Genomic DNA, 72,089 nt, shown 5'->3' on the forward strand with positions numbered 1-72,089 from the left:
AATTATTGCTTTTAAAATTATTGAGTTTCTTCACAATACTAATAATATATATAATGTTTTTATTAGTATTGTTAGAGAATTTAATTGCGAGACTAAAATTCGGTCATTTACTTTCGATAATATTAGTGTTAATAAGGTAATTGTCGATAAATTGTGTAGGGTACTGCAACTTGATTTCGATGAGTATTTGTTTTATATTCGTTGTGTGCGTTATATTTTGAATTTAATTATGCAAGGTGACTTAAAACATAAAAATAATGAGCTTCAAAAGATTTGGAATGCACTAGTATAAATTACGATCTCCCCTAGTATAAAACAAGCATTTGAAGATTATTGTGCCGAAATAGGGGTGACGATTGCTAAAATATTTGTTAACGACGTAGGCCATAGATGGAATTCTACTTACTTGCTATTAAAGTCATATGAAGATTTCGAACATTTAATAACTGATTTTTATAACAATAGACACGTTAGAAGCGATGAGGAAGCTATGTTGAATGAATCCGTTTGGCGTTTAACTTTGAAAATTAAAAGATTTTTGACATCCTTTTATGAGACCAGAAAGATTTTATCGGGCGTTTATTATTTCATAAGTTGTATGGTGCTTGAAAGCCTTGATATAATTGTAAGAACATTCCATAAATATAAAAATAATCTTGATTTTTGTGAAATTATAATTGTTATGGAATTAAAGTTTGAAAAATATTGGGAAGACTTGCCCATGTTATTTCCTTTAACATGCTAATGGATCCCTGATATAATTTATCAAATCAACAAAGCCTTAACGTTTAATACGCATATCACATATAGGAATTTAGAGCAAATATTATGTGAAATGTATGAATTATATGCGGACCGAATGTGTGTAAATGTTAGTCGGGTACACTCTACACCTACTCCTTCTACTGAAATTGAAGAAAATGACGCTGAAATAATGAATTTATTTCAAAGCATTAATACATATAGATATGATGCAACTACAATGTGTTATGCTAATTCCATCCAAAGTTGATCAAGTCTTTCAAAACTCTAAGACTACCATTCTGATTAATGAGTCCATCTGGTGACAACATGCTCAATTGTTTGCGAAACAAACACCTTCACAGGTCCTTCTATAAATAGGAAGGGTAATCTGACTATTCAAATGGAGAAAACTGATTATTAAGTCTACAAAGCTTCCTCAATATTCATCCAATTAAGACATTCTATCGCCATTAGTATCACTTTCATCTTTCACCATTCACAATCATCGTCCAACTATTTCATCATTTCAATAACAAAAATCATCAATGCCAGCCTTTTGAATCAATTGTAGATTTGAACATCTAAAGAACAAGTCAACATATAAATGTAGTACAAAATAGAAGCTCAATCCTTCTCCGATTATGCGTAGAGGGATCTTTGAAGAATTTGCCTCGATCATTTACCTCAAAAATGACGATAAGTTTGGTAAGATCATTTGTTGGACTGTTTGCCCTCAATAATATAATTTATGTCAAGTTAACATGTCTCGAAATTTTTCAGTATCTTTTCCAATACACCATAACAAATTTAGATGCTGCTTTTTCTCATAAATGCTGCCTGCGTACTTGTGGCAGGTTAGTAAGTATTTGATTTGGAATGGATAGAGCTGATAATTGATATATTATGTTTGCACTTGTATCTTAAGTTTTATAGTTCTATCTAAGAATCATGACTAAGAAGAAACTATATTTTTTTCCTTATCAATTTGTTTGATTTGGAAGTTTGATTGTGCCACTAACTAAAAAATGTCTACATCATCACTGTATGTCAGAATCATTTATCAGCTTAAGAGATTGAACTTCAAATAAAACTATACAAAGTCAAGCTACACATGAAAATTTTGAAAAACTTTTGGAATTACGTAGTTATGAATTTTGATTTCAGTTATTTACTTAACATTCATCTAATCCAATATTAATCAGTTACTTTTTCATATGTGTTAACTATCAAATTAACCAATGATAGTTAGTGATCTCTCTCATTTAAAAATAACATTATTCACATATTCAGACTCAGTGTATTTCTACATAAAGTTATACATATGTAAATACATTAAATCGACATCAATCTCAATAAAGAATGTCAAACTAGGATTAGTTCTGTCCATATTATGGTAATACAAGGCTAGTTTAGTATGATTCTTCTCAAGTGAACCCACTAAATTCTTCGAGATATATTCTTTAACCTTTCAAGCCTTTTGATGAGTGACCTTTTGATAACTTGACCTCCAAACTCTCAACGACGTCGTGAATGATATCTGCATGTCTATAAATTATCCTAGATTTTGAAAATTGTTCATTTTATGTCTTCCAATGACTCATAATCTTGCTTGTTTATGATCATTGTGACCAATACCCACAGAGCAACTATGTTTTTGTGATGCCACATTACCTAATGTTTCATACAAAGGATACCCCTTCTTTAATAATTCTGCATGTTTATTCATATTAAAATTCATTTATTAACTATGAAGTTTATTATAAGTTAATGATTATGCCAGTGAATGGTCCAAAGATACTGAGATGACTTCAAATGCCTAATTGATGAATGCTTGCCACATTTTAATTGTAATGCACACATGCCATGTTTTCAATTCAAAATATATATTGTTATTACTAGTTGCTACTTAAATTGAGAGATGGCAATAAATTGACTTTGTGCTCATATTATTACGCTCCATGACTAAATAAATACTAATAATAAAAGATAAGAAGTTCGTAAAATTTTAAGAATTATCTTTTGTAATATTTTTATCAGAAATGATTTTCATACTTACATATATTTAATAAAGGTTGAATCGTGAATGTCTGTTACTTGGAAATGCTTAATTACAAGATTTAATTATTTAATTATTTGATTTATTAATAATTTCATTTTGAAGGAGAAAAAATTACTTAAAGATATGAAAATATTTTAATTCCATTCTATGATAATATTAATAGATTTAGTTGTTTTAATTAATTTTGGAAACACTTATACCTTCTTTTCTTAGATTGTGATTTCTTTGACCTCAAAATTCATCACACATTTTCTTAGTAAGTTTGGAAAATTTGTGGAACAATAGCATATGTTAGTGCTTTGACATCATAATAAATTCTTTACTATCATATAAGCTCACATAGTTTTATTATCCTTATAAAAAATCCTAATATCTCCAAATATAGTTCTATAATTCTTCTTCCTTTCATTCTTTATACCCTCTTACACACACACACACACACATATATATACATATTCAACATTGAGTTGTTGAAAAAATAAAAACGAAAAAGAAAGAGAGCCATTTTCAAGTTATTTTTGATTTAGTGGTCGAAAGCAATATTCTAAAAAGAGAAAAACGTGGTTAGGTGTGGAGGCAAAACGTCATGCTTTATGAGCTTTAAGCTAGTCTAAATGAGGTCTAGGCATAAAAAAGTACTTTCTTATTTTTAGTACTGTTATAATTTTTTAATAATTTTAAAAATCGTTTAATAATTAAAACAATACATATCAAACATCTAAAATTATAAAATACCATATTTACTTAATAATTCATATAATTAGTCAATTATACAATTATCAAGTTTTCGAAATACAAAAACTATATTATTTTTTATAGATTCAATTTTCAACTAAACAAGTTATACTTAATAGATTTATTAGGAACTTTATACAAGCTTTTGAAGTTTTCAACAAAATAATGAGTCTCAACATAATAATTACATAGTGGAGATAGCAACGTAGCTTCAATCTTATTTAACTCTTTATTAGATAAATTCATTTTTAATTTTTGTACAGATAAAATCTTTTAAAAACTTGAAATTAAATTCAAATGAAAAGTCTTTTAAAAAATAAAAAAAAAATAATAAACTAAAGTCAAATAAAAAAACTTTAAAAAAAGGAAAAATTTGAAAAATAAGAAGAAAGAGAGGAAGAAAAAAATTCAGCCGTTGAGGAATTTAAAAAAAAAAAAAAAAAAAAAAAAAAAAATTTAAAAAAAGAAAAAATTTTAAAAAAAAAAAAAAAAAGAGGAAAAAAAAAATTCAGCCGTTGAGGAATTTAAAAAAAAAAAAAAAAAAAAAAAAAAATTTAAAAAAAGAAAAAATTTTAAAAAAAAAAAAAAAAAGAGGAAAAAAAAAATTCAGCCGTTGAGGAATTTAAAAAAAAAAAAAAAAAAAAAAAAAAATTTAAAAAAAGAAAAAATTTTAAAAAAAAAAAAAAAAAGAGGAAAAAAAAAATTCAGCCGTTGAGGAATTTAAAAAAAAAAAAAAAAAAAAAAAAAGCTAGGCACGAAGTGGGGCATTATGCTTGAGTTTCGAGCTTAAATGAGTTTTTTAGAACATTGGTTTAAAAGTTCAAAAATGCCTTTACAATTTAAAGGTATGATTTTAACTTATGTATATTGCATTGTTTAAAAGGTTTTTTTTTTTTTTTTTTTGCTAATAAATATAATATCTTATACCTAGAATAGGATTTTCTGTCAAATTGATTTAGAGATAACTAAAGAAACTGATTTTGTGTTCTTATTTGTCGGAATTAGGTTTTATGTCTTACAAGCATACTTTAAATTTTTAGATCTTACCGTGTGTTATACACTCATTTGGATAGTTAAACAAGATCAACTAATATTAACTTGGATGAATTGAAGCATAATTTTATATAAATTTTGTTTGTTAGGTAAAAACTCGAGGTAAATAGGGTGAACTAGAAGAAATAAGCGAAAAGGGCAAAAAGAAGAAAATTCAAAGTTCAAGGACCAAAGTTCAAATATTCAAATCATAAAGGTATCATTAAATATCACATGCAATCAAATGGATGCAATTGGAAGTCAAATAAATGAAATATAGTCAAAGTACTTTTTCACAAATCAATTTTCAGTCGAAAAAGTTATGTTCCAAATTTTCAACCTTTTATTAAGACCTATTTTTGCATAGAAAATGTTTGAATTAGAAAATTGATATTTTAGAGGAATTGTAACCCTTTTAATTAGCTTTCCACAACACTTTAAATCCCCTCAATCGAACATTAAGTGAAAAAGTTATGACAAGCATACTAACGGCCACTCAGTCATTCAAATGCAAGCCTAAACGAGCAAACAAGGAAGCGCTGGCTCGTCCAATGTTCAACAAAGAGCAAACCAAGATAATTGCACAGGTTGCACCAAGATGTCGACGTGCCCACACAGCTGATTTCGACTTGAACATTTTTTATTCTTGTTTTGATCAAATTCGTTTCTAATTGAGACTCCAAACTTTATTTAAACAACTGAGACCGTGTGTCATATATACCAAAATTTACCATAAAAACACCATTAAGAAGAGGACTAGCATAGAATCAAGGGCAATTAACATAAGAAGTTGAAGATTCAATTCTCAGTTTGAAGATTTAAGAAGAAGAAATCACTTTCTTTCATTGGGATTTTTTTTTTCAATTACTGGTGATTTTTTCCAATACTTTTTTGCGTGATAATATAATATATGCTAGGCTAATACCTTTCATGTATTGGACGAAGATGAATCATATTATTTATTTATTTTAATTCAAGACTATTAGTTTAATTAAATTTTTATTTCTCTTGATTAATCTCACACGCTTTGTTGCATTATTCAATTGCCCGATCACCAAAGTAAAGAATTAGTTGCTTGTCGTAATGTTGTGAGATTCACAGTACGTTTAGAACTCTACATGATTAACATATGTGCAATGAAATTAGAAATAACATTTATCACGTGTGTAATCATATAAATAATTTAAAAGTTAAAGCATTTTAATCATTTGAATTCGGATTAGGAATATGACCGGATTGTATAATAGAATTAATTTAACTTGGAAAAGAAAGTTAAGTAGCTTATCTTTGTCAATTATAAAAAAATGTATGAATTGAGCAAAATTACATAATTGAGAATTGAAATAGATAACAATGGATAAATTCGAAATCCAATATCATTATTCATAATTTGATATGAACGTAGTTTTTACAAACTTCTTGGCATAATTTAGAATAATCACAAGTTAAATCTCTTTTATGTCACATATAATTTGAATTCAATGCAAGATTAGTAAATTTGAATGGAAATTTATTCTTTGTTCATGGTACTCTAAACTTATCAAATCTATTAATTGTCAATTGTAAAGCCCCAAAATCTATTTCATTTTTTTATATATAAATAAAATAGACTTGAAGTGCTATTACCAAAAATCCTCTTTTCCTAATTTAAACAAAATCTACTTTTATTCAAAATTTGAAATTTGTTCACTAAGCCAATAATTATAAACCAACAATTTAAGTGAAAAGTTTTCACATCAAATAAAGTGTTAAAATACTATGATTTCAAACCATCAATTTGAATTTAACATAAAAACCTTAATGTTCGAAAACAAGAAAAACTATTAAATACTGTGCACAAAATTTAACTTAAAGATATTCTTCAACAAGATAAAGGAAATTTGCAAATTTTCTTCTTTAGAAATTTTACTTGACGACTCCATAAACATCACTCAATCAATTTGCTACATGTCCACATGACCCGTTCTAATCTGAAAAGTTATTGTAAAAGTGAGTATTTTAAAAAAATACTCAGTAGAAAATACGTGTATATTCTTATTAACATGATATAAATATAAAATGAGATGACAAACCTACATTTTTTTTAGATTTAGAGCAAACTGTACACGACATCCAATAACTTAAGAAATTTTCATAAGAATTCCTATATCCTATAGGATTTACATATTTTACCAAATGGTCCATCCCATAGAATTTAACATATTCGACTTAACGGTCCATTTCGAAGAATTTAACATAGAAGACGACCCGAAAGTCCTTATAGTATTTCATGCCAAAATTTATATAAACATAAAGAAATAAAAATTTACCACTTTTGCACTATGTTTTCTTAACTCGATTGACATGAAAAATTATTAAAATATAAGCTGAAATTGATAGATAAAAATGAACTGTGTATAAGTATGAAAATGGAAAAATGACGTTAACACAAATCCTACTCATATAAAGTTCTCACGATAACTTAATCAAACATTTCATATTAAATTCTTGGACTCAAATGCATGTCACATTTCGTAAGAATTATAAAGTTAATTAATTTAGTTATTATTAAAATTAATGGGATAATTATGTTTTATTAATTATAATATATTACAGCTTTACAATTTTCTCAAAACCAACGTATTTGCCATTTCTTATATTTCATTATTTTATTATTATTATTTACCTTTTGTTTTATTAATAAAGTATAAAATTTAGAATACTTCCATTTTATCAAAATAACTTGGATATGACTAGTCCAAATTATTTCCTCTTGAGCCAATCTATGCAATTTAACACAAGCTACAAAATGAGTATAATATCAATGTATTTTTATTAACTTTTAAAATACTTAAATATTCGAGTCAAATAACTTACGGTAGATTTTTAAAAGTATACGTAAGCGAATAAATCATTTATGCAAATAAGTGAGTTGAGTAAATCGCATTAACCTTTGAATTTTAGTGTGACGACAAGACTAAACATGGACTATTTCATTTGCTAGATGATCATTATTAATTTAACTCATATGAAAATATAATTAAAATTCGGAGTGTTACATCAACGATCCCATACGCTTGTAAGATTTTGACAAACAAGTTTTTGACATCGTTACCAGGGAATAAATTATTTTGTTTGAGTTTATTAGTTTATATAAGATTCGAACTATTTATTTTTTATTTGTTTTAGACTATTAATCACATACCTGGCCTCTCTTTTAATTGATTTTGTTTTTTTGGTGTTGTTTAGCAGATTATGTAAGATTCTAAAAAAATCAACTTCTACTATTGAATCCTAAAATTGAAAGAATCTTCAGACGACGAAGAAGATAATAGAGAGAAGCAAGAAAATGGCCAAAAATTAGAATCAAATTCAGTTACCATCCTCCAAAACCAATTACCAATAATGGCAAAATATTAGTACGGGATTATGTAATTCCCGCTTTAGCTGCTGTGCAACTGACTATTATTTATCCACCTTTTGGGCATGACAATTTTCACATACGAGAATATATTATCAACTTGTTTTACATACACGCCTTCTTAATGCTTTACAAAATAACCAGTCACAATGGTATGTTAACAAACATCTTTCGAATATGCTTATTCCCTCATACTTTAGAGGAATGTGCACAAGAATGGCTACACTCATTACGTCCTGAGCGTTTTGTGGAATGACATGGTACAAAGATTTACCTTGAAATTCTTCCTGCCTTCTCGAGTCCATCAAATTAGAAATGAATTTCATAATTTCAAGTAGAAGGACCTCAAGAGCTATCTAGAAACATGTAACGGGTTTAAGGATTACTTCAGAAAGTGTACAAATCGGACATTCTTAAAAGAACCCAGGTCTACATATTCTATTCAGACCTGCATCCTATATACCATAATATAATCGACGTTTCAGCAGGAGGATCAATAATGACTAAGCCTATAGACAACATCTTAGGTCTTTTTTAAAAAATTGCAGAAAATAAGTCTATGTGGTCAATTGAAAGGAAACTCTGCAAAAAAAAAAAAAAAAAAATACAAAGATTTTGCAAAAAAAAAAAATGAAGGGTAGCTACAACATAGATGTAATTACATCATTGGCAACCCAGCTGGAAGTACTAAGAAAAAAGTTGGACAAACTAACTTAGAATGTGAATATGGTGCACCAACCAGCAACAATCTATGGGGCAGATCATACAACTGCAAGCTATCCTTTAGCTTTCATGCATGTTTATTAGTTCGAGGTGGTCAGTTATACACAGAATTTTCAAAGACAATATAACAACTCTTACTCCAACACTTATAATTTAGGTTGGAGGAATCATTCAAATTTCTCATGGACTAACAAATAGAGTTAAGAATATTAGATTCAGGATAGTCCACTAGAATTTCGTCGAAAACAAGAGAAGAAACCATCGTTGGAAGAATTAATGGCTCAATACAATGGAAAGACTAGATTAATTTTCGAAACTTACACATTGTAATAAAAAATTTGAAAACTCAGATAGGGCAAATAGCAGTGCATTGTTCAACAGAACATATGATACCTTACCAAGTAACACAGAAACGAACCCACGAGAATATGTATTAGCAGTTGATGCTAAGAATTATGTAGTTATTGAAACATCATCAATTAAGTCTTCAGCCTTGTTTTCGAGCATATGTGCTGCCTATTCCATTCCATCAAAGACTTTGAAAGCAGCCAAAATAGGAACATGTTCAGGCCATCACAATAAGAAGTGGAGTTCACACGTCGAAAATAACTACAAAGAAGAAAGGGACCAACAAGAACCAGGTACCTACCATGAATGATGAACAAGTTATTCAATAAACATATGTATTCAATCTCATTCCCTCAAAGGTTGCAGAATAATAAGTTGGAAAAACAATTAAAAAAATTATTGGATGCCTATAGACAACTTCATATCAACATTCTTTTATTGACGTCATTCTACGAATTCTAATTATGCTAAGTTTTTTAAAAAGATGTTGACCAAGAAGAGAAAACTGTCAATCGATAAACTAGTGACATTAACTGAAGATTGCTATGAAATTCTATAGCACAAGCTCCCTCCTAAATTAAAAGGTCCTGGGAATTTCTTTTTACCTTGCTCAATAGGGATTTCATGTAGTATAATTGTTTTAATTGATTCTAGTACAAGTATTTATTTGATATCATTGTCTATTTACTGGAAATTTGGATTGGGGATCCAAAAGCAACTTCAATTTTTCTATAGCTGGCTGATAGATTTCTCAAGCACCCTTATAGAGTGATTGAGGATATCCTAATCAAAACTAGAGATCTCATTTTTTCAGTTGATTTCATTATCCTAGATATAGAAGATCAACACATGCTAGTAATTTTTGGAAGATCATTCTTAACAACTGGATAAGCATTAATGGATTTTGAAAAATGTAAGATAATCTTTAGGGTGGAAGAAAAGCAACAAAGACTCCCTATGTATTATCTTGAGAATTATAACAATTGTTCTTGTTGCACATTTTATAATAATTTAAATTATAAATAGATAAATTTGAATGTTGGATAAATGTGTAATACTTATGAATTTCTCGAAGTGTATTATATAAAATGATATAACTATTGTTTATAACATGAAGTTGGTCGTTATGCATGTTTCAAGAATATTTTTAGAGTAAAAAAATGAATTTTACTCTTGACTTTTTAACTTTGTAAATATTATCAAGTTTTTATTTTTTTTTATATTATATCATTCTTATTCTAGAATTTGTTTGAGTCACATTATTCTAAAAAAAAATATTTTTTAACAGTGATTTGACATCATTTCTACCACATATTCTTCAATAAAATAATATTACATGCAAATTTAAAATTTTTTCTTATTTTTTAACCACACATTTTCTATTGATTTGACATGAATAATACCTTATTTTCCTAAAATGTGGCTCAAAAATGGGCCTAGTCTTGTATTAGATTCTTTTTATTTCTTTTTGCAAAGATTTTCTTGTCAATTTACTCAAAGTGATTATAATTTCTAATTACAATTTTCCTTTTGCACTAATTATCATTTTTTACGATAAAATGGACATATTTATCAGAATGTCTTAGGTGGTTATATTTACACAACATTTTTTTCTTTATAAATACTCCATATTTTTATTACATTAAATGTCATTGACCTTTATTTATTATCACAATTATGCCCTTAACTTTTTTCTTTATCATATAATTATTATTATTTTTTTACATTTTATTGGTCATAAAATTTTGTCCTTAATTATGATTTTCTTCCAAAATTATTGTTAATGTGCTTTAAAATGAGGGTCAAATATTTAATCACATTTTGAGTTCTTATTTGTTTTGCTTATTAAAAAAATGCAATGAACAAATGAATCTTTTTACTCTATATCTCCAAAATCAGAAATATTTTATGTTAATTTGAAAATAAGAATGAGATGAAAAAAGTTTGAGACATAAATGTGATAATGTATAAAGATTATGAACATTTTAAGCAATCAAAATATAATCTAATTATTAAAAATTGTAGTTGAATATATTTAGCCAACTGTCTTGCAATCTGGTAAAAAAATAATAAACTATTTCCCTTAATTTTTCTTTTTGTTGATTGAGAGTATCATACTATTCACAATTACGTTGTACTCTTCCGCTGTATTGGTGGTACCGTGTTTATAACATTGGTTACAAGAAACCTGATTCGTCCGATTTTATCTATGGTGACGATGATCATCTCTCAATCTGTGGTCTACTTCTTACTTGTATTGTTGTGTTGTGCTGCGTGCCTTGACGTCTCCATTCCAATCTCTCTCTACCTCATAGCCACTCGAGACTTCCTGTTTTCGCGAACCAGGTATTCTCTTTGTTTGGTTCCCACCCTGTTTCTGTTTTATAGGGCTTTTATTTTTCCCCAATATGCTATCTCTTTTCTTTATTCATCAATTTTCTTTTTCCCATTTTAATCTGGGATAATTGCTTTACTTTACATCTTTATAGGCGTTTTATTGAAATTGCTGGTTCTGTTAATTTGGGCAATACGTTCAGTGTTGTTTTACTTGGAATTTTTACACTATTCGTTTCCCCCATTTTCTTGTAATGCTTGTTATTATTGTTTTCGCTTCCCCCCCTTATCTTTCTTTTTAATTGTTTCTTGTTTCTTTAACTCTATAGTTTAGTAACGTCTCACCCTTCAGTCCCCATGTATTCCCCCCAAAATGAGTCTGAACGGTGTTGCTGTGGAATCCTCAAACACACTCTTATTTTCTCTCTTTTTCTTTCAATTCATATTGAATCCGTGCACGGTATTTATTCATCTGATTTGAATTTATTAATTGGAGAGTCCATTGTAAAGACGAATATGCTATCTGTATAGTTCACTATTTATATATATATTTTTTTACTTTTTAAATTTACCTACCGATCATACCTTATGGAATCTCAAATATAAGTATATACCAGTAATTTGACTACATTCTTTCAAACAGAATATCTAAATTTAGCCCTTGTTTGATTTTGGATTTTTCAAAATCACTTTTCCTCAAAACTCATTCTCAACCACATGTTCTCCCAATAAAATAATTTTGCACATGGATCCATAATTTTCCCTATTTTTAAACTCTACATTCTCCATGAAGAATTAGTTCTGAAAAAATAAAAATCAAACTAGGGCTTAGTTTTATTTTGTGAAACTGGTTTTGACTTTTTTTGGTGTCGTTGTCTATGCCATGGATTGGTATTATTGCATGAAACTAATTCATGGAGCTCACTTGAGATTGATACTCTTCTGAGATTGGAAGTTCTATGTAAGAATGAACATATGGCTGCATCTATTATCTGATAAACAGACTCGAGTGAAGAAGAATATTATGATACATTATCATCCATTAAGTATCCCACTTTCATTCTGCGAGATGATGTTTTTATAGTGTCTTCCATATTTATTTGACCACTTTTATTTGACCACTTCAAAGTTGGGGTATTTATTACTACTGCAAGCAAAAAACAAAAAGTTAAGCAATAACTTAGAAGTAGGGACATACAGCATGACCTCCAGCCAACGGAAAATCAAAGTAGTCAAAATAACCTCTCTAACAGACAGGAATCTGAAGAGAAAAACTTTTTCATTTATTTATTTAGCTTCTTAGGAACTAGGATTTTAATCTCAGTACATTTGAGCATTTGTTATATTTTTGTAGATTTTGCAACTTGGTTTTCTGCTTTGGAGTGTTTACATCTTCTTACAGGAATTAAATTGATTGCTTCTAGATGTACTAGATCGAACATGGGCAGTCTTAAGTAGATTGTATATTTTGCTATTGACAGATCTCTACGCTTGAAGTTTCAGTTTTCTCAGCAAAGGAAGAGGCCTCTTGATTCAGATCAAGTTAGAAAATGTTATATTGAGACTTCTTGTTAAATAGTTATTTTAGTTAACATGGCAGCCGATCAGCATAAAAAGCGGATAAATGCTACCAGCTTCGTTGGATATACTTCTCGCCAACTACACCGGGTAAAAAGGAAGAAGATGGGATCAAAACAGTATGATCTGAACATGAGAGCTAACATCTTTCTTGAGTGGGATAACAAGAAAAAGAGTGTTGTTTCCAAGAGGGAACAGATTGGCATTGCTCAAAGACACTTAATTCCGTTTATGGAGGCAGGTGCTCGTGGCCATATCTTTTTGGCTGATGTAATTTCTGTTCCTCAGGAGATATTTGAGTTGGAAAGTCTATCGGAGGTGTTCTCATATGAGGTAACTGTCGCTTTTCATGCTTGTTTGTCAAGAAGTTATTGTTCTTAACCTATCTGTTCATATGGAACCTGTTATAGGTCTGGCAGAACCTTTTATCTGAAGATGAACGAAGTCTTCTATCGCAATTTCTACCTAAAGGTGCTGAGTCAGATAATATTGTTCAAGACTTGCTTGCTGGGATTAATTTCCACTTTGGAAATCCTTTCAAGAAATGGCAAGTTTTACTGTGCTTTTGGGCTGTAGACAACTGATTTTAAAAGCTGCTGTTGTCAATAAATCATAATATATATTGACTATGAGCTGGACTATTTTGTTTCTTGCACATAATAGTTTCATTTACTATAATTCTGAATATCTTGAACAATTTTGGCTTGCATGCATGTGTTTTCGGATTGTGCAACTTGTTTTGTCTTCTCTTCGGGTCTGTTTGATTGCAAAGATGAAATTGAATTAAATTGAAAAAGAATTTCAGGGAATTGAATTGCCTAGAAATTGTTTTCCTGAGAATTGTAAATTATTGTATTTGATTGGTATAATTTTTCACGTGGAAAATGATGAAATAAAAGTGTCTTTTGGAGTTCCTTTGGCTTTGTTTTACATGAAAATTGTCAATTAAAGGGATATATTTCATTGGTATTGGGAATAAAATTTGTTTCCATTGCAAAAAAAAAAAAAATAAAAAATAAAAAATATCCATCTTTTGGTGTTCGTTTGACTTTGTTTTACATGGAAATTGCTAATTAAAGAAATGGAATTTATTATAATAATTCTTAAAATTTGTTTCAATTGCAAGATAAAAAATAAAAAAAATACGTCAAAAGGTTGAATTTCAATTCCCACCATTTCGGTGAGAATTGAAATTCCACCATTTGGTGAAATTTGCTTATGTGGCAATAAAAGATGGAAAAGGAATTCCATGCTAAATTTGTGCCATCAAACACCCATTTTCCATGGAAAATATAAGCCTATCAAACATGGCCTTCATGTTATTTATTTATTGTTGTACGTCACACAATTGTATTCTAATAAACAATTCTTCATCTTGGATGGGATGTCATCAGTCTTGTTCTTCCCATTACAGACTTTCATTCTAAAATTTGGTACGATGGTATGGCCATGGCTAAGCTAAGTTGCTTACTGGTAGAATTATGTTTTTCAGGGGCTCATCTCTTTGTTTTGGGAAACTTCATCCTGATAACATTATTCATGAGGAACAGTCTCGCAAGACCAGTAAGAAGGCATACTATTCAGACTTGCAGAAGTATCATGATAAGTATGTAGTTTTCATTTCGTTTCTGAGTTGTCCTATTGCTTTAATTTTTTCTGTTCAAGAGCTTATGTTCCTTGTCTCAGCATGATTGGGAATTTGCGGACGTGGAAGGAAATTTTGGCCACCTGCAAGGATCCTGAGGACGTTGTGCAGAGAATTTGGAGGTTATTCTCTTCGCACCTGTGTTTTTGTTGTATGAAATTTGTTAATAGTCTCCTACATGCTCTTTGGGAACCCCATTATCACATTAATGCATTCAGTGTGTCTTCTTGAGAAAATTTCACCCCAGGGCCCCCTTCTTTCGTTATCTGTTGAATTTGGAAGGTTAAATTGTTCAGTTAATTATGGAATGAAAAATCTTGGAAATGGAACTTATATCCACAATAGTTGTTTAACCAATAACTGATGATATTTTGTAAATAATACTTGATGATCAAATACTCTTGCAGTGTTACTCATATTGGATACCCATGGCAATCCTAATTACATGCTTTTGACTGTGCCTTTTTTTTTTTTTTGGCATTTATCTGTTTCTGTCTTACGTTTCCTTTATATATGTTTTGGAGATGGATAAACAATAGCGTTCTATTTCAAAATTGACTTGCATGCAATTAGTCATGTAGAATACTGTATAGGAATTTTCTCTGAGTCATTTTTCAGCAGCCTGTCATCGATGTTTCCACAACTAACATGAAAATCAAAGTTCTTGGTGCCTTGCTGAATAAGCTTGAAATTGTCACGAAATGGCCTTTATTAATGTATCCCTTGAGGTTCTGTTTCTTGTTCTAGTTTCAAAGCATTACAAGATTTTACAATTTCTGTATATATATCTATCGAACCATCTTGGTTTAAGAATTGAATTTTATAAGCAGGGAAAGGAAGCATGCTGACGAAGGCATGCCAACGTCTGAGACTGGATTCTATGACACTGAAGAACACCTTGATGCAACACCTGACTCATGTTCTTGGGCTACTTCTGATAAAGCATACAGCAGTGACAATCAGAACTTGGTGGTGATGCTTGAAAAATCTAAAAAGAGGTAGTTTAGTCTCTCTCTCTCTCTCTCATCCGACCAAAAAAAGAAGAACTCACGAGGTCTCATTATCTGCATTTGATGATCATTTTGAGTGTGTAATAAATGCAAGTCTATAGAGCTAAAGTCATCTTGATAACTCCAGCTGGTTGTTCTGTGTTCGAATATGCAGACAAGGCTTCTTGGACAAAAATCATGATTCTTCCAATGGCTTAAAGGCTGTTGAACGGCCCAAAAAGGGAGAAAAGCTCCAAAACCGCAATATACAGCATGGTGATGGTGCCAAATATATGTCTTACATCAAGGTTTTTTGGTGCAGCAGAAATTGTTATTTACTTTGACATTACACTATTCATAACTATTACCTTTTTTACATGAATTAAATTTGGACACCTAGTTTTCTAATATTTTGGGTTTTCATTTATGTTATTTCTTTTAGGAATGTGTGAGTGATTGTCATATTTTTAAGCTGAGGCTTGTGTTATGTGGTTCTTCAGGTCAGCAAAGAACAGCATCAGCGGGTCAAGAGTAGTATGAAGCATTCTAGTAATAGCATTAAGCCTATGTCTCTGAATAACGTTTTAGGTAGCATTGACGTACTCCGTGTACAACCGTTCGAGGTATTTGAGGAGGAAGAAAGAAAGAAGCTGCATTATTATTGGTTGGTTTTTCCTCCTCCTTTTTTATTTTTTTAACCGTCTTAAAAATGTCGACAAAATAAAATTTTAAACTCTTTCAATTCATGCTCATGAATGCTAATGTTGATCTTACAGGTTGGAATTGGCAAATAAAAATGTCCCCGAAGGTTTCGGTATCTGGAGGAAGAGACAATTACTGAGACAACAGTTAGCACAGTCCTTGGGTCAAGAAATGAGACAAAAATTAAAATTTCAAGAGGTTTGTTGCATTTATTCTTTTATCCTTAGTTATGTAAATTCATTGAAATTTAATTTTAAATCTCTTTCAAATTTTTAGTTGCTGCAGTTTTTTAATTTGTTCGTTTCTAATAGTCTACTCTGGATACTCTGGATGAAGAGAAAGATGATTCTCATGAGAAGCAACATGAGCCAGCAGATGATAGCGAAGAAGAAATTATACCTGCAATGACAGTTGAGGTTTATCAGCTGAACTCTTTTTCTTGTATATCTGATTGAATTTAGAGATTTAGGAACAACAAATTATCACTTTGTTTGGTAAAACTTTGCTAAAGTTTCATCAACTTTTCAACCGGTCAAACTTCAATTTTTGACCATACATTTTCATCAACTTTTCAATCTCACATTTCATCAACTTTTATCTAAATCTCCTAAAACTTTTCGACCACACATTGAAAAGCTGATGTTGTTGATACAGTAGTCTACTTTAAGCGTGTGATATTAACCTGTCAGTTCCATTTGGTGGGTGTTCAGGATGAGGAGAAAGAGGGCTGCTTACTTCAGGGGCCAATAGATAATGGAGAAGCAAACTGCGATATGGCTGTGACTGCCGAGGTTGATTTTACTGTCTATTTTTTGTTTATGATTGGGGTAGTTGAGTATATGGAATCAGCCTTGTCAATCACTAGAGAAAAAAAATTGTTAATTTGTGTTTTCTGTGCGACAAAGATTAGGTGGATGTACTAACTTCTTCCCCGTTGTCATATGATTGTCAGGTTGACGAGGAAAAGACTGATTATGTATTTGATGATCAAACACCTAAAGATACAGAACTTTCTGAAGATGATAAAGATGACTCCAGCCATGTTTTTATTCAGGATCAGCATCAACAGCAGCAGTTGGATTCGCCTAATGATGGTAGCTTCCAGTTCAACTCAATAGAGATGGAATCCTTTGGAAATGATGTAATTGCGAAGACAGATGAAGTTCCTTCAATAATGTCAGAGTACCCTGGAAATCGGAACCATGTGGATGTTCCTGTCAGCCAGCAGGATCCTCACCCAACTACGAGGAATGTTTGGACAGCAGGTAACATGCACGGCTCTTATTATTGTTCCACTTCTGCAAGTGATGAATATGCCTCTGCTGGTGAGTTGTCACTTGGCCATCCGCAGTTTGTAGAGGAGCAACCAGTACAAATGATAGATTTGGAAGCAATGAGGAGGAATCAGGATGTAGGGAAGAATTCATTGCACAGACAACCTGATGATGTGTCATTTTTTACTTCTTACCCAAACAAAGCTCGAAATGAACTACTTCAGTCTTTCTTCAAGAATCAGGGCAGTTTACCGAGCCATCAAGAGCAAAAACAGCTGGGGTTAGATTTTAGGCCAGCGCCCAATCTAATGATGGAGGGTGGTCAATCTTCTGGGCATTTCAGGGAACAGGTTTATCCGTCACTTACCTTGGACCCCAGGCAGAAGAGACTGAATGATCTTTACTTGCCTCAGAACATTCAGGAGAGTGTGTATTGTGATGGAGGTCGATATTCTATGCCGAAGCAAGAGCACTTGACAGTCAATATTCATGATTGGGCTCCTCTATCTCATATGAATGGAGACCTTAGTCAAAATTGGTTTCAAAGTGAGCATGGCTGGTCGATGGGGGCTGGTGGTGGGACCCATGGCATAGGCAGTGGAAGTAACTCGGATCAGACCTTATACTGTGTCGTATCAGAATGTAATGAACTGCGTCCTAGTGCCACTTATGATCCAGTGGGGTCCGCAGAACGATTCATTGTGCCTGGAAATGGTAGTGGAATTCCATCAAGCAGCAATGTGTTGCAACAATCTGCTAATTCACTCAACTACTTGAGCAGCCATGACACTGTCACTGGCATCAAAACCAACAATACTGGATGGATGGGAATGACACATCAGAATTCTGGAGTTCAAGAGTCTATGGGGAAACCGTTCTCAAGATCGTGGAATCAATAATGATTCTCATTTGTGGTAATTTAGATGTGTTTCCCCTTTTTTCCTGCTGAATATGGGTGGTCAAAGTATGAACGATGTCTCTTTGTACAATACACACGTATATAAGTAGACTTTTATACTACGAAAGATATGTTTGCATATTCGGTAAAAAAAAAAAAAAAAAAAAAAAAAAAAAAAAAAAAAAAAAAAAAAAAAAAAAAAAGGAAAAATAGAAAAAGAAAATTCAAAATCAAAATCGAGGTCCCAGGATGGTATGTTGAGTGATAGGGGACTGCAAAGCTTGGCTCGAAGGCTCGAGTTTCATTTCTGCCTTTCTATTAACTTGTTAATTTTCATGTTGCAAATCTTAAAAGCATGTTGGAAGTGTTTATGAATAATTTTAATAACTAATAATGAGTGGTAGATAAATTAATTGAACTTGTTAAAATGTGGCTTTATGTGTTTATATAAATAATTTATAAACGTTAGTCAAGTATAGGCTATTTTCCAAAAATTATAAATTTTTCTATGAACTGTCAAAATTTATTTTTAATTAGATCTATTAGTAGATTTACAAATATTATTTAATTTTTTTTTATTTATCATTATGAATTAAATCATTTACAAAATTTTCGAAGTGGGGGCTAATTAATTATTAATCTATTGATGCTATACAAGGGCAGTTTCTATGTGAGCGCTAAACATTGTAAAAATTCAGACTAGAAAGGTAGCAGACAAGAAGACAATTTGTATTGCATCCGATCTTGCAGCGTGCAATGTTTGTCTGAATTAGGGGGTGTTTGGGAGTGATTTTTCACTTCAAAAAATTGATTTTTTGATCATTATTTCACTATTTCAGTCGTAAAGTTTTACTCCTTCTCTCACAGGTGGTCCCACATTTCTCCTAACCGTCACAAAATCAATTCTCAAAATCACTCCCAAACGGGGCCTTAAACTATGTTATAAGAATTATGTTAGTGGTGCATGTTTGGATGATATCATGTGATATGTGAATAAAGCTGGCAATTTTGCGTCCGGGGCACCTATAAGCATTTTCAGTCGAAGGGAAACATGAAGGTATGGACGAGGGAGGTTTGGAGATCTTTTATTACTCCAAAATATGCTTTTATCTTATGGTAGGGTGCCTAATCAAAGTTACTCACTAAGGATCGATTGTCGAATCTCGACATTCATAAGAATTGTGTTTTTTTGTGAGATGCGCTTGGAAATGGGACATGTAATTTTCCAATGCTCTTTCATCTCTATCATATGGATGAAGGTCAAAGCTTGGTTAGGGATTAGAAGATCTATGACTACTATTCCGAGTGCTTTGAAGTGGATTAAGAAAGATGCCCGAGGGACATCTTGACAAAGTATATCCAAAAGAATTGCGCTTGTGAGCACCGCTTACCATATTTGGATGGCACGAAATATGAAGATTTTTGAGGAACTAAATCTTCATGTGAATAACATTGTTAGACGAATTAAAACACATGTGTACAAGGTTATGTTTGCTTTGTACTCGCATGTTTTGATTCATTTTGAGTCTTTAGCTTGGAGACCTTAGTGCCTATCGTTTGTACATTGTTTTCCTTTTTGTTTGCCCGAAGTAGTTGTACTTCACTCGATTTTATATTGTCTGGGTATACCCATTATACTTGTATTTGTATTTGATATTTGATTGTCCGAGTATGCTCGATGTACTTGTAAATGAGTTTTGATTTATGAAATTTTACATTTAACGATAAAAAAAAGTTAACGTACTTGTAACAAAACTGATGTTATAAAGTAATATTCTAAAAATCGCACTTAAGCGCTACTTCTTGGTAGTAAATGCGAAATTAAGCAATCAAGTTGACCACTTAATGTGCAATTGGCGTGCTTAGACATTAATTACAATTTTTCCTTTTTTTTTAAAAGCCTTTTGACCAATGAATAATTACTTGAATATCTTTTGCTCATTAAGCCCTGTTTGTTTCCCATTTTTAAGTAAGAACGCATTTTGAAATAGTTAATTCGTGAAGAACATGTGGTTATAAATTAAGAAAATGTTTTAGTTTTGCGTGTAATATTATTTTATTGAAGAATTTGTAGTTGAGAAGAAGAGAGAAAAAAATATATTTTGAGAAAAATGAGTATCAAACAAGGGCTAAATGTATCTTTCTTTTTCTTTTTTATAGGTACACACCAAGAAAAGAAATACACTACACTACAAGGATGAACAATCTTATTTATGCCTAAATTAATACAAAGTTGATGAGCAAGAAGAGGAAGGACAAAATAGAGACTTTAGCAGGTGATGTTATTAATGCACAATTTTGGATTGTAGAGAATTGTGATGACCGGGAAGAGAATGATGAGATGGCGAATGATATCTAATAATCTAAATATAGTTTAGCTTTTGCAGATTTGAAAACCTGAAAATTGTATAATTGACTAATTATAGAAATTATTAAGCATAATATTTTTATAATACACATACACACACACACACCCCTAGACTTGTAAAGTTTGAATCTTCGCTTTCACACATAATCACGCTTTTTACTTTTTAGAATGTTGTTATAAAGTGATAAATTAAACTCTGGAAGTAGGAATTAAATATTATCATTTTAGTCTCATTTACTTTCTTAGATATTATTTTCTTATTTCAAAATAGATTTGATTTAAAAATAGAAAAAAATAAAATAAAATGAATATTCGAGATTGGAACTATCTCCCATGAAGTGATTGGTAAATTATGAAACTAAGTTGAAATTCATTTACATTAGAGTCAAAGATGTAGTGTTGTCAAGCTTTTGTGCCATATGTAGGCGAAATGTGATGGAATGGTAGATTTTAAATTTAATTGAAGTTCATGGACCCAAACGAGATGAGCTAAAAATTAATGGCTAGATTGAGATTTTGCTGAAACTTTAGTGACCATGGATGAAATACACCTAAAAAATCATAGTTTGATGGTTGGTCAAGATAAATTGAATGGAGTGACGGTTAAGTTATCATTAAGATGAAATGGAAAAAGGCGAAAGGACAAAGGTGAGAATCCGATGATTTATTGTCTATGAATATTAATCTGCCTTAAACTCGAAGTAAATACTTACAGTAAAAACCACCCACCTTGTATTCAAATTCAAGATATCAAAATCCTCATTTCCCAAAATTATCCATTTTCACTTTGTGGATGCATTCAGGTAAATAAATCGACAGAGAAGGGAAAAAATGGAGACAAGAAAGAATAATAATAAAAAAGAGGTGATACGATTGGAGCGAGAATCGGTCATTCCAATCCTCAAGCCTAAGCTCACCGTGCACCTGGCCAACCTCCTTGGTAATGTATTTTCTTTTACATTCTACGTGAATTTTTCGAATTTGAATATGTAGGTTCCCCGCTACGCCATTTGCTTCCCATTTCTAATGTTTATGTTTTCTTATTTATAGGGGGGACTTTTTTAAATCCACCTTCTTTTATTTGATAATCTTGCTTAATACTAATTACTCACGATTCAGGAAAAATGAAAATAGGATGCGATGGCAGTGAAATGATGCTTTTCCTTTTCCAAATAACAAAATAGAATAGAAGTCTATTAAACAACAAAGAGATAACTGTTAGAATTTTTTGCCTTTATTTAAGTATTATGTTTTTGCTTTCTGCAGAGCAAACTTCTGATCGCGCTGAATTTCTGAAACTCTGTAAGAGAGTTGAGTACACAATTCGAGCTTGGTATCTTCTACAATTTGAGGATCTCATGGTAAAGCTTCCCAGTTTATTGGATGGAAATCTAAATAAGTAGACGTTTTCATTTCTTTTGTAATTATGTCTATGTGCATGCAGCAATTGTACTCCCTCTTTGATCCTGTGCATGGGGCTCAGAAGTTGGAGCAGCAGAACTTATCTCCAGACAAAGTTGACATTCTCGAACAGAATTTTTTGACGTACTTATTTCAGGTTGAATGCAATACAGCAAAACGGAAGAGACTCCTAACCTGACAGATACACGTTGCAGTTTTGCTTATTTTTGTGTGATGCCCTATTTGCGGAAACTTAGCTCCTGTTTGGTAGAGATTATTTAAAACTTATTTTTCTCTAAACTCATTTTCGACTACACATTCTGTATGTGGACTCATAACTTTCACTTTTCAAAACATTTATTCTCAAAAAAATCTAGTCTCTTATTAACTTAGTGTTTCCAAAAATGTTTGTGCTCGATACACATTACATACATGGTTATTATTAGTTTGGTGTTTTTGTAATGTTTATGATTACTTTTATGCTTGCTATCCCTGAACACGTCGTCTATCAAGTTGGCAACCTGCTGCCCATTGTCTTGGGTCGAAGGCGAAGGGGAAAATGAGTGCATGTTATTGCACATCAGATCTTCCTTATTTATTAAATATATTTCTTTTGTATTCACTTTTATCTTATTTTGCAGGTGATGGAAAAGAGCAATTTTAAGATAGCATCTGATGAAGAGATTGAAATTGCACAGTCAGGGCAATATCTTCTCAATCTTCCCATCACAGTTGATGAATCTAAGGTATGCCGATATACATATATGATTGATTCGGAGGTTATAGTTGATGATTGACAGAAATATTTCCATTTGGCATAATTAGGATCTTATCTCTGTGCATGATATAGCATCTCCATGCTGTTCACATGTCTACTTCTTCTCAATGTAGCTTGATAAGAAGCTTCTGAAGAGATATTTTGAGGAGCATCCTCGTGAAAACCTTCCAGACTTTTCTGATAAGGTATTGCTCTTTATTGCTCTCTCTCCTTCACTATTTCTGAACTGGATCAACCATGGGAAATTATATCCACTGCATAAATGTTTTGATCTCTTTTCAACACAAATAGTTCCTATAACTTTCATTACCATTCCAAATTCTCCTCCTACATCAACGCGTGTCAATAGAGTGACAAATCCTCATTTCATAAAGAATCCATCCTATTTTATCTCTCCATGACAATTCTGGTTTTCAGCTTCTGCTTTGCCTTGGTAATAAAGAAGAGTTTGCTTTTGAGAAACCTTGTGTCTGGAAAAAGGAACTAAAAATGACATATAACAACAATATAAGTGCTTAGCTGTCAGATTATGGCACAACCTTTTGCCAGCAATCACTATGACAGTCAGCTCAGCTGAAATTCACATGCTTACACAATTTAGTTGTTAACATCAGAGAACAGTATACTCCGAATGGACCATGCAACTGGCTTTTTCTTATTTCCTACTTCAAAATTAGCTCTCAGTTCCTATGTGCACTAAATTTTGAGAGACACCACATGTACAGAAAATGATTTGTCAGAAACCTTACTGACTACTCACAACTCCAAGGGTGGGTGGTTTAATTTTTTGAATATAAAATGCACATGGCCCCACCTCATGCGAGATTTCTGGTTTTGTTTTGTATGAAAAAATTCTGTACATGCAGAATTTTTCCTAAATTTTTTCTTCCTTTTTTGGTGTAAAGATAGAATTGGTTTTTTTTACTTCTCTTTCTTCCTTAAATAGTTTTGAAACCCATTTTGTCACCTTTAGTGTCAAGTCTCTGATGCTTACATTCTTCGCTTTATTCCTTATCCTTTTGGTAAGAAATGTAATTTGAGTCTCCATTTACTATTCAAAGCATGTTTGGTAAAGCTTTTTCTAGTTTATAAGCTGATTAAACATCAATTTTATCTCATTATCCATAGGACTCAAAACTCATAATCTACAAAAACTTCACCAAACCTACACTCAGTTTTGTGCAATTCTCTTGAAAGCAATTTTTTAGTAATTGTTTGTAAACCTTGGCGGTTAGATATCTTAAGACAAATCCTCACCTGCAACTATATTTTTTCTTAAGATTACCTTTTCTTTCCCAACAAGAACATTTTATAGCGCTTCTTTAACCAAAAAAAAAAATTTAATCTTACCGCTTAAGGAGGAACTTTATCTAGTCAGCCGGTTTCATTCCCGTTAATGTTTGTAAACTAAGGCCATGTTTCTCCATGGCTTTTGTGAAAGAGAAATATCTCTTTTACTTGAGCTAGCAAATGTTGAAAGACGTTTCTGGTCTAACACATGATCACTAGATCAATATATCACTCTGGAGATGTGAAAACAAACTAGCATGAGAATGCTCTTGAAATTTTGACAATATTTTTTAAGGTTATATCTCGCTGTAGACGAATGCCTTTATCAAATTTTACTCAATTTTGCAATGACACAGCTTATATGTCCAAACTGTTATATCATACATACTGTTCGTTTTGGGTGGACATCTACCCATTTATCCCCTCACGACTTTTTATCGCGTCTCTCAAGATTCGAACCCAAGATCTCTACTTAATGAGAGACTTAAGTTGAATTTTAGTACCAACTGAACAACATTTTTGAGAAAAAATGGGTGATTTGTGTGTAAATAAATTAACAATTAATATTTTGAACATAAACATAAGTAATCTAATTCAACAATAATATAAACATAAGAATAGAACTAGGAATGCAAGTTTTGGAGAGTTACGTCGAGGACGCTGTCCTAAAGTCATATTGCTTCTCCTTCGTGTGGGTACTTTCAACACTACATGGCTACGAGACAAAACCTATATGGATCATAGTTGATTCTATTTCTATGGGCACAATCATAGAGTTGCCAAAATAGTATGAATATAGTATAAAATTGTAGAGAGGATAATACTTTAAGTTATTGTATCAAAATTATAAAATTGACTCATTTTATAGGGACAAATATAACCGCCACATTCATGTAAAATGAAGCCATTTAATTAATGTTTTAAATTTGTATTAACCTGTTATGCTAAATTGGTATTAGGATTCAATTTAAATCTCTCATTAGGCAAAGGTCCTCGAATCCTAGAGACGTGATAGAAAGTCACGAGTGAGTAAGTGGATAGATGTCTACCCAAACCAGAAAGCACGTATGATATAACGTTTTGGGCATAGAGGCCGGGTCGTTACAAAAAAGTGCATTTTCTGTAATGATCCAAGTTTCGTCCTCGATCGTTCTCTTACGTACGGTCCACTTCGAAAGAGCCTAAACTCATCTCACCTTTCAAGGCTTTTCATCGCGTCCCCCAAGATTCGAATTCAAGACCTGAAATTGGTACCAAAATTTAACTTAGGTCTCTCATTATGCAGAGGCCTTAGGTTTGAATCTTAGGGGACGCGATGGAAAATCGCTAGAAGGTAAGTAGACAGATGCCCACCCAAAGTCGACAATACGTATGATATAACGGCTTGGGTATAGAGGTCAGATCGTTACAACTTAATGGCATGATGAGCCACTAAAATTCAAAAATCTACTGTTAATGTAAGATTTTGAATACGAGACGTTTAAACTTAATAAATACAAGAAGGAATTGCAAGAATTAATTTGGAAAGAACTTAAACTTTGTCTTCACTCTCTCTTTCTGTTTGTAGAATGAACATGCATGCTAAATATATGTAGATGGGAGAAAGAATCAAAATCTGACCACTTCAAAATAGAAAAAAAATTATCTATTATATACAGCTATATACAACCCTTGAATTCCTAGCCTAATAATAAACATCTCAACCAATAGAATATTCCTTCTTCCTTTCTAGATCTTTCTTAACTTGCTGATTTGTTGTGAGCTGCTTTTCAAACTGTTGCCGACATCTATTCTTTTGCAATTCAGCTTCTTTTCCATTGATCTCAGGTTCTCCTTCAATCTTTAACAGCTCCCCGCAAGATGGAGAGTATATATTTAGTACTCCCATCTTGAGCATGCATGAATAAAAACTTTGAGAACCTAAGCTCTTGGTAAGGAAGTCTGCAACTTGTGACTTATTAACCACATGTTTCGTTGAGATGAAAGCTTCTTAGATCTTATCTCGAATTAGATGGCAATCAATCTCTATATGTTTTGTTCTCTTGTGGAGTACATGATGCATGGCAATATGCAGTATCGACTTATTATCATAATCAAGAAGTGCAGCTTGTGGATGTGAAAGCTACAAGTCTTCAAACAAATATCAGAGCTAAGTTAGCTTACAAAAAACATTAGCCATGTCCTTATATTCTGTCTTTGCAGAAGATCTAGAGACTATACTTTGCTCCTTTGAATTTCAAGATACCAATAAAGGAACTTCCTACAAACACACAATAACCTGGCACCGATCTCCTTGTATCAGGACACATCCCCCAATCTGAGTCACATAGCCTTTGAGCTGAATTACTACTAGATAGAGCAATCCTTGTCCTAAAGCCTCTTTAATTTACCTTAGGACTTTATGTGCTGCATGTAAGCGTGGCAGTCGAGGATTGTCCATATATTGACTTAACATTTTAACCGAATATGTCAAGTTAGGTTTCGTTATAGTAAGATATAGCAACCTAAACCCTAAACCCTAAATGCTAAATCAATCAACCTCCTGTAAAGAGCAGGTTTAACAAGAAGTTCTTCCTCTTCTCTAGATAATCTTGGATTCTGACCTAAGGGAATTTTGGCTGAATTTGAACCATTAGTTTCAGAATCTATTAGAATATCCATGAAAAAGGGTTAACGGAGAAAATATAATTTTCTTGTTATATCCATAAAAAAGAAACGATACATATATATACACTGTTAAAGATATGTATTAGGAAAATATACAAATTAAGAATCTCTATTAATCCCTATAATTGGGCCCGTAACACTCTTCCTCAAGTTGGAGCATAGATATTAATCATGGCCAACTTCTTATAGATATAACCAACTCGAACCCGTTAGAGCCTTTGTGAAAATATCTCATAGTTGTTCTCCAGTCTTCACATATACTGTAGAGATTAAATTTTACTGTATATTCTCACGAATGAAATGACAGTCAATCTCAATATGCTTAGTTCACTCATGGAACACAGAATTAGAAGCAATATGAAGAGCAACTTGATTGTCACGCTACAATTTTGCTGGTATTGAAGCCTTAAGACCAACTTTAATTGAGACATGATATATCCACATTATCTTACATAGGGACTGTGCCATAACTCCATATTTTGATTTTGCATTGGATTGCAACAAAACATGTTGCTTTTTTACTTTTCCCTGAGACCAGATTTCATCCAAAAAAAACACACTAGCCAATAGTGGATCTTCGGTCAATTTTGGAACTTTCCTAATCTGTATTTGAAAAGTATTTGATGTGAATATGTTCATGATTTCTGTATAGGATTCCATGTCTAGGAGCTATTTTCAAATAATACAGGATCTGTTCTAAAGTTGCCCAATGGTGAACCGTTGGGAAATACATGAATTGACTTACAACATTGACAGGATACGCAATATCAGGATGTGTTACTGTACGGTAGTTCAATTTTCCAACCACTCTTCTATACATTTTAAGATCTTTAAATAGGTTACCATCTTTGGTAAGTTGTAAGTTAGAAAGCATTGGAGCACTACTTAGCTTAGCTCCCAACTTTCTCGTCTCAATTAACAAGTCAAGCACATATTTTTCTGAGATAAGAAGACACATTTCTTGCTTCTTATCACCTCAAATCTTATGGGATTCTGGAAGGGAAATTTAAACAATGCTAGGGAATAACACTGATTGACAAAAGGAAATTTATTAAATGAACTGAACAATTTGATTACAGGAATGGAAATGACAATAGTAGCATAAAATAAACCACACGGTCTTCTTCACTAGAAGAACATTTTTTTTAATTTTTTTTTTAGAGTCTTGGTCCCAATTCAATACTAAACAAGTTCTAGAATAGATTTGTGCAATTAGGCGCCTGTCATTACCCCCGGCCTCCACAGACACCTTGTCCCTAAGGTGGAAGTAAGGAAAATGATGGTTGATGGATGCTACAGATTCCCATGAGCCCCTAGATTTCGGTAGACCTTTCCATCGGATCAGCACCTCCCGTTCTGACGAGTGTACCCTAAGAACATGCTCTGGTTAGACCATCTATTCTAAGGTGGCAGTTAAATGTGGAGGTAGATATTGACATAATTCCAGTGGACCTAGTGCCATCTTTAGCTGAGAGACATGGAACACCGAATAAATGGGTCCTGTGGGAGGTAACTCCAGCTGGGACGCTACCATGCGTCCATGCCAATGCGCTTAATAATTCTGAAAGGGCCAAAATACCGTGGACCTAGTTTCTCATTCGGTTTCTTAGCCAAAGAATGATGGCGATACGATCAGAGCTTGACATAAACCAAGTCATTCACATCGTACTGGACATCATGTCAGTGTTTATCTGTCGCTGCTTTCATGGTTGACTGGGCCTTCAAAAGGCGTGCTTTAAGTTCTTCTAGGATGGAATCTCGGTTGACTAGTTGCTGCTCAAATGTCGACACATTGTTGCTTGAGACCCGTAGCGGAGCAAGGGTGGTGGATCTCTTCCATAGATTACCCCGAAAGGGAGTGGTATTAATTAAGGCATGGTACGTAGTATTGTACCAATATTCTGCCCAAGATAGCCAAGCGCTCCAACTTTTTAGTTTGTCATATGCAAAGCACCTTAAGTACGTCTTAACACAACGGTTCACGATCTTAGTTTGCCCATTAGTCTGTGGATGGTATGCTGTGCTTCATCGGAGATAAGTTCCTTGTAGCCGGAAGAGCTCCGTCCCAAATTGACTGAGAAAATTTTTGTCGCAATAAGATACGTGGAGCGAGGAATCCCATGAATTTTGACTACTTCCTTGACAAAAGTAGCCGCAACTCTTGCAGTAGCGAAGGGATGTTTCATTGCTAAAAAGTGGCCATATTTACTCAAGCGATCGACAACCAACAAGATCGAATTATACCCCCCAACTTTGGCAACGCTTCAATGAAGTCCATCGAAATATCTTCCCAAATCAAGTGTAGAATAGATAGGGGCTGTAGAAGGCTAGCAGGAAAAAGTGCAAGGCTTTTGTTTTTGTTTTTTTTTTGGCATATTGGGCATTCCTCCACAAATTGTTTGATGTCTTTCTTCATCCCTACCCAATTTAGATTATTGGCCAAACACTTCTAGGTTCATAGAAAGCCAGAATGGCCTCGACGGTGCCACTATGAAATTCGTGAAATACTGTTGGAACTAGAGGAGAATGGAAGTCTGGGTCAGTCTACAATTCTGCCTTGATCTTAGAGAGTTGGAGGTCAGAATCCACTTGGGGACAACATTGATTGTACATCCAAAATTGCTAGGAAAGTGATGGCAGACAGTTCTACCGGTGGTGAGAATTGCGATAATGCATTCACAACCTTATTTTCAATCCCTGGCCTATACTGAATTTCAAAATCATACCCCATTAGTTTGGTGACCCAACGCTGAAATTATCCTTGAATGACTCGTTCAAGAATTTATTTCAAACTTCGTTTGTCAGTTCGGACGATGAAGTGATGCCCCAGAACATAATGCCTCTATTTTTGTAGGGCTAGTATAATGGCCATTATTTCTTTCTTGTGTACTAACTTGAGGCGAGACGTAGTTGAAAGCACTTGGCTGTAGTATGCAATAAGCCTCTGTTTTGCATAAGGATTGCCCCAATACCGTACCCTGAAGCATCTACCTCAATGATAAATGGCTAGGAAAAGTCTAGCAGTGCCAGAATTGGCACAGAAGTCATTGCCTATTTCAATTGTTGGAAGGCTTTCCCGTCTCCGGGGTCCACCCAAAAGCATCATTTTTAAGTTTCTATGTAAGAGGCCATGAAATCTCCCAGTACCCGACTACAAACTTTTGGTAGTACCCTGTGAGCCCTAAGAAATCGTGAAGTTCCATCAAGTTTTGAGGGATAGGCCATTGTTCCATGGCTGCAATCTTGTTTGGATCTGCAGCCACCCCTTTTTCCAACACAAGTGATCCAAATACTCAATTTGAGATTGCGCGAACATGCACTTCTTAGCATTGGCACTAAGTTGGTGTGATGCTAACACATTGAACACTGTTTCTACATGTCATTCGTGTGCTGTTGGGTCTTTGCTATAGATCAAGATATCGTCAAAAAATACCAGTACAAACTTCTGTAGTTACTGCCTGAACACTTTGTTCATCAATGATTGAAATGTGGCTGGGGCATTCGTGAGATCGGATGGCATTACCAGGAACTCATAGTGGCCCTCATGTGTTCGGAAAGCAGTTTTGTGCACATCTTCTTTACCGACCCTGATCTGGTGATAACCTGACTTTAGGTCCAATTTAGAAAATATAGTTGCCCCGTGAAGTTCATCTAGAAGCTCATCAATAATTGGTATTGGGAACTTGTCTGGCACAGTAACTCGGTTCAAAACTCGGTAATCAACATAAAAGCGCAAGCTGCCATCCTTCTTTTTGACCAACAAAATTGGGCTAGAAAATGGGCTTGTGAATGGCTGTATAATTTCAGCAGTCAACATTTCCTTCACCAAATGTTCGATTTCATTTTTCTGGAAGTGAGGGTACTGATAAAGTCGTACACTGACGAGTTCGACTCCTTCTATAGCTGGATTACATGATCTATATCTCGACTAGGCGACAATGTACTCGATGGTTCACAGACCTGCTAATGGTGTTGTAGGACTCGACGCACACTCGCAGGTAAATTGCCATCATCCCACCATTCATGAGTGGCAGCGGAGATGCTACCCAGCTTTACCTATACTCCATGTCCTTCATGTTGCAAGGTTTTTACCATCGTTTTGAGTGGTATGCCTGCCTTGCTGAGCCCGAAATCTCCCTTCAGCACTCTCAAGGTCTCACCCATTCGGAACTTCATGGTCAGCAATTTCCAACTAATTTTCATGTTTCCTAAGGTGCCCAGCCACTGCATCCCAAGTATTACATTAGTACTCCTCAACTCAAGAGGTAAATATTTCTCTACAATACAACCCCTTTGCAAATCCCATTTCCCTGAACTGCCACTCCAATACCAATGACCACCCCATAGTTTAAAGTTGCTGTAGTTGGGATCTCTAGTTGTCGGATTAATTTCAAGGACAAGAAATTGTGGGTAGCTCCACAGTCAGTACCACCACTTCCTTCGAACCCAGTGTTCCTTGCAGCTTCATCGTACTTGGAGTTGTCGACCACAGAATTGAGCGATAGCTCTACTGAGTCAGCCATTTCCCACGGCGAGCCTTCAGCTGCTGTCTCACCTTCCACTTTCCCGTTTCCCTCATCTTTCTGTACTAATAAGATCTTTAACTTTCTATTCTTGCATTGATGGCTCGATGTATATTTTTCATCGCATTGGAAGCAAAGCCCTTTCTCACGCTGCCCTTGCCATTTGCCGTCAGTCATTCTCCTTGCAGGAAACTCTTTTGCTTGGACTTGAAGACTTATCCCCCAACCATTATGGACCGAGTGGGGAAGTTATCTTTGGATGCCCATCGACTTGGAGGAGTTATGGGCTTATTGTATTTGAGCCCATTGGACTCCTAGGCTGCCTTCATAGCCAGGTTTTTGTCTTCCACCCTTGGGCCACCTCCATTAATAGGCCAAGTCCTCTCAGTTGGAAGAGCCGGATTTTAACTCTTATATGGGCCTTGAGTCTATTTACAAAAGTGCTCTCCATCACTTCCCTGGAATTCCCAACAACGGTGCAGCTAGGAGTTCAAAAGTGCTTCTAAATTCGGCTACTGTACCTTCCTGTCGGATCGCCATAAATTTTTCACAGAAGCTCCCTTCTTGTGTGGATCAGAAACTTAGCAGAAGCTAGCTCTGAAATTGTTCCCAGCTCTGGAACGAATTTCTAGCCTCTGCCTATTACAACCATGAAAGAGCTTCACCGCCCAAGCTTGCTTCAACTGCCCTTAGCTTCTCCCTTTCTATTAGGTCATTAATCTCGAAATACCGTTCTGCACGGTATAGCCATCCGTCCAGGTTCTCTCCACTGAACACGGGCATTTCTAATTTTCGAACACTCGGCCAGTCACTTACTTCCTTAATTTGTCCGGTGTTAGCTACTTCACTGCCATAGCTTCCTTCGCTTGAGACTCCGACCCTTTGCCTCTATTCAATACTTGCCTTCCACTCATGGATTCCTTGATGCCATGGGAATGTCCCTCCATAATGCTTCCGAATCCTTCGTTTGTCAAGTTTTTTTTATACCACCTTGGGAAAGGATAGAGCTACCACTATTTTCTGGGTGGCCTCCACCATTTGCATCATACTGACCATGTTTTGTATTAATTGCTCCATAGATTGTTCGAGCCCAAGTAAGCATTGGTTCAACTACTCCATCTCCTTTTCTACCACCTCTACTATGCTATCGATCTTCTTTTAGATCATCAGGATCTTCTTGCTTTGATACAACTTTGATGGGATTTTGGAAGGGAAACTCAAACAGTGCTAGGGAATAACACTAATTGATAAAAGGAATTTTATTGAATGAATTGAACAATTTGATTGCAGGAATGGAAATGACAATAGTAGCGTAAAATAAACCACTCTAGACTTCTTCCTCTCCTTCTAGAATAGATTTGTATAATTGGGGGCCTATCAAATTCCCAAGAAATACTTCAACACTCCTAAATCTTTCATGTGAAATTGGAAGTGAAGAAAGGATTTTAGAGATGAAATTCCCATATTGTCACTATCAATAATAACAATATCATCAATATGCACAATAAGGAGAATAATGCTAGATTTGGACTGTTTGTAGAAGACTGAGTGGTTAGACTTACTTTTTTGCATTCCAAACTTTTCCACTACTTGACTAAATTTTTCAAAACAAGCATGTGGACTCTGTTTCAAACCATATAAGGATTTACGAAGATAACACACTTTCCATACTCCCCCTGAGCAACAAACCCAAGTGGTTGCTCCATATAAACTTTCTCGTGGAGATCACCATGTAAGAAAGCATTTTTAATATCTAATTGATGTAAAGGCCAATTATAAGTAGTTTCCATAGAAATGAATAAGCGAATAGACGTTAATTTAGCTACAAGAGAAAAAGTGTCAGAATAATCCATACCATAAGTCTGAGCATAACCTTTTGCTACAAGACGAGCTTTAGGCCTAGCCAATGATCCATCAGGATTGAATTTGATGGCAAACACCCACTTACATACAATAGCCTTTTTTTTTCTATAGGTAAATTTACTAAATCCAAAGTACCGTTAGCATCTAAAGCGTTAATCTCCTCTATCATATCATCACGTCAACTAGTATGGGATAATGCTTCATAAACATTTTTGGAAGAGTCACAGAGTCTATGGAGGCAACAAAAGAACAAGAAGAAGAGGACAAGTAATTATAAGAAATTAATGATGAAATGCACTATTGTTTACCTTTGTGAAGAGCGATATGTAGATCAAGATCACTGGACACTGGATCCGATGAAGAAGAGTCAAGTGCTGAACATGCATCAGGAGGGTTTTGTCGTCTGGAATACACTTGGTGAATAACTCTGGATTCGATGCAGAAAAAGTGTTAGATGCCGAATATGCATCAGGAGGGTTTCGTCATCTGGAACACACCTGGTGAATAGGTGGTGGTGGTGTCGGATCAACAGGTGTAGAAGCAATATTATTTGACTAGTAAGTGACATGATAAATCAGCAAATCATCATCCTCCCCCTTATTGGAAGAAGTGAGAAAAAAGGAATATATTCCAAAAAAGGCAACATCAGCTGACACAAGATATTGTTAAGACTTGGACAGTAACAATGGTACTCTTTTTGTAAATGAGAGTAACCTAGAAAAACATATTTTAAGGATTTAGAATATAATTTAGTGACATGGGGACGAACGTAACGAGTGCTACCAAATATTCTAGGTTCAATTCAAAATAAAGGTTTAGTAGGGAAAATGACACTATAAGGAGTCTCACCATGAAGAAAAGATGAAGGCATTCGATTAATCAAGTACATAGGCTGTGGAGACTGCATCAGCCTAAAATAGTTTAGGAACAGGAGGAGTGCACTGGCTATCTTAAGAAGATGTCTATTTTTTCTTTCAGCCACACCATCCTGGGAGGGTGTGTCAACACATGAGGATTGATGAAGAATACCATTCTGAAGCATGTAAGTTTGGAAAGAATTGGAAAAATTTTCTTTGGCATTATCACTTCTCAATGTATGTATTGAAATATTAAACTATGTTTTAATCTTAGCACAAAAGGCACTAAAATGAGAAAATAATTTAGACTGATTTTTCTCTAAATAAAGCCAAGTCATATGAGAAAATCATCAACAAAGGTAACAAAATACCGAAATCTAGTTTTGGACACAACATGACAAGAACCCCAAGCATTTAAATGTACTCAAAAGAAAAACTAGCTCTTTTATTGACTCGAGAAAGTGAGGACAGACGTTGATGTTTCGCAAACTAACATGACTCACAATCTAAAGAAGATACATTCTGAAACTAAGGACATAATTGCTTCAACAAAGATAAAGATGGATGTCCCAAGCGACAATGTACTTCAAAAGGAGTTTAGACGCTGAACATGCAATGGACTTGAGCACCTGGGTATCCAGAATATAGAGACATCCTGATTCATGTCCTTTACCAATAATTTTTTTCGTTATAAGATCCTGAAAATGATAGTAATCAGGAGAAACAACAGTTTAAGGTTCGAGTAAGTTTGCTCACGGACATTAAATTAAAAGAAAATTGTAGTGGTCTTTAAGACAGAGGATAAGGAAATTAATGAAGTTGGATTAATAGTGTCAGAACCGAGAACAAAAGTAGAACTATCAGCTAAAGTAATAATGGAAGGAGATGTATGCGACTGAAATGTGGAGAAGAGACTAGGATTACTTGTTATATGATCTGTGGCAATGGAATCAACGACCCATTTTGAGGAAAAGGAGAGAAGACATGTATTAGGTTTACCTCTTTCAGCAATGGCAGAGATAGGGTGAGATAAATTCTTTAATGCTTCTTGATACCGAGTGAATTTGGCAAATTCATCTGCAAAAACAGTAATGGTCTGTTTAGAAGATGAGATGGGTGTAGCAGTAATAGTTGCGATATGAGCTGAGTGAGACTTCTACGATTTATTGTGCAATTTTCAACACGAGTATTTGGTATAACCCGACTCATGACAATAGTAGCATACAACTACTAAGAGCACTAGAAGGTTGAACTAATGAAACAACAGAAACACTAGTATCTGTGTATAATACTCTAGTAAAGGTTTCTTGCAATGATGAAATCTCAGCACTGGAGAGAATTTGGGGTTTAACGTTTCAAACTGAGAAGACTAGCTAGAAAACTTATCATAGTCATTTGCTCTCGTTGAGCTTGTTGAACTTTCACATTTGAACTAAAAGGTAACAAGACATTTAGTTCTTCGTATGTCTTTTTGAAATTCATAAAATAAGCTTGAAGAGATTGATCTTGTTGTTCAGCATGGCAAAAATCCTTACAGACTTCAGAAATACATGCATATTCCCTTTTCCAAAGTACATAAATTCTAAATATTCCATCAATTCCTTAACATACTCACAATGATTAATGAGACTAACTATCTTAGTGTCAATGGAGTTATGGATTTGTAAGAATAATCGGGCATCATCTCTTAGCCATGTCTGGCTATCATTATCCTTTGGTAGATCTTCAGTAAGATGATTGTCCATAGAAATACTCCACGGATAAATTCCAACTGTCTTGCACCAATCTAAATAATTTGGACCAACCAACTCATGCTCCGTGATTTTGGATATCATTGGAATGACGTCGGCCACAGCTAAATTCTTTGCTCTGCCATAGGAATAAAACACAATAACAAATTAAAATTCAACAAATAACAACACAAATCAATAAGCCCAAAACCAAACACGATCCAATCAAATAACGGTAATCTTATATTATATTAAAGCCCAAATGAAATGAAAAAAATCAATAAATCAGCCCAAGCCCAATAATCAACTCATCAAGCCAATTGAGATGAAAACCAATAGCCCAACTGCAATGAAAACACACGAAGCTTGAAACTATGAACGCTACAAATCGCGAAGGCGCTAGATTTGACTCAAACATCTTCGAAACTCTGCATCCCACAAAAAATCGTAACTAAACAAAAGGGAAAGGAAGGGCACCGAATGATAGTAAAAGAAAAGGTGACTGGACAAAGAGGAAAGGAGCAGCGCCGACAGAAAGACATAGGTTCAACCATGATGACCTCAACTGCAACTTTGAGGAACAGAAGGCCAACTACTAGGAACTGGTCACCAAGCACACACACAACAATGGCCGACTATGAGGAACCTACCACTAATTGCGCTAGACACACACAAAACAAGCACAAGTTCGAAATTATTTTATGGCTCTAATACCATGAAAAAGGTTTAAGAAAATATAATTTCTTGTTATATTCATAGAAACGAAACGATACGTATATATACACTGTTAGAGATAATCTATATTAGGAAAATATACAAATGAGGAATCTCTATAATTACCCTCTAATTAGGCCCGTAACATCCAAAGCATACTTTTGTTGGTATGTATAAATACCTTATGCTAATTTAGTCACTTCAATTCCAAGAAAATACTTTAACTTGCCAAGGTCTTTAATTTTGAATTTGTTATCAAGTAAACACTTGAATTGATTGATTGTCTAAATACAATTTCCAGCAACTATTAATGAGCTATACCTGTGAAAACACAGTGGTTCCAAAATCTCAATGAAATACCACTTTGAATTTCAATGCTCTTGAAATGTTTAAAATATGTTGATGGTTTCTTTTAGTGGTGGCATTTTGTTAAACACATGTTCTTTGATGTATTATGTCATTTCTAGGTAAAACTCTTTCATATCAAACTATTCCTCATTGTCACTTCAAATAGTTTTTACTTTTGTTCCAAATTGATGTTCTACCATAATACATAAATTTTGCAAATTAGTGCTTGCTTTTGATTTTAGTTTCAACATGTAAGCCCGAGTACTCCTTCTAAAATCATGAACAATAGTCAAGAAACATTTAGAACCATCATGACTGATTTCATTGCAAGGGCCCAAATATCACAATGTATCAATTCGAAACATTTTTCAATTTTGTGTTGGTTTATAGGAAATGGTAATCTGTGTAACCTAGCTAAGGGACAAATGAGGCAAGACTTATCTCTAGATGATCTGGGTACATTGACATTTTTGTCTAAATTGAATTCAGAATAAGAGGAATGACCTAATTTATAATGCCAAAGGTCGAAGGTGTTTGTATTGTTGACAACAGATGTAGAAATGTTGGTTTTTAAGTTGAATTTAGGCAAGGCTTTTGATTAGGCCAAAGGGAAGACCCCCTTTTGTAACAATAGTACAATGTTTGCTTCACTTCACCCATTCTAGACATTTTCCAAGTCAAAAGGTCTTGAATATAACAATAATCAAAGAAAAAACAAGGCAGCAATTTAGTTCTTGAGACATTTTCTTCGCTAAAATCAAATTGAAAGAGAAATTAGGGACACGGTGACAAGAATAACATGAAGTGTAATAGATAGGGTGAGAACAACCCTCTCACCCTATCTCCTTCTTCTCCAATGCCATCAACCTAAATCCAAAACCACACACCCAATTACCGATAGCCACTTCCATCGTTGGCATTACCACCTCAACGTCGTTGGCATCCCTAATCCAAAAGAAAAAGAAGATCCTTATTCTTCTCCACCCCTTCCCCACCTATCTTCACCTACCCAAAACCAAGTCCAAATCCAGATAGTCACCGCCATCACCATCTTCCTACTCTTCCATTTGCCAAAATTTGCACACTCATCTCTTCTCTCTATAAAGCTTGCTCATTTCAATTTTAATGTCATCCTCTTAATGTTTATACAAGATCTTCGCTTTAACTTCATTCAGTTTTTGTTTTGATGAGAGATCACATCAAGGCCAAATTGGATATTTCATTCACCAGATTTTGTGCACACTTGTGCATATTTGTTGTTTTTAATAATTGTTATGTTGTGTATTGCTATTGAATAAGTGAAATTTTATATTATATATAGGGTTGATTTTAGTATAGGATTTGTGCAAATTTGTGCCTATTTGCTTGCACAAATAAGTTTCCAACTTGAGTTGTGGTAGCTGTAGCTGTTGTCGACGACAAAGGCAGAAACAATTGCTGGTTGTAGCTACAAACTTTACACCTGAAAATGGGGTTTTCATGAGTGAAAATAGTCAGATTTGAACAATCAAATTCCTTTTACTTTTCACAAGAAATGATTTCTTTATGATGTAGCCTTAAGGAGAGGAATATTTGGCTTGGCAAGCTCCTTTAATGTTGTAGTAGCTAAAGGTCGATGGTGTTGATAATGAGTGGTGTGGCGATGGTCGCTGACTTTCAGGGTGGGGGTGGGAAAGGGGCTGGTTTTGTAGGGAGACAACCTTTTATTTTACTTTTCCTTTCTTCCTTTTTATTTACTATTTTAATTATTTAAGTGGAAAATTGTAAAGTTACAATTTTACCCTTTGTAGATTTGGTCAAAATTATTTTATGGAGTCAACTAACTGTCAATGGATGGTTTTCATCATTTCGACTCTAGGTGCGAATTTTTTAAAGGTTTGGTATCTCTGGTAACACAAATGAAAGGTTTGAATCAAGTCTACTAATAAACGAAAGGTTTGGTACCGTGGTTGCAATTTTTTCTTAAAATTATAATTCATATTTCTCTTCCTTTTATCAACTACACATTCTCCAATAAAATAATTACACATAAAAAAAAAATTTATTCTTTTTTCACCACATATTCTCAAAAAAATTACTATTTCAAAATATATTTTTCCCAAATTCTCAATATAACGAGGTCTAAACAAGGGCTAAATTTGCCTCTGCTCAATAGTGTCATAGAATTTTACTTAAGCTATCACTTGAAATTTCTCTCTCTCCTCTTTTCTTCTTGTTGAATGATAGAATAAACTTCATTCAAACTAGGAAAAGGCTTAATCAATAGAATTTGTGCCTTTACCCCCTTATATGATTCATTAAGCCCATTAGAAACTTCATTACCCAATCCTTCTATTGATTTTGAACCACTAGTTTTAAACCTCTACATCTTGGTTTTGCATTAAGGATGTTATGCCTTACTTTACCTCAAAAATCCTTAGAGCATATTGTTGTGCAAATTGTTGTTCAAATTTGAACGAGAGCTAATGTGTAGTTTCTGTATAAACTATGCTACGTTTGATATCCATGGCCATGGTATTTTGCATCAAAGTTATCATAATATCATTGCATCTCAACTATGCTCCATTAGAGGGTCGTTGGGGTTAGAAGATTCACAAATGGTTCTTAATCCGCAAAGCTCTCTTCATCGATCTGGCGCAAGAGTAGTAGTTAGTTGAATTCAAGCTCTGTGTAACAAGCATGGCTCTTGTTCCATCATTGCTCTCGATAAAGAAGGGACTAGTAGGGTGAGTTGGGTCTTGAACAAGAGCTCTTGGTTGTTTCTGGGTAGTATTTGAATGAATTAGGTTAGGGTTTGGAATAGATGGCGGAGAAACTTGATTTTCATTTGTGGATTCTTGAGTTAATTGTTACAATAGTCATCGAACTTAGGTCCATGTCTTTGATTGATCATTGAAGTTTAAAATATCGAGTCTTGATTACTGAACTTAGGTTTATGTTTTCGATTGCTCACTGATATTTAAAATGTCGAGTTTTGACCACTGAATATTGGAATATCGCACTCACTAGCATAACTGTTAAACTTTGAAAAATATTGAGTTTACACTGATTAATGTACATCATTTTTCAAAGTTCAGTGAATGATGTATAACATTTTTCAAAGTTCAGTGGTCAAAACTCGAAATTTTAAATTTCAGTGAGCAATTGAAGTCTACCTAAGTCCAGTAACCAAAACCCAACATTCTAAACTTCAATGACTAATGAAAGACATGAACCTAAGTTTAGTAACCACTAGAACAATTAACTCTGGATTTTCTTCCATTTCTGGCTCTCATACCATATAAGATTTTGAATATGAAATGTTTAATAAATACAAGAAGGAATTGCAAGAATTAATTTGGAGAGAATTTAAACTTTGTATTCATTCTCTATTTATCTCTGTGTGTAAAATTAGTATACATGCTGAATATATAGTGATGAGATAGAATCAAAATCTAACCACTTCAAAACAGAAAAAAATATCTATTATATACAGCCCTTGAATTCCCAGCCTAATAACAAACATCTCAACTAACAGAATATTCCTTCTTCCTTTCTAGATCTTTCTTGACTAGCTGATTTGTTGTGAGTTGCTTTTCAAACTGTTGCTTACATACATTCTTCTGTAATTCAGCTCTTCTTCTATTGATCTCAGGTTCTCCTTCAATCTTTAACAATGAAGGAGAATCTACATATAGGAGTTGAGACAAAATACTTTACTCTATTGCAGACTGGAAGACTAGAAATTTCTTCGGACCAATATATTCAGACATTTTCTATTTGTTTATTATAAGGATAATCATTTTCTATTTGATGAGTATAATTTTAGATTATCTATGAAATTGATGAACTGTAATTTTGAAATAAAAAACTTGCCCCCATTGGTTTACACCTGTTTTCTGATGGTGGGAGGAGAGAGAGGTGCTGCTTTCTGGAACATTTTGATTTGAGTAGCTGTTAGTATTCACTGTATGATTGAATGAAATTCTAGAAAGAATATGATGCTGCAATATACTGATCACCCTGCCAACTGCCATCTATTTACCTTTTTGCTGATGTGTTAATCTTATTTCATCAATTTTTTTTCCTCAAATTAGTGGTAGCACAAGATCTCATATTTATCTTAAATCAATTCCAGTTTGTTTTGGTTCTCATGGTAAATGGATCAGTTTGAATTTGATTTTCCATTTTGTCTTCTGTTTTTTCTCTAGTATGTTATCTTTCGACGTGGAATCGGTATTGATATGACAACTGATTATTTTTTCCTGGAGAAAGTGGATGTGATCATTGCACGTTTGTGGGCTTGGATTTTGAGAAAGACCAGGTGAGTGACTGTTTATGAATAAGCAATTGAGTTGCTTGAGTCTAGGGCAGTCCATATCAAAATTTAGTTCCCAGTTGTCGCATCTGTTCCAAATTTATGATTTTCATTTTCTGGTCTCTTTTTGGCGTGTAATATCTGTCTGTGGCATATGAGCACATCTGTTGTCTAGTTTCTATGTAGTGATCTTTATTACTTGCAGGTTAGAAAGGGTTTTGTATAGTAGATCAAGTTCATTGCGTAAGAAGGATCCAGAAAAGGACGATGAAATCACTTCTGAGGCTGAACAAGATGTACTATATGCTGAACGTGTTCGTATTGAGAAAATGGAGCTAAGGTTTTAAATCATGATTCTAATGATTTTCATTCTCATTCTTGAGTTGCTTGCTCGGGGTTTGAATAAATTTCAAGTGATGATCTTTCCTTATCAACAACTCTTAAATTCTGAAATGCACGGCTTAATTTACGTAATAACTAAACAACCTGAGCTATATGTAGCGTGTTTGATAATGCATTGAACCTGTTGAATGTTCTAGATTTTTAAAAAAATGTCCTTTTATTAATATATTCCAGATCTTATGTTGTTAGCAAAGGTTACTCTATAGAACTGCACTTGCCCTAAGTTTGTGTGAAATCTAATGGATGCACTAGGATATCTGGTTATTCTGTTCCCCAATATCTGGATTTTCTGCTGCAAGCATTAATTTGTAAACTGTTCCGTGTCATGGATGTTCGTGGGGAAGGGAATGTAGTATAAACTTAGATAAAAATCATGCTTGGTAATGTCTACATGTTGAGATAACTTTAAAATGCGTGACACAAACCCTTATGGACAACTGTATAATTGGCACTCGTAAGTGTTGCCTGTTTCAAATTCTTGACAAGTATTGTCATTTTTAATTGTTTTTATTTTGTCTTAATTCAGTCTAAGCAATCTACTTAGCAAAATCACTATCGAAGAACCTACCTTTGATAGGATAATTGTTGTTTACAGGTATCCATTCCGACTTCTTTTATTCTTTAACACTTGAATTTTTTATTGCAACTGTTTCTTTGGTATAAATAGATGTTGTTTCTAGAATACTAGTAGTTAGATCAATTGCAAATGGTAACTTAAACTCCTAGTCTTATTATTGCTCCTTTAAATTCTTGTCTCTTTTTTGTTGCTATGTAGGAAAGCAAGTTCCCAGACAAAAGCTGAACGTGGGATATATCTGAAGCATTTCAAAAACATCCCGATGGCTGATATGGAAATTGTCCTTGTGAGTTTTATTAACTTGTCTCTTTTTCTCGACAACTCTCTTTTGTTTTCAATTCCCTGTGCGCTAGTACTTGCCTATTCTTAACCTTTTTATTTTTCTTTAGCATTACTCTAATTATATCCCTAAATATAAGTTTAGATTTGCTACGGTACTAACACAATTTATTTTCTATAAATAGCCAGAGAAAAAAAATCCAAGTTTGACTCCTATGGACTGGGTCAAATTTCTTATCTCTGCTGTAGTTGGATTGGTCAGTTACATAGTATCCGCTATTTATTTTTACTCGACTTCTTTATGTAAACCAATTCTGTCACATGCTTCAACTGTGGACTCTTGCAGGTAGCTGTTATGGGTTCAGTTGAAAAACCTAAAGCTGATCTCTGGGTCATGTTTGCTATTCTCTCCACAGTGATTGGTTATATTGCTAAGACATACTTCACGTTAAGTGTTTTATTTCGCAGTATATTATTCCAAGGAAAAAAGTCCCGAGACTGGTTTTCTTAACAAGACATGGTTTAAGCGCCTACGAACGTGTTGGTTTAGACCAAAGCTTTGTTTATTTGCCTGCAGGTTTCAACAGAACATGGCTACATATCAGAACCTGATCACTCAGTCAATGTATGACAAACAATTAGATAGTGGACGGGGCACTCTTCTTCACTTGTGTGATGATGTAATTCAACAAGAAGTAAGTTGTAGCATTTGATAATTATCTTTTTCATTTTTCAAACAGGCCTTTCCTATTTTAATTATTTAAGTTTGCATGACTTCATAGCTTGTTATTGTCAACGAATGCAATAACTACAGGAACATGTAATATTTTTTTTTTCCAAAGAATTGGTCCTAAATCTCTATTTGCAATGGCATCTCTCTTGAATTTTATTTACCTATCCAAAGTATATTGTCTTTCTGAAAAATACAATGTCAAGTTCTTAAGTTGAATATTGCAAATATGCAGGTAAAGGAGGTGATAATTTCATTCTTTATATTAATGGAGCAGGGGAAAGCTACTGTGGAGGTTTGCTGAATTGGTAGTTGTTTGCTTGATCTTGAATTTGATTTATTGATAGTGATATTTGATCATGTAAATAGGATCTTGACCATCGATGTGAGGATCTAATATATGATGAGTTCGGTGAACAGTGCAACTTTGATGTTGATGATGCTGTCTATAAATTAGAGAAATTAGGCATTGTTTCTCGGGTGAGATTCCCTCTATCCGTTTCTTTTGCATGTCAATAAAGTTATGTCTCCGCCAAACACACACAGAGATAGGTTGGGAACCAGTTCTTTTTCCTGATTACTCTATTTGTTGGATGATGAAAGCATGTTAGGAAAGTGTTCAAATTAGAAATAGATAGTGGATAAAAAGTGAGTAGCCAAACATAGGTGTCCATTTTCACGTGGAACCTTTGTGGTAAAAACACTCACGTAGTTTGATTCGTGAATTCAGGATTCATTTGGAAGGTATTTCTGTGTCGGTCTCAAGCATGCAAACGAGATAATTGGCATGACCACTGAAGAAGTTGTCATGAAGGCTGCACAGTTCTCTGGTGCCTCCTGACAGATCATAGACATTTCAACAGAGCCACCTTAGATCCAGGAGAGAATTACGGCTTTGATTTTTTCTTTTCTTCTTTGAGATTGGCTAGTTGATACAAAAGTATCAAGTTGGGTTCTGGGTCATAATGCAAATTTTGTGCCTGAAAAATCCAAGTTGTGCTTTCTCAATATGTACTACTTACTACTAACTCGTGAGTTTCAATATCATTCAAAATATTGTTTCAATGTTGATATCCCAATAATTCTCTCAACATAATCAAATGGTAAAGTTATCCAATTACACAAGGAAATGTGAAATTTTTTCTTTTCTTCTTTGAGATTGGCTAGTTGATACAAAAGTATCAAGTTGGGTTCTGGGTCATAATGCAAATTTTGTGCCTGAAAAATCCAAGTTGTGCTTTCTCAATATGTACTACTTACTACTAACTCGTGAGTTTCAATATCATTCAAAATATTGTTTCAATGTTGATATCCCAATAATTCTCTCAACATAATCAAATGGTAAAGTTATCCAATTACACAAGGAAATGTGCAAATCTCCCGGCGATTGATTAATTAAACATGCGTCAAATCAATGCCATCCACTCCGATGCTATTTTCAACTAGATATTAAATATCATGTATTGCCTTGTTATATTGATCCACTCTACTCTAATTTTTATGTTATTTCTATGTTTTTAAATTTAATTGCACGTTAAAATGAAAAGAATAATTTTTAATAAATAAATAAGTCAATATTTCTTGAGAAGTGATTCTAGAGTTTCAACGGATTCACAACCTATTAAATTTAGAATCTAAATTTCTAAGTTTATGCAACATTCAAACTACTCATAGTTTGAGGACGTCACAACGTTCCTGTCTGTTTTTGCATTTTCAAAAAGATTTATATCAGTTTATTGACCATTGCCACTTCCAAATCGGCATACCTCTTCCTTTTTTGAACTTGCTTTTCACAAAATTCTAACACGAGGACCCAAATCTGCTTTACAAAGGTAAAAAAGAGGATTTTAATCTCACAAAAAGTAGAGGTAGGGGCTTAATATTTATTTCTAATTCCCTAAATGTCGTATGCAATTTAAAAGTCCAAATTAACAATGGGGGACCCAAAAATGTGACATTCAATATATTTTAGGGACTCATAACTACACCACTTGAATGGTTGGGAGAATTCATGAAAAGTTAATTGAGAAATATAACAGGAATGAAAATATTTTAATTATCACATTGTCGTCTCATTGCCACCTCTATTTCCATTCAAAATCAAATGATCTGTTGTTTTTAGACCTTCAACCCTAATGGGGTCGGGATGTTGGAATCAGAGAAGTGATTAAGCCTTGTTTGAATAAGTTCTTTAAAATCCATTTTCAAGAATATATTATTTCAATAAAATAATTTTACAACTGGACTCATTTTTATTTTTATTTTTTTAATCATACATTCTCAAAAAAATATTTTTCATAAAATCTACATCAAATAGACCCTAAATGTCTTTTTCTTCTTTTCTCCTTTTGCAATCTTTTCTAGAAATGCATTTAAAAAGACAAATAATTCAGCAAGACAGAATCAAATTTCTATTTCATAATCATAATTTGGTTTAGTCAATTGAGCCATTTTCATTAATATGGGGACTAAGTTAGAACAACAGAAGGTTTAGTGACCAAAATATTAAAGCTATAACAGATGGTTAAGCTGGAAAACAAATACCTCAGATCTCAAAACAACCACGCTGATGCTCTAGCTAGGCTCGCAACAAGCGAAGGAGAGAATGAATTGGAGAGAGTCCCTTTTGGATGGATCAATTGAACATCCTCCTATTGAAGAAACTGTTGTAATGCTGATGGCCATATAGACCCCAAGATTTCTTGGATGGACAAGATCATACAATTCTTGAGAATCGGGGAAAAGCCCTATTGACCCGGTTGAATCCAGAGAGTTGAGAACAAGGTTAGCTCAATATAATCTCCTAGATGGTGTTCTCTAAAAGAGAGGATATGTGATTCCCGTTGCTGATATACCTAAATAAAGAAGATGCCTTATACGCACTGTAGGAAGTACACTAAAAAATCTGTGGAAATCACATGAGAGGACAGTTTAATGCCCACAAGATCTTGAGGCAAGGATATTTTTGTCCTCCATAAAGAAAGTCTTTAAATTTTGTGAAGAGGTGTGATAAATGCCAACAATTGCAGCCATCACTAGAGCTCCCCCAAAGGAGCTCGCTCCCATAGCTAGTCCTTGGGCATTCTCAAAATGGAGGATAGACTTGATTGAACCCACGCATATTGGAAGGGGTGGAACTAAGTGTGCTATCGTCACTGTTGATTACTTTACCAAAACCACGAACTTCATTTGGAAATTGATTATTTGTCGATTTTTGGGATCCCTTATTCACAGTAATTGATAATCGGAAGAAGTTTGACAATGCACGCTTGATGACTTTTTTTGAAGAGTTAAACATTCGAAAACAATTTTTTCACCCTAAATCATTCCCAAGCTAATGGGTAGGTTGAAGTAATTAATAAAATCATCAAGCATACTCTCAAAGCTTGATTAGATGCTCTCAAAGGCGCATGGGCTGATGAACTCCCTTGTTATGGTCTATCACACCACCTCGCGTACAAGCACTAAGGAAACCTCGATTTCCCTAGCATTTTGTGTTGAAGCTATGATTCCTCTCGAAATGGGAGTTCTCTCATACCGAACTTCACACTTTAATGAAGAACATAATGAAAAGGCATTACATGCTGAGCTCAACTTGCTAGAAAGAAAGAGAAATGAATTTGAACTTTGGACAGTAGTTTACAAGAAAAAATGCCAAATACTACAACCAAAAAGCATGGATAAGGAAGTTTTTGAAGTTGGTGATTTGGTGTTAAGAGGAGTCTTCATTGCCACTAGGGAGCTTAACACAGGATCTTTAGGACTTAATAGGGAGGGGCCGTACAAAATCACAAAAATCCCTATCCAAAGGATCTTATGAGCTTGAAGATATGGAAAGATATCCTCTCCTACATTCATGGAATGCAGAACACCTAAAAAAATATTATCAATAGACAATCACTTATACTACCTTATGTTAATGAGCTTGAATAAAGTAATTTTTATGACAATCATCTCAATCTTACAAAGTCCTTGAACAATTCGTAAAAAATCTGGATGACCTCTTCAGCTATATCCTAGCAAAGTTTGCTTCAGCTACAACACCTAGTCAAATTTTCAACACGAAATTTCAAAATATGCTCTTCAGCAGCATGAACTAAGGCTGTAAGTGCTACAATACTTAGACAGTTTTGTGAAAATTCTAGATGAGCTCTTCAGCTCTCCTAACGAAGTTTACCTCAACTGCAACACTTAGTCTAGAATTAAAAGTCATGACAAGTCAACACTAACGTCCAATCTTAGTTCGCACATTTAGTCAAACTTTCATGACTTGACAAAATTAGTCACATAAGAACCGAACAATTCATCCCAACAAAATGGAGAATTCTTACAGGAATTTAAGAACATAACAAAAAGTGTTTTTTCCCAAAAGTACCAAATTAAATTAAATACTGCAAAAAGGATCCACATCCTTTACACAACTGGAGGATCATCACTCACTCTGGCCACCAGCTTGATTAGATAGGTTTTCCTGCTCTGAGGCAACACCACCATCTTCCTAAGCCCCAAAAGGACCAGCCTCGATCATGTTAGCCAAAGCTATCTCCTGATGAGATAAGGCTTCACAAAGAAAGGCGTTGTCCAAATCTAAAACTTTCTTCTCAACAAACCCAATAAGCTCACGGATGGCCACCACACACACCTCTTGGTCATGAGCTTGACCATCAAGGAGGCCTTCCACTTATCCACAGTTGCAATCAACTTAGCTGCTAGTTCATCAGCATGGAGCTTCTCTACCTCAGTCTTCTTCATCTCCTTAGCTTCCAGACAGACAACAAGTGTAGCTCTCTCCTTATTCCATTTCACTTCGACCTCTTCCAACGAGCTTTTTCCTTCTCAAATGTTTGGGCACATCAGCAGCCGCTTCTTTTACCTTCTCAATAGTCTCTAACTTAGCCTTCACTTAAACAATAACATAAAAAGGGGACTAGGCACACTATTCAAAAACGATAAAGGCTTATTAAAAGAGCTCTTACCTTATTTGAGACAGCTGTCAAATGAAGTATCGAACAATGAGCTTATCACCAGCAGCAATGTAGCACTCATTTGTATTCATCTAAGCCACGTACCTCTGCTCCAGGGGCGGACCCACGGTGGGTCCTAGTGGGTCACAGGACCCACTAGCTTAAAGTAGGATTTCTTTTTTTCCTCTTTTTTTTTTTTTTTACTCTTACCAATGAGAGAAAGCAGAGAAGGCGGTGGTACTAGTACTACTAACTGCTATGCCTAGTTTTTGGTGCATTGTGTACTTTGTTAGTATCATTGGTCAGCCTTTTGTATTTTTGCCAAATTGATCCATTATTCCTTTTTTATTTGGAAATAAGTCATTTAATTTTATTTTATATGCATTTTGAAAGAGTATCTAGCTCAAAATGATAAGTCATGTTTTTCTTCAATTACACATTCTTACAATAAAATATTTTACATATGAATTTAAAAATTTTCCTATATTTTAACACATTTTATCCCAAAAATTTATTATTTAAAATAATATTTCTTAAAAAAAAAAAAAAAAAAGGGGTCACCAAACGTGGGCTAATTAGATGGCTACTTTAGAACAAATTATAAGAAAGATGAGTTTTGAAAATAGAAATATACATAATAGTTTGAATAACTATTTTAAAATACATTTTTCCCAAAATCTATTTTTAATGGAGCCAAAGCATGGTATTTTAAGTGTTCAAATTTTTGGGTTTCAAAATTTTACTTTTCAATAAATGAATAGTAAGTGAACAAGATTATGTTTATTCTATATGAAAATTATGTACGTATTAAGCATTAGATAAAAATATAAATTTGGCATATAATACTTTAAAAACTTTTATAATATAAAGTATATTGATCTATGGAATATTTGAATTTTCATTATCAAGACAGACTTGATATTCGATTTCATTAGTCTCACAATAGACTTTTATAAGATGTATGATTTTGTGTTTCATAGTATAGTGAACATTCCAGTTAGTTGGAATACAATATAGCAAAAGATGATTTATTTTGCTTCTAATGTTATCTATTCAACTTAAGTGGTAGTTCATTTGTTAATGACAGATTCTCAAAGTGGAAAACGAATGAAATTGTTAGAACATACGTTGCAAAATCAAGTAGCACACACAATCGAGTTTGGATCAAGTATGAATCCTCCAAAAATCATGAACAAAGAATTCGATCATGTCACTTTAAGTAATCACATAAAAGTTTGAGAACCCGTAAAGAACAATTGTAATAAAATATCGTGTACTTTAATTTTTTACAACTTTTTTTAAAATTTGATTGTGCCCCACTAACTCAAATTGTCTGTGTCCGCCACTGCTCTGCTCGTAATAATTCCAGCTCCGAGTCATAAGGCTAGTTGAATATCGTAGTGGTAGAGAAACAGCTAATGTAGAAAACCTAGTAGGTGAAGTGGCTTTACAAAAAACCAGCAAGCCCTCTGGGCATTTAACAACCTAATTTTCCAAGTTTGGCCTAGGAATATTCAAACAAGAAGAACTAGAACAAATTGGAGAAGCGACCAGTGAATGAGTTGGAGAAGAAAACACAGGGGACTGAGGAGGAGCTAGGCAAATAGGTTAAGACCTAGTTGACGAAGAAAGAGTTTGCCGAGTTAATGGACGCTGACCTCCAATTGAGCTCGCCCTCGAATGACGCGGTGAACGAGTTTCTTCTTGAGTTTTAGTTCTCCTTTATCAATAAATAAACAATTCCATCATCCTTGAAATTATGCAAAGCATTGAATTCCTCCACTGCCAACTCAAGGAACCACAAGCTGTCCCACAGTATAGGCAACCAAAAAGATTCCTCCAACCAGTGGGATGGAACTAAGTAGTTGCAATTTTCCAAGCTAAAAAAAAAATTTACAGATTACGGGAGGAAACGGCAACCTAAGGCCGAAAGACAACAAAGAAAGTTTACGAGTCATCCCGTCCAGAGGATCACAAGCTTGTTGGTTAGGTAAGGGAGACAGTAATTCCACCGATCTGGGAGCATGGAAATATCCTCGTTATTGCTCAAAATTTCAAGCTACCACAAAAGACTCGATACCTAGACATTCCCAACAAACCTTTGATCTGACCTTACATCCTTTGCCAACATCTACCTCCTCAATACTCACACTCCCATGCTCACCTCCAGATGGACCTACTATGTACCTAGATCTCCTTGGAGTACTTCACCTTGTAACAGGTCAAGAACCCCTTGTAGGTAAGACATTTGATAAAGGGATTGAATAAAGCACCTCCATCTCCTTCGAATTGGGCTCAAGTGAGGACTCACTTGGAGGAACGGACTTCTCTTGGTTGACTCTACTCTCATCTGAACTAATTTTGTTAAGTTGAAAATGAAAAGGTGGGTGAGTTGAGCTGGAAATTTTGGAGAAGAAAGAAGAAGAAAAACTGAAGGTACCGTGAATAGGGAAAAATGGAGTATTTAAAGGGAAAATGATATAGGACAACTATCTTTGGAGTTTGAAGAAGTGTTGGACAGAAAATTAATAAAGAAAAATCGCACCAGGGGCAATTTTGTCATTTGTCGTGACGGTGTCGAAATGGGTTGAAATTGGGCAAGTTGATTGGAAAAGGCCTGAGAAAACTGATATAGGACAAATAGCTTTAAAGTTTGAAGAAGTGTTGGACCAAAAAGTAACAAAGAAAAATCGCACCAGGGGCAATTTTGTCATTTGCCGTGACGGTGTCAGAATGAGCTAAAATTTGGTAGGTTGATTGGAAACAACTCGAGAAAATTGGAGTTTGAAGAAGTGTTGGACAGAAAAGTAATAAAGAAGCATCGCGCCAGGGGCAATTTTGTCACTTATTGCAACGATGTCAGAATGGGCTGAAATTTGTCAGGTTGATTGGAAACGGTCGAAGAAAATTGATATAGGACAACTAGCTTTGGAGTTTGAAGAAGTGTTGGGCAGAAAATTAACAAAGAAAAATCGCACCAGGGGCAATTTTGTCATTTGTCGCGACGGTGTCGGAATGGGCTGAAACTTGATAGGTTGATTGGAAATGGCCCGAGAAAACTGATATAGGACAACTAGGTTTGGAGTTCGAAGAAGTGTTGGACAGAAAATTAACAAAGAAAAACCGCACCAGGGGCAATTCTGTCATTTGTCGCGACGGTGTCGAAATGGGCTGAAATTTGGTAGGTAGATTGAAAACGGCCCGAGAAAACTGATAAAGGACAACTAGCTTTGGTGTTTGAAGAAGTGTTGGACAGAAAATTAACAAAGATAAATCGCACCAGGGGCAATTCTGTCATTTGTTGCGACGGTGTTGGAATGGGCTGAAATTTGGCAGGTCGATTGGAAACGGCTCGAGAAAACTGATATAGGATGACTAGCTTTGGAGTTTGAAAAAGTGTTGGACAGAAAATTAACAAAGAAAAACTACACCATGGGCAATTTTGTCATTTGTCGCGACGGTGTCGGTATGAGCTGGAATTTGACAGGTTGATTGGAAACAGCCCGAGAAAACTGATATAGGACAAAGAAAACTGATATAGGACTACTAACTTTGGAGTTTGAAGAAGTATTGGACAGAAAATTAACAAAGAAAAACCGCACAAGGGGTAATTTTGTCATTTGTTGCGACGATATCGGAATGGGCTGAAATTTGGCAGGTTGATTGGAAATGGCTCGAGAAAACTGATATAGTATGACTAGCTTTGGAGTTTGAAGAAGTGTTGGACAAAAATTTAACAAAGAAAAATCACACCAGGGGCAATTTTGTCATTTTTTGCGATGTTGTTGGAATGGCTGAAAGTTGGCAGGTTGATTGGAAACGGCCCGAGAAAACTGATATAGGACGACTAGTTTGGAGTTTGAAGAAGAGTTGGAAAGAAAATTAGCAAAGAAAAATCGCACCAGGGGCAATTTTGTCATTTGTCGTGACGATATAGGAATGGGCTAAAATTTGGCAGGTTGATTGGAAATGGCCCGAGAAAACTGATATAGTACGACTAGCTTTGGAGTTCGAAGAAGTGTTGGACAAAAATTTAACAAAGAAAAACCACACCAGGGGCAATTTTGTCATTTTCTGCGACGTTGTCGGAATGGACTGAAAGTTGGCAGGTTGATTGGAAACAGCCTGAGAAAACTGATATAGGACGACTAGCTTTGGAGTTTGAAGAAGTGTTGGACAGAAAATTAACAAAGAAAAACCGCACCAAGGACAATTTTGTCATTTGTCGGGCATGTTGATTGGAAACAGCACGAGAAAACTGATATAAGACGACTAGCTTTGGAGTTTGAAGAAGTGTTGGACAGAAAATTAACAAAGAAAAATCGCACCAGGGGCAATTTTGTCATTTGTCACGACGGTGTCGGAATGGGCTAAAATTTGGAAGGTTGATTGGTAATTACCCGAGAAAACTGATATAGGACAACTTGATTTGGAGTTTGAAGAAGTGTTGGACAGAAAACTAACAAAGAAAAACCGTACTATGGGCAATTTTGTCATTTTTCTCGACGGTGTCGGAATGGGTTGAAATTTTGCAGGTTGATAGGAAACAGCCCGAGAAAACTGATACAAGACAACTAGTTTTGGAGTTTGAAGAAGTGTTGGATAGAAAATTAACAGAGAAGAATCGCACTAGGGGCAATTTTGTCATTTATCACGACTTTGTCGAAATGGGTTGAAAGTTGGCAGGTTGATTGGAAACGGCCCGAGAAAACTGATATAGAGCAACTAGCTTTGAGTTTGAAGTAGTGTTGGACAGAAAATTAACAAAGAAAAATCGCACCAGGATCAATTTTGTCATTTGTCCCATCGATGTCAGAATGGTCTAAAATTTTGGCAGGTTGATTGTAAACGTCCCAAGAAAACTGATATAGGGCAACTAGCTTTGGAATTTGAAGAAGTGTTGGACAGAAAATTAACAAAGAAAAATCGCGCTAGGGGCAATTTTGTCATTTACAGCGACGGTGTCGGAATGGGCTGAAATTTGGAAGGTTGACTGGAAATGGCCCGAGAAAACTTATATAGGACGACTAGCTATGGAGTTCGAAGAAGTGTTGGACAGAAAATTAATAAAGAAAAATCACAGTAGGGGCAATTTTGTCATTTGTCGAGACGGTGTCGGAATGGGCTGGAATTTGGAAGATTGATAGGAAACGGCCCGAGAAAACTGATATAGGGCGACTAGCTTTGTAGTTCGAAGAAGTGTTGGACAGAAAATTAACAAAAAAAAAATTGCACCAGGAGAAAATTTTCATTTATCGCGACGGTGTCTAAATGGGCTGAAATTTGGCAGGTTGATTGGAAACTGCCCGAGAAAACTGATATAGGACGACTAGCTTTGGAGTTTGAACAAGTGTTGGACAGAAAATTAACAAAGAAAAATCGTACCTGGGGCAATTTTATCGTTTGTCCCGAAGGTGTCGGAATGGGCTTAAATTTGGCAGGTTGATTGGAAACGGCCCGAGAAAACTGATATAGGACGACTAGCTTTGGAGTTTGAAGATGTGTTGGACAAAAAATTAACGAAGAAAAATCGCACCAGGGGCAATTTTGTCATTTATCGCTACGGTGTCAGAATGGGCTGAAATTTGGAAGGTTGATTGCAAATGGCCCGAGAAAACTGATATAGAACAATTAGCTTTGGAGTTTGAAGAAGTGTTGGACATAAAATTAACAAAGAAAAATCGCACCAAGGGCAATTTTATTATTTGTCGTGACGGTTTCAGAATGGGCTGAAATTTGGCAGGTTGATTGAAAACGGCCCGAGAAAACTTATATAGGACTACTAGCTTTGGAGTTTGAAGAAGTGTTGGATAGAAAATTAACAAAGAAAAGCCGCACCAGGGGCAATTTCTTCATTTGTCGCGACGATGTCGGAATGGGTTGAAATTTGGCAGGTTGATTGGAAACGGCACGAGAAAACTGATATAGGACGACTAGCTTTGGAGTTTGAAGAGTTGTTGGACAGAAAATTAAAAAAGAAAAACCGCACCAGGAGCAATTTTGTCATTTGCCGCGACGAAGTCGGAATGGGCTAAAATTTGGCAGGTTTATTGGAAATGGCTTGAGAAAACTGATATAGGACGACTAGCTTTGGAGTTTGAAGAAGTGTTGGACAGAAAATTAACAAAGAAAAATCGTACCAGGGGTAATTTGGTCATTTGTCGCGAAGGTGTCGGAATGGTCTGAAATTTGGCAGGTAGATTGGAAACGGCCCGAGAAAACTGATATAGGATGACCAGCTTTGATTTTGAAGAAGTGTTGGACATAAAATAAACAAAGAAAAATCGGACCAGGGGCAATTTTGTCATTCGTTTTGACGGAACAGGAATGGGTTGAAATTTGGCAGGTTGATTGGGAACTGCCCAAGAAAACTGATATAGGACGACAACTTTGGAGTTTGAAGAAGTGTTGGCCAGAAAATTAACAAAGAAAAACCGCACCAGGGGCAGTTTTGTCATTTGTCGCGATGGTGTCTGAATTGGCGAAAATTTGGCAGGTTGTTTGGAAACGGCCCGAGAAAACTGATATAGGACGACTAGCTTTGGAGTTTGATAAAGTGTTGGGCAAAAAATTAGCAAAGAAAAACTACACTCGTGACAATTTTGTCATTTATCGCGAAGGTGTCGGACTGGGCTGAAATTTAGCAGGTTGATTGGAAACGGCTTGAGAATACTAATATAGGACGACTAGCTTTGGAGTTTGAAGAAGTGTTGGACAGAAAATTAACAAAGAAAAACTGCACTACGGGCAATTTCGTCATTTGTCACGACGGTGTCGAAATGGGTTGAAATTTCGCAAGTTGATTGGAAACGGCCTGAGAAAACTGATATAGGACGACTAGCTTCGGAGTTTGAAGAATTGTTGGACAGAAAATTAACAAAGAAAAATCGCAGCAGGGGCAATTTTGTCATTTGCCTCGACTGAGTTGGAATGGGCTAAATTTTGGTAGGTTGATTGGAAACGGCCCGAGAGAACTGATATAGAATGACTAGCTTTGGAGTTCGAAGAAGTGTTGGACAGAAAATTAACAAAGAAAAATCGCACTAGGGGCAATTTGGTCATTTGTCATGATGGTGTCGGAATGGGCTAAAATTTGGCAGGTTGATTGGAAACGGCCCGAGAAAACTGATATTGGACGACTAGCTTTGGAGTTTGAAGAAGTATTAGACAGAAAATCAACAAAGAAAAATCGCACTAGGGGCAATTTTGTCATTTGTCTTGACGGTGTCGAAATGGGATGAAATTTGGTAGGTTTATGGAAATGACTCGAGAAAACTGATTTAGGACGACTAGCTTTGGAGTTTGAAGAAGAGTTGGACAAAAAATTAACAAAGAAAAATCGCACTAGAGGCAATTTTGTCATTTGTCGCGATGGTGTCGGAATGGGCTGAAATTTGGCTGGTTGATGGGACAGGGCTCGAGAAATTTGATATAGGATGACTAGCTTTGGAGTTTGAAGAAGCGTTGGACCAAAAATTAACGAAGAAAAATCGCAGCAGGGGCAATTTTGTCATTTGTCGCGACGGTGTCGGAATGGGCAGAAATTTGGCAGGTTGATTGGAAACAGCTCGAGAAAGTTTATATAGGATGACTAGCTTTGGAGTTTGAAGAAGTGTTGGACAAAAAATTAACAAAGAAAAACTGCACTAGGTGCAATTTTGTCATTTGTCGCGACGATGTCGGAATGGGCTGATATTTGGCTGGTTGATGGGACACGGCTCGAGACATCTGATATAGGATGACTAGCTTTGGAGTTTGAAGAAGTGTTGGACCGAAAATTAATGAAGAAAAACCGCACCAAGGGCAATTTTGTCATTTATCGTGATGGTGTCGAAATGGGCTGAAATTTGGCAGGTTGATTGGAAACGGCCTGCAAAAATTGATATAGGACGACTAGCTTTGGAGTTTGAAGAAGTGTAGGACAACAAATTAACAAAGAAAAACCGCACTGGGGGCAATTTGGTCATTTATCGCGACGGTGTCGGAGTGGGCTGAAATTTGGCCGGTTCATTGGAAACGGCCCGAGAAAACTGATATAGGACGACTAGTTTTGTAGTTTGAAGAAGTGTTGGACAGAAAATGAACAAAGAAAAATCGCAACAGGGGCAGTTTTGTCATTTGTCTCGACGGTGTCGGAATGGACTAAAATTTTGCAGGTTGATTGGAAACGGCCCGAGAAAACTGATATAGAGATACTAGCTTTGGAGTTTGAAGAAGTGTTGGACAGAAAATTAACAAAGAAAAACCGCACCAGAGGCAATTTTGTCCTTTGTCGAGACGGTGTCGGAATGGGCTGAAATTTGGCAGGTTGATTGGAAACGGCCCGAGAAAACTAATATAGGACGACTAGCTTTGGAGTTTGAAGAAGTGTTGGACAGAAAATTAACAAAGAAAACCAAGGGCAGTTTTATCATTTGTTGCGACGGTGTCGAAATGAGCTGAAATTTGGCATGTTGATTGGAAAAGGCCCGAGAAAGCTGATATAGGATGACAAGCATTGGAGTTTGAAGAAGTATTGGAAAGAAAATTAACAAAGAAAAAAGCACCGGGGGCAATTTTGTCATTTTTTGCGACGGTGTCGAAATGAGATGAAATTTGGCAGGTTGATTGGAAACGGCCCGAGAAAACTGATATAGGATGACTAGCTTTGGAGTTTGAAGAAGTGTTGGATAGAAAATTAACAAAGAAAAATCGCACCAGGGGTAATTTTGTTATTTGTCGCGACGGTGTCGGAATGGGTTGAAATTTGGCAGGTTGATGGGAAACAGCCCTAGAAATATGATATAGGATGACTAGCTTTGGAGTTTGAAGAAGTGTTGGACAGAAAATTAACAAAGAAAAATCGCACCAGGGGTAATTTTGTTATTTGTCGCGACGGTGTCGGAATGGGTTGAAATTTGGCAGGTTGATGGGAAACAGCCCTAGAAATATGATATAGGATGACTAGCTTTGGAGTTTGAAGAAGTGTTGGACAGAAAATTAACAAAGAAAAATCGCACCAGGGGCAATATTGCCATTGGTCCCGACGATATCGGAATTGGTTGAAATTTGGCAGGTTGATTGGAATCGGCCCGAAAACTAATATAGGACGACAAGCTTTGATTTTGAAGAAGTGTTGGATAGAAAATTAACAAAGAAAAATCGAACCAGGGGCAATTTTGTCCTTTGTTGCGACGATACCGAAATGGGTTAAAAATTGGCAGGTTGATTGGAAATTGCCCAAGAAAATTGATAGAGGACAACTAGTTTTGGAGTTTGAAGAAGTGTTGGATAGAAAATTAACAAAGAAAAATCGCAACAGGGGCAGTTTTGTCATTTGTCTCGACGGTGTCGGAATGGGCTGAAATTTGGCAAGTTGATTGGAAACGGCCTGAGAAAACTGATATAGGACTACTAGCTTTGGAGTTTGACGAATGTTGGACAGAAAATTAACAAAGAAAAACCGCACCAGAGGCAATTTTGTCATTTGTTGAGACATTGTCGAAATGGGCTGAAATTTGGCAGGTTGATTGGAAATGGCCCGAGAAAACTGATATACGACGACTAGCTTTGGAGTTTGAAGAAGTGTTGGACAGAAAATTAACAAAGAAAAACCGCACTAAGGGGAATTTTATCATTTGTCATGACGGTGTCGGAATGGGCTGAAGTTTGGTAGGTTGATTGGATACGGCCCGAGGAAACTGATATAGGATGACTAGCTTTGGAGTTTGAAGAAGTGTTGGATAGAAAATTAACAAAGAAAAAAAATCGCACCAGGTACAATTTCGTCCTTTTTCGCGACGGTGTTGGAATGGGCTAAAATTTGGCAGGTTGATTGGAAACTTCCCGAGAAAACTAATATAGGACAACTAGCTTTGGAGTTTAAAGAAGTGTTGGAAAGAAAATTAACAAAGAAAAACCGCACTAGCGGCAATTTTGTCATTCGTCTTGACGGTGTCGGAATGGGCTGAAATTTGGCAGGTTGATAGGAAATGGCCCAAGAAAAATGATATAGGACAACTAGTTTTGGAGTTTGAAGAAGTGTTGGACAGAAAATTAACGAAGAAGAACCACACCAGGGGCAATTTTGTCATTTATCGTGATGATGTCGAAATGGGTTGAAAGTTTGTAGGTTGATTGGAAACGGCCCGAGAAAGCTGATATAGGACAACTAGCTTTTAGTTTGAAGAAGTGTTCGACAGAAAATTAACAAAGAAAAATCGCACTAGAGGCAATTTTGTCATTTGTCCCGTCGGTGTCTGAATGGGCTGGAATTTGGCAAGTTGATTGGAAACAACCTGAGAAAACTGATATAGGATGACTAGCTTAGGAGTTTGAAGAAGTGTTGGAAAGAAAATTAACAAAGAAAAATCGCGCAAGGGGTCATTTTGCCATTTGCTGCGATGAGTCGGAATGGGCTGAAATTTGGAAGGTTGATTGGTAATGGCCCAAGAAAAGTTATATAGGACAACTAGCTATGGAGTATGAAGAATAGTTGGACAGAAAATTAATAAAGAAAAACCGCACCAGGGGCAATTTTGTCATTTGTCACGACGGTGTTGGAATGGGCCGAAATTTGCCAGGTTGATTGGAAACGGCCCGAGAAAACTGATATAAGATGACTAGCTTTGGAGTTTGAGGAAGTGTTGGACAGAAAATTAACAAAAAAAAATCGCACCAGGGGCAATTTTGTCATTTGTCGCAACGATGTCGAAACGGGCTGAAATTTGGCAAGTTGATTAGAAACGGCCCAAGAAAATAGATATAGGATGACTAGCTTTGGAGTTTGATGAAGTGTTGGACAGAAAATTAACAAAGAAAAATCGTACCAAAAGCAATTTTGTCATTTTTCGTGACGATGTCGAAATGGGCCGAAATTTGCCAGGTTGATGGAAAACGGCTCGACAAATCTAATATAGGATGACTAGCTTTAGAATTTGAAGAAGTGTTGGACCAAAAATTAACGAAGAAAAATCGCACCAGGGGCAATTTTATCATTTGTCGCGACAGTGTCGAAATGGGCATAAATTTGGCAGGTTGATTGGAAACGGCCCGACAAAACTTATATAGGACGACTAGCTTCGGAGTTCGGAGAAGTGTTGGACAGAAAATTAACAAAGAAAAATCGCACGAGGGGTAATTTTATCATTTGCTGCGACGGTGTCGGAATGGGCTGGAATTTGGCATGTTGATTGGATACGCCCCGAGAAAACTGATATAGGGTGACTAGCTTTGGAGTTTGGAGAAGTGTTGGACAGAAAATTAACAAAGAAAAATCGCACCGGAGGCAATTTTGCCATTTTTCGCAACGGTGTTGGAATGGACTCAAATTTGGCAGGTTCATGGGAAACGGCTCGAGAAATTTGATATAGGACGACGAGCTTTAGAATTTGAAGAAGTGTTGGACAGAAAATTAACGAAGAAAAATCGCACCAGGGGCAATTTTGTCAGTTGTCATGACAGTGTCGAAATGGGCTGAAATTTGGCAGGTTGATTGGAAACGGCCCGAGAAAACTTATATAGGACGACTAGTTTCGGTGTTTGAAGAAGTGTTGGATAGAAAATTAACTAAGAAAAATCGTACGAGGGGTAATTTTGTCATTTACAGCGACGGTGTGGGAATGGGCTAAAATTTGGCAGGTTGATTGGAAAAAGCCCAAGAAAATAGATATAGGACGGCTCTCTTTGGAGTTTGAAGAAGTGTTGGATAGAAAATTAACAAAGAAAAATCGCACCAGGGGCAATTTTGTCATTTACCACGACGGAGTCGAAATGGGCTGAAATTTGGCAGGTTGATTGGAAACAGCCCAAGAAAACTGATAAAGGACGACCAACTTTGGAGTTTGAAGAAGTGTTGGATAGAAAATTAAGAAAGAAAAATCGTACCAGGGGCAATTTTTTGATTTGTCATGACGGTGTCGGAATGGGTTGAAATTTGGCAGGTTGATTAGAAATGGCCCGAGAAAACTAATATAGAACGACTAGCTCTGGAGTTTGAAGAAGTGTTGGACAAAAAAATAACAACGAAAAATCGAATCAAAGGTAATTTCATTATTTGTTGCGGCTGTGTTGGAATGGGTTGAAATTTGCGAGGTTGATTAGAAACGGCCCGAGAAAACTGATACAGGACGACTAGCTTTGGAGTTTGAAGAAGTGTTGGACAGAAAATTAACAAAGAAAAATTGCACCAGGGGCAATTTTGACATTTGTTGTGATGGTGTCGGAATGGACTGAAATTCGGCAGGTTGATTGGAAACGGCCCGAGAAAACTGATATAGAGATACTAACTTTGGAGTTTGAAGAAGTTTTGGACAGAAAATTAACAAAGAAAAATTGCACCGGTGGCAATTTTGTCATTTGTCGCGACGATGTCGGAATGGGCTCAAATTTGGTAGGTTGATTGGAAATGACCCGAGAAAACTTATATAGGACGACTAGCTTTTGAGTTTGAGGAAGTGTTGGACAGTAAATTAACAAAGAAGAATCGCACCAGGGCCGATTTTGTCATTTATCGCGACGGAGTCAGAATGGGCTGAAATTTGGCAGGTTGATTGGAAATGACCCGAGAAAACTAATATAGGACGACTAGCTTCGGAGTTTGAAGAAGTGTTGGACAGAAAATTAACAAAGGAAAATCGCACCAGGGGCAATTTTGTCATTTGTCGTGACGGTGTCGAAATGGGCTGAAATTTGGCAGGTTGATTGGAAACGGCCCGAGAAAATTGATATAGGACAACTAGCTTTGGAGTTCGAAGAAGTTTCGGACAGAAAATCAACAAAAAAAAATCGCACCAGAGGCAATTTTGTCATTTGTCGTGACGGTGTCGAAATGGGATGAAATTTAGTAGGTTGGTGGAAACGGCCTAAGAAAATAGATATAGGACTACTAGCTTTGGAGTTTGAAGAAGTGTTGGACAGAAAATTAACAAAGAAAAATCGCACTAGGGGCAATTTTGTCATTTGTCACGATGGTATCAGAATGGGCTGAAATTTGGCTGGCTGATGGGAAATGGCTCGAGAAATCTGATATAGGATGACTAGCTTTGGAGTTTGAAGAAGGGTTGGATAGAAAATTAACGAAGAAAAACCGCACCAGGGGTAATTTTGTCATTTGTCGCGACGGTGTCGGATTGGGCTGAAATTTGGCAGATTGATTGGAAACGGCCCGAGAAAACTGATATAAGATGACTAGCTTTGGTGTTTGAAGAAGTGTTGGACAGAAAAGTAACAAAGAAAAAGCGTACCAGGAGCAATTTTGTCATTTGTTGCGACGGTGTCGGAATGGGCTGATATTTGGCAGGTTGATTGGAAAAGTCCTGAGAAAACTGATATAGTACGACAAGCTTTGGAGTTTGAAAAAGCGTTGGACAGAAAATTAACAAAGCAAAATCGCACCTGTGGCAACTTGGTCATTTGTCACGACGGTGTCGGAATGGACTAAAATTTGGGAGGTTGACTGGAAGCGGCCCGAGAAGACTGATATAGGATGACTAGCTATGGAGTTTGAAGAAGTTTCAGACAGAAAATCAACAAAGAAAAATCGCACCATGGTCAATTTTGTCATATGTCGCGACGGTGTCGAAATCGGATGAAATTTGGCAGGTTGGTGGAAACGGCCCAAGAAAATAGATATAGGACAACTAGCTTTGGAGTTTGAAGAAGTGTTGGATAGAAAATTAACAAAGAAAAACCGCACCAGGGGCAATTTTGTCATTTGTCACGACGGTGTCGGAAAGGGCTGAAATTTGGCTGTTGATGGGAAACGGCTCGAGAAATTTGATATTGGACGACTAGCTTTGGAGTTTGAAGAAGGGTTGGGTAGAAAATTAACGAAGAAAAACCGCACCAGGGGCAATTTTGTCATTTGTTTGCTAGGTTGATTGGAAACGACCCGAGAAAACTGATATAAGACGACCAACTTTGGAGTTTGAAGAAGTGTCGGACAGAAAATTAACAAAGAAAAATCGCACCCAGGGTACTTTTGTCATTTGTCGTGACGGTGTTGGAATGGGCTTAAATTTGCCAGGTTGATTGGAAACGACCCGAGAAAACTGATATAAGATGACCAACTTTGGAGTTTGAAGAAGTGTTGGACAGAAAGTTAACAAAGAAAAACCGCACGAGGGGTAATTTTGTCATTTGCCGCGACGGTGTCGGAATGGGCTTGAATTTCGTAGGTTGATTTGAAACGGTCCGTGAAAATTGATATAGGATGACTAGCCTTGGAGTTTGTCGAAGTGTTGGACAGAAAATTAACAAAGAAAAATCGCACCCGGGGCAATTTTGTCATTTGTCGCGACGATGTTGGAATGGGCTGAAATTTGGCAGGTTAATTGGAAACAGCTCAAGAAATTTGATATGGGATGACTAGCTTTAGAATTTGAAGAAGTGTTGGACAGAAAATTACCGAAGAAAAATCACACCAGGGTCAATTTTGTCATTTCTCGCGATGGTGTCAAAATGGACTGAAATTTGGCAGGTTGATTGGAAACGGCCCGAAAAAACTTTTCTAGGACAACTAGCTTCGGAGTTTGAAGAAGTGTTGGACAAAAATTTAACAAAGAAATATCGCACGAGGAGTAATTTTTTCATTTGTCGCGATGGTGTTAGAATGGGCTGAAATTTGGCAAGTTGATTGGAAACGGCCCAAGAAAATTGATATAGGGCGACTAGCTTTTGAGTTTGAGGAAGCGTTGGATAGAAAATTAACAAAGAAAAATCGCACCTAGGGCAATTTTTCCATTTGTCGCGACGTAGTTGGAATGGGCTGAAATTTGGCAGGTTGATTGGAAATGGCCCGAGATAACTGATATAGGACAACTAGCTTTGGAGTTTGAAGATGTGTTGGTCAGAAAATTAACGAAGAAAAATCGCACCAGGGGCAATTTTGTCATTTGTCACGACGGTGTCGAAATGGGATGAAATTCGGTCGGTTGGTGGAAACAGCCCAAGAAAACAGATATGGGACGACTAGCTTTGGAGTTTGAAGAAGTGTTGGACAAAAAATTCACAAAGAATAACCGCACAAGGGGCAATTTTGTCATTTATCGCGACGGTGTCAGAATGGTCTGAAATTTGGCTTGTTGATGGGAAACGGCTCGAGAAATCTAATATAGGACGACTAGCTTTGGAGTTTGAAGAAGTGTTGGATAGAAAATTAATGAAGAAAAACCGAACCAGGGCCAATTTTATCATTTGTCACGACGGTGTCGGAATGAGCTGAAATTTGGTAGGTTGGTTGGAAACGGCCCAAGAAAACTAATATAGGATGACTAGCATTGGAGTTTGAAGAAGTGTTGGACAGAAAAATAACAAAGATAGACCGCACCAGGGGCAATTTTGTCATTTGTTGCGACGGTGTCAGAATGGGCTGAAACTTGGCCGGTTCATTGCAAACGGTTGTAACGGTGTCGGAATGGGCTGATATTTGGCAGGTTGATTGGAAAAGGCCCGAGAAAACTGATATAGTATGACTAGCTTTGGAGTTTGAAGAAGGGTAGGACAAAAATTTAACAAAGAAAAATCACACCAGGGGAAATTTCGTCATTTTTTGCGATGTTGTCGGAATGGACTGAAAGTTGGCTGGTTGATTGGAAACGGCCTGAGAAAACTGATATAGGACGACTAGCTTTGGAGTTTGAAGAAGTGTTGGACAGAAAATTAACAAAGAAAAATCGCACCAAGGGCAATTTTGTCATTTGTCCTGACGGTATCGGAATGAGCTGAAATTTGGCAGGTCGATTGGAAATGGCCCGAGGAAACTGATATAGTACGACTAGCTTTGGAGTTTAAAGAAGTGTTGGACAAAAATTTAACAAAGAAAAATCACACCAAGGGAAATTTTGTCATTTTTTTCGACGTTGTCGGAATGGGTTGAAAGTTGGCAGGTTGATTGGAAACGGCCCGAGAAAACTGTTATAGGACGACTAGCTTTGGAGTTTGAAGAAGTGTTGGACAGAAAATTAACAAAGAAAAATCGCACCAGGGGCAATTTTGTTATTTGTCACGACGGTGTCGGAATGGGTTGAAATTTGGCAGGTTGATGGGAAACGGCCCGAGAAGTCGGATATAGGACGACTAGCTTCAGAGTTTTAAGAAGTGTTGGACTGAGAATTAACAAAGAAAAATCGCTGCAGGGGCAATTTTGTCATTTGTCACGACGGTGTCGGAAAGGGTTGAAATTTGGCTAGTTGATTGGAAACGGCCCGAGAAAACGGATATACGACGACTAGGTTTGGAGTTTGAAGAAGAGTTGGACTGAAAATTAACAAAGAAAAATCACACCTGGGGCAATTTTGTTATTTGTCGCGACGGTGTCGGAATGGGTTGAAATTTGGCAGGTTGATGGGAAACGGCCCGAGAAATCTGATATAGGACGACTAGCTTTGGAGATTGAAGAAGTGTTGGACAGAAATTAATAGAGAAAAATCGCACCAGAGGCATTTTTGTCATTTGTTGCAACGGTATCGGAATGGGTTGAAATATGGCAGGTTGATTTGAAACTTCCCGAGAAAACTAATATAGGACAACTAGCTTTGGAGTTTGAAGAAGTGTTGGACAAAAAACTAACAAAGAAAAACCGCACCAGGGACGATTTTGTCATTTGTCGCGATGGTGTCGGAATGGGCTGAAATGCTGGCTGATGGGAAACGGCTCGAGAAATTTGATATAGGATGACTAGCTTTGGAGTTTGAAGAAGGGTTGGATAGAAAATTAACGAATAAAAACTGCACCAGGGGTAATTTTGTCATTTATCGCGACGGTGTTGGAATGGGCTGAAATTTGGCAGGTTGATTGGAAACGGCCCGAGAAAACTAATATAGGATGACTAGCTTTGGTGTTTGAAGAAGTGTTGGACAGAAATGTAACAAAGAAAAACCACACTAGAAGCAATTTTGTAATATCTTACGACGGCGTCAGAATGGGTTGATATTTGGCAGGTTGATTGGAAAAGTCCTGAGAAAACTGACATAGTACGACAAGCTTTGGAGTTTAAAGAAGTGTTGGACAGAAAATTAACAAAGCAAAATCGCACCTGTTGTAACTTGATTTGCCGCGACGGAGTCGGAATGGACTAAAATTTGGCAAGTTGATTGGAAACAGCCCGAGAAGACTTGATATAGGATGACTAGCTTTGGGGTTTGAAGAAGTTTCGGACAGAAAATCAACAAAGAAAAATCGCACCAGGGGCAATTTCGTCATATGTCGCGACGGTGTCGAAATGGGATGAAATTTGGCAGGTTGGCGGAAACGGCCCAAGAAAACAGATATAGGACAACTAGCTTTGGAGTTTGAAGAAGTGTTGGACAGAAAATTAACAAAGAAAAACCGCACCAGGGGCAATTTTGTCATTTGTCACGACGGTGTCGAAATGGGTTGAAATTTGGCTGGTTGATGGGAAATGGCTCGAGAAATTTGATATAGGATGACTAGCTTTGGAGATTGAAGAAGTGTTGGACAGAAATTAACGGAGAAAAATCTTACCAAGGGCATTTTTGTCATTTGTCGCGACGGTATCGAAATGGGTTGAAATTTGGTAGGTTGATTGGAAACTACCCGAGAAAACTATTATAGGACAACTAGCTTTGGAGTTTGAAGAAGTGTTGGACAGAAAATTAACAAAGAAAAACTGCACCAGGGGCAGTTTTGTCATTTGTCGCGATGGTGTCAGAATGGGCCGAAATTTGGCATGTTTATTGGAAACGGCTCGAGAAAACTAATATAGGATGACTAGTTTTGGAGTTTGAAATAGTGTTGGACAGAAAATTAACAAAGAAAAATCGCACCGGGGGCAATTTTGTCATTTGTCGCGATGGCATCGGAATGGGCTGAAATTTGGCAGGTTGATTGGAAACCGCTCGAGAAAACTAATATAGGACGACTAGCTTTGGAGTTTGAAGAATTAATGGACAGAAAATTAACAAAGAGAAATCGTTCCAGGCGTAATTTTGTCATTTGTTATGACAGTGTCGGAAAGGGCAGAAATTTGGCAGGTTGATGTGAAACGGCCCGAGAAATATGATACAGGACGACTAGCTTTGGAGTTTAACGAAGTGTTGGATAGAAAATTAACAAAGAAAAATCATACTAGGGGCAATTTTGTTATTTGTCGCGACGGTGTCGGAATGGGCTGAAATTTGGCAGGTTGATGGGAAACGGCTGGTGAAATCTAATATAGGACGATTAGCATTGGAGATTGAAGAAGTGTTGGACAAAAATTAACAGAGAAAAATCGCACCAGGGGCATTTTTGTCATTTGTCGCAACGGTATCGGAATGGGTTGAAATTTGGCTGGTTGATTGGAAACTGGACGAGAAAACTAATATAGAACAACTAGCTTTGGTGTTTGAAGAAGTGTTGGACAGAAAATTAACAAAGAAAAATCGCACCGTGGGCAGTTTTGTCATTTGTCGCGACGTTGTTGGAAATGGCTAAAATTTGGCGGGTTTATTGGAAACGGGCCAAGAAAACTAATATAGGACGACTAGCTTTGGAGTTTGAAATAGTGTTGGACGGAAAATTAACAAAGAAAAATCGCACCGAGGGCAATTTTGTCATTTGTCGCGACGGTGTCGGAAAGGGCTAAAATTTGGCAGGTTTATTGGAAACTGCTCGAGAAAACTAGCATAGGATGACTAGTTTTGGAGTTTGAAGAAGTATTGGACAGAAAATTAACAGAGAAAAATCGTACCAGGGGTAATTTTGTCATTTGTCGTGACGGTGTCGGAATGGGATAAAATTTAGCAGGCTAATGTTAAACGGCCCGAGAAATACGATATAGGACTACTAGCTTTGGAGTTTGAAGAAGTGTTGGACAGAAAATTAACAAAGAAAAATCGTACCAGGGAAGATACTTTTATTTGTCGCGACGGTATCGGAATGGGCTAAAATTTGGCAGGTTGATTGGAAACGACCCGAGAAAACTGATATAGGATGACTAGCTTTGGAGTTTGAAGAAGTGTTGGATAGAAAAATAAATAAGGAAAATCGCACCAGGGGCAATTTATTCATTTATCGCGACGGTGTCGGAATGGACTGAAATTTGGCAGGTTGATTGGAAACGGCCCGAGAAAACTTATATAGGACAACTAGCTTTGGAGTTTGAAGAAGTGTTGGACAAAAAAATAACAAAGAAAAATCGCACCAGGGCCAATTTTGTCATTTGTCGTGACTGTGTGGAAATGGGCTGAAATTTGGCAGGTTGATTTGAAACGGCCCGAGAAAACTGAAATAGGATGACTAGCGTGGATTTTGAAGAAGTGTTGGATAGAAAATTAAGAAAGAAAAATCGCACCAGGGGCAAATTTGACATTTGTCGTGACGGTACTGGAATGGGTTGAAATTTGGCAGGTTGATTGGAAACTGCCCGGAAAAACTGATAGACGACGACTAGCTTTGGAGTTTGAAGAAGTGTTGGATAGAAAATTAACAAAGAAAAATCGCTCTAGGGACAGTTTTGTCATTTATTTCGACGGTGTCGGAATGGGCTGAAATTTGGCAGGTTGATTGGAAACGGCCCCAGAAAACTAATATAGGACGGCTAGCTTTGGAGTTTGAAGATGTGTTGGACAGAAAATTAACAAAGAAAAACCGCACCAAGGGCAGTTTTGTCATTTGTCTCAATAGTATCAAAATGGGCTGAAATTTGTCCGGTTGATTGGAAACGGCTCGAGAAAACTAATATAGGACGACTAGCTTTGGAGTTTGAAGAAGTATTGGACAGAAAATTAACAAAGAAAAACCGCACCAGGGGTAATTTTATCATTTGTCGCGACGATGTCGGAATGGACTGAAATTTTGGAGGTTGATGTGGAACGGCCCGAGAAATATGATACAGGACAACTAGCTTTGGAGTTTGAAGAAGTGTTGGACAGAAAATTAACAAAGAAAAATCGTACCAGGGGCAATTTTTTCATTTGTCGCGACGGTATCGGAATGGGCTGAAATTTGGTAGGTTGATTGGAAACGGCCCGAGAAAACTAATATATAGGACGACTAGCTTTGGAGTTTGAAGAAGTGTTGAACAGAAAATTAGCAAAGAAAAATCGCACCAGGGGTGATTTTGTCATTTGTCACGACCGTGTCTGAATGGGCTGAAAAATTTGGCAGGTTGATGGGAAACGGCCCAAGATATCTGATATAGGACAACTAGCTCTGGAGTTTGAAGAAGTGTTGGGCAGAAAATTATCAAAGAAAAACCGCACCAGGGGCAGTTTTTTCATTTGTCTCAATGGTGTCTGAATGGTCTGAAATTTGGCAGGTTGATCGGAAACGGCCCGAGAAAACTAATATAGGACGACTAGCTTTGGAGTTTGAAGAAGTGTTGGATAGAAAATTAACAATGAAAAATTGCAACAGGGGCAATTTTGTCATTTGTTACGACAGTGTCGGAATGGGCTGAAATTTAGCAGGTTGATACGAAATGGCCCAAGAAAACTGATATAGGGCAACTTGTTTTGGAGTTTGAAGATGTGTTGGACAGAAAATTAACAAAGAAGAGCCGCACCAGGGGCAATTTTGTCATTTGTCGCAACGTTGTCAAAACGGGTTGAAAGTTGGCAGGTTGATTGGAAAGGGCTCGAGAAAACTGATATAGGATGACTAGCTTTGAGTTTGAAGAAGTGTTGGACAGAAAATTAACAAAGAAGAACCGCACCAAGGGTAATTTTGTCATTTGTCCCGTCGGTGTTGGAATGGGCTGAAATTTAGCAGGTTGATTGGAAACGGCCGGAGAAAACTGACATAGGACAACTAGCTTAGGAGTTTGAAAATGTGTTGGACAGAAAATTAACAAAGAAAAACCGTGCGAGGGGCCATTTTGTCATTTGCTGCGATGCTATCGGAATGGGTTGAAATTTGGAAGGTTGATTGGAAACGGCCCGAGAAAAGTTATATACGATGACTAGCTATGGAGTTTGATGAAGTGTTGGACAGAAAATTAATAAAGAAAAACAGCACCAGGGGTAATTTTGTCATTTGTCGTGACGGTGTTGGAATTGGCTGAAATTGGCAGGTTGATTGGAAACGGCCCGAGAAAACTGATATAGGACAACTTGCTTTGGTGTTTGAAGAAGTGTTGGACAAAAAATTAACGAAGAAAAATCACTCCAGGGGCAATTTTGTCATTTGTCGTGATGGTGTCGAAATGGGCTGAAATTTGGCAGGTTGATTAGAAACGACCCAAGAAAACAGGTATAGGACGACTAGCTTTGGAGTTTGAAGAATTGTTGGACAGAAAATTAACAAATAAAAACTGCACTGAGAGCAATTTTGTCGTTTGTCACGACGGTGTCGGAAAGGGCTAAAATTTGGCTGGTTGATTGGAAACGGCCTGAGAAAACTGTTATAGGATGACCCCGCTTGGAGTTTGAAGAAGTGTTGGACAGAAAATTAACAAAGAAAAATCGTACCGGGGGCAATTTTGTGATTTGTCGTGACGATGTTGGAAAGGGGTGAAATTTGGTAGGCTTATTTGAAACCGCCCGTGAAAACAAATATAGGACGACTACCTTTGGAGTTTGAGAAGTGTTGGACAAAAATTAACAAAGAAAAATCGCACCAGGTGTAATTTTGTCATTAGTCCCAACGGTATTGGAATGGGTTAAAAATTTGCAGGTTGATTGGAAACAGCCAGAGAAAACTGATATAGGACAACTAGCTTTGGAGTTTGGCGAAGTGTTGGACAGAAAATTAACAAAGAAGAACCGCACCAGGGGCAATTTTGTCATTTGTCCCAACGTTGTCGAAATGGGTTGAAAGTTGGCTGGTTGATTGGAAACGGCCCGATAAAACTTATATAGGACGACTAGCTTTAGAGTTTGAAGAAGTGTTGGACAGAAAATTAATAAAGAAAAGTCGTACCAGGGGCAATTTTATTATTTATCGCGAGGGTGTCGGAATGGACTGAAATTCGGCAAGTTGATGGGAAACGACTGGAGAAATTTGATATAGGACGACTAGCTTTGGAGTTTGAAGAAGTGTTGGACAGAAAATTAACAAAGAAAAATCGCACCGGGGGTAATTTTGTGATTTGTCGCGACGATGTCGGAATGGGGTGAAATTTGGCTTATTTGAAACCGCCCGAGAAAACAAATATACGACGACTACCTTTGGAGTTTGAAGAAGTGTTCGACAGAAAATTAACAAAGAAAAATCGCATCAGGGGTAATTCTGTCATTTGTCCCGACGGTATCGGAATGGGTTAAAAATTGACAAGTTGATTGGAAACAGCCCAAGGGAACTAATGTAGGACAACTAGCTTTGGAGTTTGAAGAAGTGTTGGATAGAAAATTAACAAAGAAAAACCGCGCGAGGGGCCATTTTGTCATTTGCCGCGATGCTGTTGGAATGGGCTGAAATTTGGAAGGTTGATTGGAAACGGCTCGAGAAAAGTTATATACGACGACTAGCTATGGAGTTTGAAGAAGTGTTGGACAGAAAATTAATAAAGAAAAATCGTACCAGGGGCAATTTTGTCATTTGTCGTGACGGTGTTGGAATGGGCTAAAATTTGGCAGGTTGATTGGAAATAGCCTGAGAAAACTGATATAGGACGACTGGGTTTGGTGTTTGAAGAAGTGTTGGACAGAAGAATAACAAAAAAAATCGCACCACGGGCAATTTTGTCATTTGTCACGACGAAGTCGGAATGGGCTCAAATTTGGCAGGTTGATGGGAAACGGCCCGAGAAAACTGATAAAGGATGACCAGCTTTGGAGTTTGAAGAAGTGTAGGATAGAAAATTAAGAAAGAAAAATCGTACCGGGGGCAATTTTGTGATTTGTCACGACGGTGTCGGAATGGGTTGAAATTTGGCAGGTTGATTGGAAATGGCCCAAGAAAACTAATATAGAACGACTAGCTCTGGAGTTTGAAGAAGTGTTGGACAAAAAAATAACAATGAAAAACCGCATCAAAGGTAATTTCGTCATTTGTTGCGACTGTGTCGGAATGGGTTGAAATTTGCCAGGTTGATTAGAAACGGCCTGAGAAAACTGATACAGGATGACTAGCTTTGGAGTTTGAAGAAGTGTTGGGCAGAAAATTAACAAACAAAAATCGCACCAGGGTTAATTTTGTCATTTGTCGCGACGGTGTCGAAATGGGCTCAAATTCGACAGGTCGATTGGAAATGACGCGAGAAAACTGATATAGGATGACTAGCTTTTGAGTTTGAGGAAGTGTTGGACAGTAAATTAACAAAGAAGAACCGCACCCGGGGCAATTTTGTCATTTAACGTGATGGAGTCGGAATGGACTGAAATTTGGCAGGTTGATTGGAAATGGCTCGAGAAAATTAATATAGGACGACTAGCTTCGGAGTTTGAAGAAGTGTTGCACAGAAAATAAACAAAGAAAAATCACACCAGGGGCAATTTTGTCATTTGTCGTGACGATGTCGAAATGGGATGAAATTCAGTAGGTTGGTGGAAATGGCCCAAGAAAACAGATATAGGACGACTAGCTTTGGAGTTTGAAGAAGTGTTGGACAGAAAATTAACAAAGAAAAACCGCACTAGGGGCAATTTTGTCATTTGTTGCGACGGTATCGAAATGGATTGAAATTTTGTAGGTTGATTGGAAACGGCCCGAGAAAACTGATATACGATGACTAGGTTTGGAGTTTGAAGAAGTGTTGGATAGAAAATTAACAAAGAAAAACCACACCAGGGGCAATTTTGTTATTTGTCACGACGGTGTCGGAATGGGCTGAAATTTGGCAGGTCGATGGGAAATGGCCCGAGAAATCTGATATAGGATGACTAGCTTTGGAGATTGAAGAAGTGTTGGACAGAAATTAACGGAGAAAAATTGTACCAGGGGCTTTTTTGTCATTTGTCGCGACGGTATCGAAATGGGTT

The 72,089-nt window shown here is 36.0% G+C and overlaps 2 protein-coding genes across 3 annotated transcripts; both read left to right on the top strand.

The window, feature by feature from the left end:
• Positions 1-11,203: 11,203 nt before the first annotated feature.
• Positions 11,204-18,600, top strand: LOC111409248. Of its 2 annotated transcripts, XM_023039263.1 has the most exons (12): positions 11,204-11,387; positions 12,857-13,286; positions 13,364-13,500; positions 14,446-14,559; positions 14,640-14,720; positions 15,429-15,596; positions 15,763-15,895; positions 16,088-16,251; positions 16,364-16,487; positions 16,601-16,705; positions 17,000-17,080; positions 17,242-18,600. In XM_023039263.1, the coding sequence occupies exons 2-12, from the start codon at positions 12,969-12,971 to the stop codon at positions 18,460-18,462; spliced, it is 2,646 nt and encodes an 881-aa protein (XP_022895031.1). In that variant the 5' UTR covers positions 11,204-11,387; positions 12,857-12,968; the 3' UTR covers positions 18,463-18,600. The 2 variants fall into 2 exon arrangements, with proteins under 2 accessions (XP_022895031.1, XP_022895032.1); XM_023039264.1 differs by lacking the exon at positions 11,204-11,387 and having other exon boundaries at positions 11,443-13,286.
• A 2,951-nt stretch (positions 18,601-21,551) lies between these two features.
• On the top strand, positions 21,552-44,350 carry LOC111409249. Its single transcript, XM_023039265.1, has 15 exons — positions 21,552-21,769; positions 22,096-22,190; positions 22,274-22,387; positions 22,872-22,976; positions 23,122-23,193; positions 41,191-41,303; positions 41,503-41,637; positions 42,226-42,294; positions 42,475-42,562; positions 42,741-42,812; positions 42,902-43,002; positions 43,133-43,250; positions 43,521-43,580; positions 43,655-43,765; positions 44,016-44,350. Exons 1-15 carry the CDS (start codon positions 21,661-21,663, stop codon positions 44,124-44,126), a joined length of 1,473 nt encoding a protein of 490 aa, XP_022895033.1. The 5' UTR covers positions 21,552-21,660; the 3' UTR covers positions 44,127-44,350.
• Positions 44,351-72,089: the final 27,739 nt, after the last annotated feature.

This window comes from Olea europaea, chromosome 14 (assembly GCF_002742605.1).
Source record: "Olea europaea var. sylvestris chromosome 14, O_europaea_v1, whole genome shotgun sequence".
Taxonomy (NCBI): domain Eukaryota; kingdom Viridiplantae; phylum Streptophyta; class Magnoliopsida; order Lamiales; family Oleaceae; genus Olea; species Olea europaea.

Excerpts from the sequence above, each read along its gene's own strand:
- LOC111409248 (XM_023039263.1), top strand. The coding sequence starts at position 12,969 with ATGGCAGCCGATCAGCATAAAAAGCGGATAAATGCTACCAGCTTCGTT. Across the intron at positions 13,287-13,363 it reads CGGAGGTGTTCTCATATGAG|GTCTGGCAGAACCTTTTATC; the intron begins GTAACTGTCGCT and ends AACCTGTTATAG. Across the intron at positions 17,081-17,241 it reads ATATGGCTGTGACTGCCGAG|GTTGACGAGGAAAAGACTGA; the intron begins GTTGATTTTACT and ends TATGATTGTCAG.
- LOC111409249 (XM_023039265.1), top strand. The coding sequence starts at position 21,661 with ATGGAGACAAGAAAGAATAATAATAAAAAAGAGGTGATACGATTGGAG. Across the intron at positions 21,770-22,095 it reads GCACCTGGCCAACCTCCTTG|AGCAAACTTCTGATCGCGCT; the intron begins GTAATGTATTTT and ends TGCTTTCTGCAG. Across the intron at positions 43,003-43,132 it reads ATTGCTAAGACATACTTCAC|GTTTCAACAGAACATGGCTA; the intron begins GTTAAGTGTTTT and ends ATTTGCCTGCAG.